We start from the raw sequence: 58,977 nt of genomic DNA, 5'->3' as shown, positions 1-58,977 counted from the left end.
CACTACTAAATGTATACATGTGCACCAGACCCTTGAAACTCATTCAGGTGCCGTCAGTTTCTTGTGTTCTTGAGACGCTGCCTTCTACACCTTCATCTGTCCAGCTGTGTTGAACCAGGACTCTTCTTAGAGCTGAACAGCTGGGGGAGAAGAGCCTTGGTCAGAGGGGTAACCCAGAACCCAAAGATCACTCTCCAGATATCCTATCCAAACCACTACTGCAGCCCACCATCAATCTGGGCTATATGAAAGAAAAGCCTCTCCTCAGTGAAAGACTGCATAGAGCAGAGGTGCCAAACATGTGGCCCGTACAGTCAATATCACTATAAAGTGCCTTTGAGACTTCCCCATTTCCAAAAAAAAAAGCTGAGATTTTCCATGTAACTTCATATTTATTGTATTAAGTAGATGTTATGCTATTAGAAATGCATGATGGTCAAGCTCCCACACTTTTTAGAAATTAACTGAAAGCAAACAAAGTATATGCAAACAGCGAAATATGTCCACCCTGTCATGGACACATTCAAAGTAGAATAAATACATTGTAATTACATAGTGATTATAAAATATACATTTTTAGAAAGCTTTTTAGTCCCTTTCTCAACACTATATTTTAGTTAATGGGAAAAGTATTTGGATATTAATGAAATGATGGCAAACTCTTTGTTTCTCTATAAAATCTGCGAGAATTGCACTTTCTTTTCTAAATAAAATCTAACAGCAATGATATCTGGTCAAACTTTCAAACAATTCTATTTGGCCCTCTTTTGTTTATAACAGAATCACACAAAAGGTTTAAATAACTGACGGGGTGGACAATGACAGGGTGGACATTGGGCATGACAGGGTGGACACTCATAAATGCAATAAATCTAAAAGAAATGATGTTTAAAAAAATGTCAGAGGTCTTTTTCCCATATAGGGGGAAACCAGTTGAACAATTGAATCTTCTTGTATTTCTCAGTTTTAGTTTTCTCTTTTGCAAGCTGTTTTTTCAGTTTCCTCTTCGAACTCCTTCGAATGCTTTCCCCTTGACACCGTTGCCTGAAACACAATTTGTAATAATATCACCAAAAAAGTCCATATTGTCCACTCTTACTATGTACAGTACAGCATGTACTGTTATAAAATATATAGTAGTGTGTAACATTATCAGCATAAGGCCAAAATTATGCACATGTCCTTCCTGTCATGAACCATGTCCACCCTGTCATGGGAGGTTTACATTACTGTACTGACAGGGTGGACAGTGACAGGGTGGACATTTTAAGATAATTTTAGTATTAAATGAGCACATGGTGGACCTTCAGTTAGCAACATGATGCAGTTAGCAAGCTGACTGTGTACTTTTTAACAAATATGTTTCAAATTTTTGAAAGGTATTTATATTAATTGATATTTCACTATGACAGAGTGGACATGTTAAGCTTGACAACATCCAACTGCACACATAATACGAGAACAAATACAAAATATATGTGTAAATACTTACTTTGCAACTAGCCACTGTGTCAGGCTCCATTGAAGAAAGACAAAATGATGGTAGTAATGTCACTGAAAACATCATAGGGTTTCTTAAAGGGGCAGTTACCCCAAAATGACAGGGTGGACAGCGATTTCAGGGACACACACAAAATGTTCAATATAATTATGAAAATAGAATATACATGATCAAACTTACTGTTTTTCTCAAATAGGCTGTTGTGGACAATAAAACCATGTAAAAAAAAGTTTTAATTTAGTATCATTTAAGCACTTATTACACACGCTGTAGTTAGCAGAGCACTGTGTGGGACATGCCAAAATCACGTACATCCAATGCAAGAAAACGGTATAAAATAAAGGGAACATATTTTAAGTGAATTATAATTATACCAATAGCCTATGTGAGTAAATGTTTGGCCATTTATAATAAGACCTCAGAGTTTCATTATTTTGCTACATTTTCATGATGACTGAGTGATTCTGATGAGGACACCAAAGGCACTCCATAGTGATATTGACGTGAAAATTACATTAAAGACAGAAGCATAATATTGTTGAAATTTCACATGTTTTTCTCAAGAAATTTCAGGTTGTTTATAATATGTTTTGTAAAAGGATAATTCATTAAATGTAAACATCTTAATAATGTACTTCTTTGCACTAAAACAAAGATAAAAGTTGAGAGGTATTGTTATTTATAGGTTTATTTATGCTTTATTATGCTCTTATTTTACCGGTCCGGCCCAAGTGAGAAGATCAATTTGCGCTGAGTGTTGCCCCTGATCTAAAATGAGTTTGACACCGAGTTGGCATAGACTAGAGTCACTCACAGCCTTCAGGTGAGGGTTTGGTCCATAGACGGTAAAAAAAAAAAAAATAGTTTGGTCAGAGTGAGACGTAGAAGGACTTTGGTTTGGTCCTCCCAGCTGCAGGGGGCAGTAGCAAAGCACACGGACATCTATGGTGTGCGCGCGCATGCATAGGGAACATACGGGTACTTCTTCAAATTGCGCTTGTACAACGCTTGCGTATCTTTCAGGCGTAGGTTCCCTTGTGCTTAGAGGAAGTAAATACGTAAACGCAGCGTAACCGTCGTCTGTGAATTCCCACCGATGTGCGCTCATCGTGTGGCCGCCGTCGTTCGTCGTGCAGCTTCACGAGAGCAGATCAACACAACTCTGCACCGGGAAACTACTTTAAACCATTGAACGAGAAATGCCGTGGTAGTCGGCTGTGTGAGAAATAAGGTCGTCGTTTACGTCAGGAATTTGCCGTGGGATCGGAGGCAGCGAGGTTTGTGGTGTTTTTCTCTTTGTTCGCCAACAGTTAGTCGTTAGCCGGTGTGCTAACTGGAGCTAACTTACCGCTGCAGTCGTGTTTGGCCTAGTCAGAAACTAGACTAAAAAACATGGGCTAATGTTTCCCAAACTTGGTGTCTGACTCATTTGAAAGTATCCGCCAATTTGACCTAACTCTTAAGAATTGACCGACTGAGTAGTACATTTAATCTGGTGTTTTTAAAGTCTAGTTCAATGGTTGGAAATGCGCCGAGCGGAAGCCATGTTGTTAACATGGTTGATCGTAAAAGTATCAATGGGTTTTTGCATTTACCTGGATCAATTAACGTTTTCTGTTGTACTCTAAGCCGAGTGCCAACTTGTGGCACGCAAACACAATTACTTTGTTCTAACAGTTTATAAGCTTAGTTTGTATATATTTTTTGTAGTTTGTACTCTAATAACAAGTACGAGGTTTATCCAGCCAGAGGTCTCGTTGTGCCAATATAATACAGAGATTGACTAGTGGGGGAAGGTACTACGTGTTTTCTTTATAGATTTACAGACAAAAAACATTAAACTTCTCAAACGTGTGTACTGTTTTGGTCCTCAGTGGTGAGACACCATGGCAGCCACCTTCCCCTACAGAGGGGTCCCGGGAGGGATGCCCCCAGGTGTACCCCCTCCTGTACCAGTCCCAGACTACATGTCGGAGGAAAAGCTTCAAGAGAAAGGTAAGTTGAAAATTAACAACAACAAAAAAACTATTGTATTGTGTTATAAATGGAAACGAGAAACGTCCCTATGTTTAATTTCTCCTACTCTGCAGCAAGGAAATGGCAGCAGTTGCAGGCCAAGCGATACTCTGAGAAGAGAAAGTTTGGCTTTGTGGATGCTCAGAAGGAGGACATGCCGCCCGAGCATGTCCGAAAGATCATCAGGGACCATGGAGACATGACCAACAGGAAATTTCGCCATGACAAGAGGGTCTACCTTGGGTAAAAAATGAATTGTACAATACTAGGTGGAAATATAAGTCACTGGACGTTTCATTGAAAAGATGTTTTACCCTTTTGCTCTTTGTTTGATATCACCACTGCTGTAGCTCATCCTGTATCTTACCTTGTGCTTGACAGTGCCCTCAAGTACATGCCCCATGCAGTGCTGAAGCTGCTGGAGAACATGCCCATGCCCTGGGAACAGATCAGAGACGTGCCAGTCCTCTACCACATCACTGGAGCCATTTCCTTTGTGAATGAAATCCCCTGGGTCATAGAGCCGGTCTACATCGCCCAGTGGGGGTAAGAGACAGTGTATTGTTGAGTGTTGTTGAAGGATATTGAGACGTTTGTAGTTGCATAGTACATTGGGCGCAATTGAATTTATAATCGATATCTCGTATCTTCTCCTCAGCACCATGTGGATCATGATGCGTCGTGAGAAGCGTGATCGGCGGCACTTCAAGCGGATGCGATTTCCACCATTCGATGACGAGGAGCCGCCGCTGGACTATGCAGACAACATCCTCGATGTCGAGCCACTGGAGGCCATTCAGATGGAGCTGGACCCCGAGGAGGATTCCTCAGTTGCCGAGTGGTTCTATGAGCATCAACCCCTCAAAGATACCGCAAAGTAAGTCATACCACGCTCACAAACCGATGTGAAGTTCAAGCATAATCTAAGCAGAATCCACCAAGCAATAATTTATTTGTACTCTCCTTAGGTTTGTGAACGGCACCACCTACCGTCGCTGGCAGTTCACGCTGCCCATGATGTCCACATTGTACCGTCTGGCAAATCAGCTGTTGACAGACTTAGTGGATTTCAACTACTTTTACCTGTTTGACCTCAAGGCCTTCTTCACATCCAAGGCCTTAAACATGGCCATCCCCGGGGGTCCAAAGTTTGAGCCGCTGGTCCGGGACATCAACCTCCAGTAAGGGCCTCCTCAATTTAAGAAATCATAGAGCCATATAAGTTCTTTTTTTCTTTTGTTATCCCAGACAAAACATTAAGAAAGAATAGAGACTGGATGATTTGTTCCTGAGCTGATTGTTTTCTTTTTCTCCCACAGGGATGAAGACTGGAATGAGTTCAATGACATCAATAAAATCATCATCCGACAGCCAATCAGGACAGAGTACAAAATTGCTTTCCCGTACCTGTACAACAACCTGCCGCACCACGTCCACCTCACTTGGTAAGGGGAAAACAAATTTGTCCGTCTTATAGAGGTAGTTCAATTAACAGTTTTCCAAATTAGACAAAAAATAGATCAGATGTTACTCATGTAAAATGTCTCTCTACTTGTTCTTGTCTTTAATAAATCTGAGATAACATTTGTCACATTGACTTTGAGAAATGTATCAATATGGCTTTACCTCTACAGGTACCACACACCGAATGTGGTGTTCATCAAGACAGAAGATCCAGATCTTCCTGCTTTCTACTTCGACCCGCTGATCAACCCCATTTCACACAGGCATTCTGTCAAGGTAACTGTGGCAGATTATCCACCTCACACCTTTGACACCTGAGAACAGAGAGATAAAAACTCCTGAACACATTCAAAGCTTTGAAAGATGTCCTCTTACAAAGGCGCACTCGCATTGGTCTGCTTGCCCGTGCGTAAGAACTGGAGGAACATTAAAATGAATGGTGGCTTCTCTATTACTGGCTGCAGCTGCAGTTGGTCGTTCACCACTCAGATATTTGATTTCTCACAGGTTATAAAGTATGGTTTGCCATACCTGTTGCTGTTTTCATCTCCACTCGTAACTAATTCTAATCCTAATCCTTTTTCCTGCTGCCCTTTTAGAGCCAGGAGCCGCTGCCTGATGACGATGAGGAGTTTGAGCTTGCTGAGTATGTGGAGCCCTTCCTCAAAGAGACCCCACTCTACACAGACAACACAGCCAACGGCATCGCCCTGCTGTGGGCACCGAGACCCTTCAACCTGCGATCAGGCCGCACAAGGCGTGCCATTGATATCCCCCTGATCAAGAACTGGTGAGTCCACTACATGATGCACCTACCTCAGCGACTGAATGAGACACGCTAAACGGGGGATGTTGAATTGTTTTACAGGTATCGTGAGCACTGCCCTGCAGGACAGCCTGTGAAGGTGCGTGTGTCATACCAGAAACTGCTGAAGTACTATGTGCTCAACGCTCTGAAACACAGACCACCCAAAGCCCAGAAGAAGAGGTAAATGACACTTTATTTTGATTTACATGCTGATCTACGTTTTGATTCAAGCCATTTTCCTAAAATCATCATCTAGTTGTTTCCTGTAAAGGTAAAGGTAAAGGTACTTTTATTTGTCACATATACAGCTAGTGCAGTGAAAGTAAAGATTTTCTCACTTTTGTCTTTCAGGTATCTGTTCCGCTCTTTCAAGGCCACCAAGTTCTTCCAGTCCACCAAGCTGGACTGGGTGGAGGTGGGCCTGCAGGTGTGCAGACAGGGCTACAACATGCTCAATCTGCTCATCCACCGTAAGAACCTCAACTATCTGCATCTGGACTACAACTTCAACCTGAAGCCTGTCAAGACGTTGACCACAAAGGTACGCGCTCCAGAGGAGATCATCTCGTGGTTTGGTTGTTTTCTGTTGCAAGATAATCAGAATTACCTTTTCAATAATCCGTTCTTGTCCGTGTCCCACAGGAGCGAAAGAAGTCAAGATTTGGCAACGCCTTCCATCTGTGCAGGGAGGTGCTGCGTCTCAGCAAGCTGGTGGTGGACAGCCACGTGCAGTACAGACTGGGAAATGTTGATGCTTTCCAGGTCAGTTCAGATTTATACACTTGCACATGACTCACATTTCCTTCAGAAAATCCAAATTTTACCATAACCGATTGGACAAATACAGTAGAACCACGGAGAACAATGTTGAGATATTAATGATTTTTCAGGAATATTTCACTTTTGTAGCCTTTGTCCTCTTAAGTGCCGTCATTTTTTAATTTTGTTTTCAGTGCTGGTCCTGTTGTAACTAGTTAGATGTGGGTTTTGAGGTTATTTTAAATGTAAATTTCTCACTTCGGTTAATCTCTTAACCATGCCTCTGTATTGTAGTTGGCCGATGGACTGCAGTACATCTTTGCTCACGTGGGTCAGCTGACGGGCATGTACCGCTACAAGTACAAGCTGATGAGACAAATCCGAATGTGCAAGGACCTGAAGCATCTCATCTACTACCGGTTCAACACCGTAAGTACTCACACTGTGTAGTCGGTCTGCAAACTGTTAAGATAAAAAATAATTACATAAGTGTCTGTAGAAAAATGTAGAGTCACACACACTCTTTGTGCCTGAAGGTTTACTTCATGCTCTGACCTCTCTATGTGTACATGCTGCTTTGGTTAGGGTCCAGTTGGCAAGGGTCCAGGCTGTGGCTTCTGGGCTCCAGGCTGGAGAGTGTGGCTGTTCTTCATGAGGGGCATCACGCCGCTGCTGGAGAGGTGGCTGGGAAATCTGCTGGCCAGGCAGTTTGAAGGTATGCATGTGCATTTTTGTTATGTTTTTATTATTTGAGAAACAAATGGTGTGACATGAGCATCCTGAGAGTGACAGATACAAACTTCACGGGACTGAGCAAACGTGTTTCACTTCAACAGGACGTCATTCCAAGGGCGTAGCCAAGACTGTGACCAAACAGCGTGTGGAGTCTCACTTTGACCTGGAGCTGCGTGCCGCGGTGATGCACGACATCCTGGACATGATGCCCGAGGGGATCAAACAGAACAAGGCCAGGACCATCCTGCAGCACCTCAGTGAGTCGTGGAGGTGCTGGAAGGCCAACATCCCCTGGAAGGTCAGTGCATCACAGATCGGCACATTGTGGAGTTTAGGATTTGTTTGATTCCTGTATCAAGGAAAAGGACTGCCTGAATTGTTCAAGTCTCATGAAGTGCTTCAAGAATAGTGTCATTTAGACTCTGCTTTAGCATTCACTACTTGAAAATGATTGTAGTGTTTGTTTTTGTATTTTTTCTTATTCCTTTTGCTTCACACTACACCTGGTGATCCAGAATTAGTTGTGGCTAGAATGAACATTTTCCTTTAACATAAAAATCCTTTCATTTTCAATACATCAGTTTCAGAATTCTTTTTTTTCTTTAAAATAATATTTATATATATATATTTCCCTCTATCATTCCAGGTGCCAGGCCTGCCCACTCCCATTGAGAACATGATCCTGCGCTACGTGAAGGCCAAGGCCGACTGGTGGACCAACACAGCCCACTACAACCGTGAGCGAATCCGTCGTGGCGCCACCGTAGACAAGACGGTGTGCAAGAAGAACCTGGGCAGACTGACCCGTCTGTACCTGAAAGCTGAGCAGGAGAGACAGCACAACTACCTGAAGGTAACACCAACAGAATCTACTTTCCCGTACATTAAAAGTTGTATTTGAGAAATCATAAATCAGTATATACAGTGCGGTAATTGCCTTTCTAAAAACTGAGTTTGAATAATTTCTGGGCTTCTCTTTTCCTTGAGTGAACTCCTCCTACAAAGGCGCACTTGCATTGGTCTGCTTGCCTGTGCGTAAGAACTGGAGGAACATTAAAATGAATGGTGTTTTTATTCATTAGTGGCTGCAGCTGCAGTTTCTCCTCTTCACCATTCAGACATAGTTTTTTAATAGTTATAGTTTATACTTTTCCTTCATTCACATCATTAGCTTCTTTTCATCAACCACATCTATATTTGCTAATAAAAATATAGAAATGCTCAAGTTGATGAACTAGTGTAACTGTTCATGCTGCTTAAGAGTTTTGAGTTTTTCTTTTTTCCATATTTTCATTGACGTGTCCATCTACCACCAACAGGACGGCCCATACATCACAGCTGAAGAGGCGGTGGCCATTTACACCACCACGGTGCACTGGCTGGAGAGTCGGCGCTTCTCCCCCATCCCCTTCCCCCCTTTGTCCTACAAACACGACACCAAGCTGCTCATCCTGGCCTTGGAGAGGCTCAAGGAAGCATACAGGTAAACATGATGAGGACTTGGACCACTTGATTAGTGGGCGTTTATTCATGCCAGGCAACACAGCTGTGTTGAGTATATGTATTTTCTGCTTTATTCAGTTTGTCTCTGTGTCTCCTAGTGTCAAGTCTCGTCTGAACCAGAGTCAGAGGGAGGAGCTGGGGCTGATCGAGCAGGCGTACGACAACCCTCACGAGGCCCTGTCCAGGATCAAACGTCACCTGCTGACACAGCGAGCCTTCAAAGAGGTAAGCACATGCAAATACATATACCTCTTTTAAATTTGAATTTGCAGAGTTTCAAGTTTCTGATTTTAAACCCGTATGGAGTTGGTAACAGAGAACATTGATTGAAAATACATTTCTTTTCTTTTATTGAGGTCAGTTTGCAAACAATTTTGAGAAACATGGAGAAACATTTGGATTGTTGGCAAGAAAAACATAACCTCAAACCGCAAATTAGTTTCAAGGCCTCATTTACAAGTGATTTTTTTAATTGTTATTATTATATTAACTTTGCTGTTATCATGTTTCTTCTTGCACATAATTTAAATCCCTCTCTCAGTCTTGAAATGTTTTCTTCTTTTGCAGGTGGGTATTGAGTTCATGGACTTGTACAGCCATCTGGTGCCGGTGTACGATGTGGAGCCCCTGGAGAAGATCACCGACGCCTACCTGGACCAGTACCTGTGGTACGAGGCAGACAAAAGACGTCTTTTCCCACCATGGATCAAACCTGCCGACACAGAACCTCCACCCCTGCTCGTCTACAAGTGGTGCCAAGGTCAGACTTCAGTTAGATAATGACTAACAGAGGGAGAGTTACTCTGTGACGTCTGATTATACCTTAAGTGGAACTGAATTGCCACATTTGTATAGTCTCCAAATCTACTAGCCACATTACCGCTTTACTTATAAGATTTTTCGTTTATTACCCTCAGGCATCAACAACTTGCAGGACGTGTGGGAGACTGCTGAAGGCGAATGCAATGTGATGCTGGAGTCCCGCTATGAGAAGATGTACGAGAAGATCGATCTGACCTTGCTCAACAGGCTGCTGCGTCTTATTGTCGACCACAACATCGCTGACTACATGACCGCCAAGAACAATGTGGTCATCAACTACAAAGTAAAGACACTCGTTCATTTAAGATCAGATGAATTCCTGTTCATACATGATTCCTTAAAATGTGCAAATAAGTCATTTTGATCTTTGTGTTCAGACCTGCTTTATTTTATTTTTAAACATTAAATTGAATTTGTAATGCATTTAAGGTGTATTTTATGGATATTTAATATAAAATGTTCTCATTGCTGTCTAGGACATGAACCACACAAACTCGTATGGCATCATCAGGGGGCTCCAGTTCGCCTCCTTCATTGTTCAGTACTACGGCCTGGTGATGGACCTCCTGGTGTTGGGTCTGCACCGTGCCAGTGAGATGGCCGGCCCGCCACAGATGCCCAATGACTTCCTCAGTTTCCAGGACACGGCCACGGAAAGTGCTCACCCAATCCGTCTGTACTGCCGCTACATCGACCGCATCCACATCTTCTTCAGGTGAGACTGACCAAAATCTAAAGCAACGCTTTCAAACTTGTCATGTTTTGTCTGTCAAAACGGTGAAGAAGAGTGAGAGGAAATTTAAAAAAACAATCTTTCTCCTCCAGGTTCTCTGCTGACGAGGCCAGGGATCTGATTCAGAGGTATTTGACTGAGCACCCGGACCCCAACAATGAGAACATCGTGGGTTACAACAACAAGAAGTGCTGGCCCCGTGATGCTCGCATGAGACTGATGAAGCACGACGTCAACCTGTGAGTTCCACCATAAGACTGTGTAAACTAGTTGTGGTTTACTGTAATAAGTATTATTCTGTGTTGAATATTATTATTTGGGGCAGAACAGTTGCAGGTTTTTAAAATGCTTTGCCTCTTTGCAGGGGGCGTGCCGTGTTCTGGGACATCAAAAACCGCCTGCCCAGGTCTGTGACCACTGTCCAATGGGAGAACAGCTTTGTGTCAGTCTACAGCAAAGACAACCCCAACCTCCTCTTCAACATGTGCGGCTTCGAGTGCCGAATCCTCCCCAAGTGCCGCACCAGCTATGAAGAGTTTACTCACAAAGACGGCGTCTGGAACCTTCAGAATGAGGTGAGGGAGAAAAACAGATTGCAGAGCTGTGTTTGTTCATAGAAACTAAAATATACCAACACACAATTGATCCTTGTATCTTTTGAAAAATCCTAACTGTTTTGTTTTTCATGTTGTGTAGGTAACCAAAGAGAGGACAGCTCAGTGTTTCCTGCGTGTGGATGATGAATCGATGCAGCGCTTCCACAACAGAGTGCGTCAGATCCTGATGGCCTCAGGATCCACCACGTTCACAAAGGTCAGCAGACAACTTCATCTCAAAAAACTAGCATCTAGAACTGGGATGGGTCGATGAACAAGTAACACAGGGGATAATTACCATGTCAGAATAATTCAACAAATCGTGCCCTTACTCCCAGATCGTGAACAAGTGGAACACGGCTCTGATCGGCCTGATGACGTACTTCCGCGAGGCCGTGGTGAACACCCAGGAGCTCCTGGACCTGCTGGTGAAATGTGAGAACAAGATCCAGACCCGTATCAAGATCGGCCTCAACTCCAAAATGCCCAGTCGTTTCCCTCCTGTCGTCTTCTACACCCCCAAAGAGCTGGGTGGCCTCGGCATGTTGTCCATGGGCCACGTGCTCATCCCACAGTCAGACCTGAGGTAAGTCGGCCTGCCTACAGTCTGTGTTTGACCCCTAACCTTCACCTTAACTGTCATCAAGCTGCGGCGCCACGTCTAATGGTCATGTTTCTGTACACAAGGTGGTCCAAGCAGACGGACGTGGGCATCACCCACTTCAGGTCTGGAATGAGCCACGAGGAGGATCAGCTGATTCCCAACTTGTATCGGTACATTCAGCCGTGGGAGAGCGAGTTCATCGACTCTCAGAGAGTCTGGGCCGAGTACGCTCTCAAGAGACAGGAGGCCATCGCCCAGAACAGGTGAGACGTCTTCAGAGAACTGGGGGGTTTATTGTACGGCCACCGTTGTCCTCTGACTTTTGAGTAATTGTTTTAAAGAAACAAGGTGAGGCAACTCAAGGTGTTCTCTGTGTCTTAGGCGTCTCACCTTGGAGGATCTGGAGGACTCGTGGGACAGAGGAATCCCACGTATCAACACACTCTTCCAGAAGGACAGACACACGCTGGCTTATGACAAAGGCTGGAGAGTCAGGACAGATTTTAAGCAGTACCAGGTATGACGGAGACACTCCGGATGTGTTTAGGGATTAAAGTATGTGTCTTGTATAATCATATAATTTCTTTAGTAATTTAACCCAATAATACAAAGGCCTTAAAGCCTTGTTTGTGAAGGTTAAGTTTGTCTAGAAGTTTGAGCCAAATGTACTTTGTCATCCCAAGATGTTTTATTTTGACTATGAACACCAACGTGTCTTGACGTTACGTGTTTTGCTTGAGCACAGGTGCTGAAGCAGAATCCGTTCTGGTGGACCCACCAGAGGCACGACGGCAAACTGTGGAACCTGAACAACTACCGCACAGACATGATCCAGGCTCTTGGCGGAGTGGAGGGCATCTTGGAGCACACTCTCTTCAAAGGCACTTATTTCCCCACCTGGGAGGGTCTCTTCTGGTGAGAGCGCTTTGACACTATGAGAAGGTTTTGGGAAATGACAGAACAGCAAAAAATCAAAATCACGACCAAAACACTTGGATGGATGTGTGCCAACTGATTTGATTTACTCATAATAAAGTGAATTTAATCATCAACTGTGTTTTTGGGTTTCAGGGAGAAGGCCAGTGGCTTTGAGGAGTCAATGAAATGGAAGAAGCTGACGAATGCCCAGAGGTCTGGTCTCAACCAAATCCCCAACCGTCGCTTCACACTTTGGTGGTCACCTACCATCAACAGAGCCAATGTTAGTACAACCAGCAGTTCAGAAATATCCCTCATAAGATTTAAAATCACTGATGTGAGGTGTAAATTTATTAAAACTTCTGCACTGGACTAATTCTGGTTTATTGTTCTCTCTAGGTGTATGTGGGTTTCCAGGTGCAGCTTGACCTGACAGGAATCTTCATGCACGGAAAGATCCCCACGCTGAAGATCTCCCTCATCCAGATCTTCAGGGCTCACTTGTGGCAGAAGATTCATGAGAGCATCGTCATGGATCTGTGTCAGGTAGGTTCTGCTCTTCTGCAGTCCAAAGGTCGTAGGTTCTGTGGATAACCAAACTTGTATTTTGAAATGTGACAAATTAAAGTCACGCAATTAAAGGCTTCCTCTTCCAACAGTGTGAACAACTATTGTTTCTTTTTATCTTAAGGTGTTTGACCAGGAGCTGGATGCTCTTGAGATTGAGACTGTGCAAAAGGAGACCATCCACCCCAGGAAGTCGTACAAGATGAACTCGTCCTGTGCAGACATCCTCCTCTTTGCATCCTACAAGTGGAACGTCTCTCGTCCGTCTCTGCTCGCTGACTCCAAGTATGATTGTTGAGCAATGTTTACAGAAAAAACACGTTTAATTTTTTGTGAACACCAAGACGATGTTCTGAGTGTTGTAATCAGTGATATTGAAAGTATTCACATATGTCTTTGCCTCATGAATAAAGTATTCTCCTCCTCACAGGGACGTGATGGACAGCACCACCACACAGAAGTACTGGATTGACATTCAGCTCCGCTGGGGAGACTACGACTCCCATGACATCGAGCGTTACGCCAGGGCCAAGTTCCTGGACTACACCACAGACAACATGAGTATCTACCCCTCTCCCACCGGCGTGCTCATTGCTATCGACCTGGCCTACAACCTCCACAGGTGAGGACTGTTTCCAGCATGTGACCAGGGACGATGGCAAATATTAGATTAGTTATTAAAACACACTTATCGTTATAGATTAGCCTTTGTCCACACGTCTGTAGCAGATAAACAAATGAATGGCTTTGTTAGGCTATTGAAGAAGGAGATTTTAGTCTGATATTTAAATTGATTATACGTGTCAGAAAATAGAGGAACGTTGTCAGACAAATGCTAGACAGCATTGGTGGGATTTTGCCATCCACTTGTTTATGTTCGTTAATGTGTGTGCAGCAGCCTAGAAAGCTTTCACACGAGCTTCCTAAGTCGTTGTAAAGGAATAACCCTGTCAACTTTCTACTCTTTGTTCTTCCTCTGCAGTGCGTATGGTAACTGGTTCCCTGGCAGCAAGCCTCTGATCCAGCAGGCCATGGCCAAGATCATGAAGGCCAACCCTGCGCTGTACGTGCTGAGGGAGCGCATCCGCAAAGGTCTGCAGCTGTACTCGTCAGAGCCCACTGAGCCCTACCTGTCCTCACAGAACTACGGCGAACTCTTCTCCAACCAGATCATCTGGTTTGTGGACGACACCAACGTCTACCGAGTCACCATCCACAAGGTGAGGGACGACGTGTTGTGGAATGGCTGCATCTTAATGTGAACGTGTCTGAATATATTGCTTTCATAGGGCTGAATTTAATTTTAATGTTTTTTTCTGTCCATCACAACAGACCTTTGAGGGTAACTTGACCACAAAGCCCATCAATGGAGCCATTTTCATCTTCAACCCCAGGACAGGCCAGCTCTTCCTCAAGATCATTCACACGTCTGTGTGGGCTGGACAGAAACGTCTGGGACAGGTACAACAATGCTCTCTTTCATCACTAGTTCTGCTTTTTGTGCTGTGGATCGTGTTTTGGAGGAAGACCTTTTACTGTCATTGCAGGATTATATTTGATCTGTGTTTTGTTCCATGTTTGTTTAGCATGTGCAGCGCCTTCAAGTTTGACTGAATCGTAATCATTGTTTTGATGTAAGAAAGTCAGGAGGAACTTCATTGAATGTCTCTGCCTTCCTAACTTCAGTATTCTCTTGTCTCTGTAGCTGGCCAAGTGGAAGACAGCTGAAGAAGTGGCTGCTCTGATTCGCTCCCTCCCTGTGGAAGAACAGCCGAAACAGATCATCGTAACCAGGAAGGGCATGCTGGACCCTCTGGAGGTCAGAATCCTATCTTGCCAAGGACTGCTATAACAACTACCAACCATGATGAGTGTAAATCATCAAATGCCAAATGCCCTTTGTTGTCTCTGTCCAGGTCCACTTGCTCGACTTCCCCAACATCGTGATCAAGGGCTCTGAGTTGCAGCTGCCTTTCCAGGCCTGTCTGAAGGTGGAGAAGTTTGGAGACCTGATCCTGAAGGCGACAGAGCCTCAGATGGTTCTTTTCAACCTCTATGATGATTGGCTCAAGACCATCTCGTCGTACACAGTGAGTTTCCCTCCGTCCCACCAGGGTTAAATAGAATATATCAATTTTATTTCACTGTATTGTTTCTCTGTGGAGGTTCTTCTGTAATATTTGTGGTTCCATGCATAAATTATAACATTATCAATTATGTTTTTATATTTACAAACAAAAGCAACAATTATAAAACAGATGTGGTTGTCAAGGGTACCTGTGCTGATTCAAGCAGGTTTCCCAACAGAACTCATTTCATCCCCCTACTCTCGGTGAACAGTTTGTGTTTGTTGCTCTGCTCCGTCTCTAGGCCTTCTCCCGACTCATCCTGATCCTCAGAGCGCTCCACGTCAACAACGACCGCGCAAAGGTGATCCTGAAGCCCGACAAGACGACCATCACCGAGCCCCATCACATCTGGCCCACACTCACCGATGAAGAGTGGATCAAGGTGGAAGTGCAGCTCAAGGATCTCATTCTGGCCGATTACGGCAAAAAGAACAAGTAAGTGTTTGGAATTCATATTCCTGAGTAAAAGCAAATATGCAGCGCAGGGAGATACTGTCAGTCTGTTGGGACGGCAGTTTTTAATTTTTCCCATAAAGTGTAATTTAAAAAGACGAGACATTTAACCTACAGTGTTTCCTCTCTTTCTCTTCAGTGTGAATGTGGCCTCCCTGACGCAGTCTGAGATCCGTGACATCATCCTGGGGATGGAGATCTCCGCTCCATCACAGCAGCGTCAGCAAATTGCCGAGATCGAGAAACAGACGAAAGAGCAGTCGCAGCTCACCGCCACGCAGACCCGCACCGTCAACAAGCACGGTGACGAGATCATCACCTCCACCACCTCCAACTACGAGACCCAGACCTTTTCATCCAAGACCGAATGGAGAGTGAGGTGTGCAGGCCGAGCTAAACCTCAGCATTTGTTTGGATGTTTGCTTTTTTTCCCCCTGTCACTTCCTTGACAGTCGAACAGTTGGTCTTAATGAACTTCGTCCTTCTCTTGTCAGGGCCATTTCTGCTGCCAACCTCCATCTCCGTACCAACCACATCTACGTGTCATCTGATGACATCAAGGAGACGGGTTACACCTACATCCTGCCCAAGAACGTCCTGAAGAAGTTCATCTGCATCTCAGATCTGAGAGCACAGGTACTATCCACAGTGTTAATCATCATTATCTCTGTTAGCAGACTCTAAATGAGTGTGAACTGTCATGTTAATGCAGAAACAAACTGTTTTTGTACATATTGGCCGTGTTCTGACTGTACGCTGGTATTTCAGATCGCAGGTTACTTGTACGGCACCAGCCCACCAGACAACCCCCAGGTGAAGGAGATCCGCTGTATCGTCATGGTGCCACAGTGGGGGACACATCAGACGGTCCACCTGCCCAACCAGCTGCCTGGACATGAATACCTTAAAGTAAGATTCATGTTTCCAGCTCATTATTCATTCATCATGGCTGATTTTATTAGTCGTACCAGCGAGTACCTTTTCTATCCCAGTCATTTTAAACGACTTTGCTCTGCTTCAACAGGAGATGGAGCCCCTCGGCTGGATCCACACCCAGCCAAACGAATCCCCACAGCTGTCTCCGCAGGATGTCACCACCCACGCCAAGATCATGGCTGACAACCCGTCTTGGGACGGAGAAAAGACCATCATCATCACCTGCAGGTTGGTTTCATTACAACACACAGCTGCTGTCCATCTGTATGTCAACTGCCACGATGTAGGAAGTTGTTTGAGATTTGCCAACAACAGTAAAACAAATGATGCGCTCACAGTTTATTTATAAAGCACATTTTAAAACAACCTTGGTCGACCAAAGTGTTGTACAGTTATAAAAAATACAGTATTATAATAATAAATAAAACGATACAAGGAATAGTGTGACAGGAAAATAGAACTGACTTTCCTGAATAATCAAAATCACATATACTGATTTCTTACTTTTCACTGCAGTATGAAATTAACTTACCGTTTACTTAAATGCATTTCACTTCTCGATTTCAGCTTCACCCCTGGCTCGTGCACGCTCACAGCCTACAAACTGACGCCCAGCGGCTACGAGTGGGGTCGTCAGAACACGGACAAGGGCAACAACCCTAAAGGTTACCTGCCCTCCCACTACGAGAGGGTGCAGATGCTGCTCTCTGATCGTTTCCTGGGCTTCTTCATGGTGCCTGGACAAGTCTCCTGGAACTACAACTTCATGGGTCAGTAGCCTTTTGTTTTCATCAGATGAAGTTTCTAAATTGTTTGGTTTACTTGTTATATCTTCAGGACTGCTTTTTGTTTTTATTGGTCAGAAATCAGCAGCATACATTGATATTTCCACTGTGTTGAAATGCACAATATCTTTTTATTAAAATGTTATTAAAAATCACTTTGTATACTTTACTTTGTCATAGAGCACATGCAGGATTGGCAGAACACGTGACTGTAAATAACCATTTTAACTTTTCTTGCGACAGGTGTGCGCCACGATCCCAACATGAAGTACGACCTGCAGCTGGCCAACCCCAAAGAGTTTTACCATGAAGTCCATCGTCCCTCGCACTTCCTAAACTTTGCCTCCCTGCAGGAGGGGGAGATCTACAACGCCGACCGAGAGGACATGTACGCTTGAGAGTCAAGACTCTGCTCTCAGCGCGTTTTTGTAGATAGCTCTACCAGAATCATGTGGAGCCGGTCCAGAACAGCCCTTGTAATATTTCGATTGAACACGTGCAACTGTGATGTTTTGAGATTTTTCTGTAAAGGCTTTAGGACATTTTAGAAATGTGTTGATTTTTTTTTTTTTTTTATTATTATATTTTCTACTAACATGTTTTGTTTTTCTTTGTCCCTACTCCGTCTCCTCCCTTGTTTCACACTCAGGCTGCTTTAAGCGAGCCTTTGACTTCTAGTACATTCAAGCATATGTGCATTTGTGTGTAGTTTCAGTACACAATACTTCAGTGTAATATTTGATAATTGACATTGTTTCAAAGAAAAAAAAAAGGGTAAAAATTTCCTTCCCCTTAGCTTTTTGAGAAATGAAATATGTATTTTGATGCCTGTTAATGCCATGTTACTATGTTGTACTGTACATCCTGTGGCATTGTAGCTTGGGTTTAAATAAAGATCACATTTTTTATAAATATTGCTCAAGTTACATCGTGATCGGCTTTTTTAATTTCTTTTTTTCCCCCAGCGTGCACATGTAGTATAAGCGCTCATGGTGTGTGAGGAAGTACAGGGGAACTTTTTTTTTTGGTGTGCTTCAGTATTCAGTCAGGCCAGAGGTCAATACAGCCTCCAGTGACACTGCATAGTTTGGCTTCTCTTTAGATACCAGAGACTTGCAAACGGAGCCTCCTTCTATTATAGGACTCTATACTTCCTATAAACCTGGTTAACATAAAGTCACGTTGCGTTGTAGTTTCCTGTCTAACAACTGCTTTTGTTTTCGGTTTGCGGTCGATATTTATTGGACAACTATAGGTCAGCAACGCCATAGAGGAAATTCAGTGTTCACGCTCTGGTGCATCTTTATGCTCGGCTTGGCAGACGAGTTTCTGCGTGTGTGTGTGTGCTCACATTACATTGGTCAGAGAGGGAGGAGGGTCCTGCAGCGCCTTGGCTGTCTGCAGGAGGAGTGCTGGACTGGACTGTCCAGCTTTGCAAAAAAACAAAAAAAAACAATGCACCGCAGCAGCAGAGTACTCGATGTCCTTTTATTTTGCATGTAGGCTGCTGTGTTATCAATGTGAACACGCCGGTGAGATGCGTGACGTGTTGTTGTCGGAAGAAAAGCAGGTCAAGTTCAGACTTGTACGTCGTTAGCTCAGCAGCGCGTGGCGCGGTGAAGCTACACACACACACACACACCAAGTTTTTGTCAAAGTGCTATTTCTCGTTCACGGTCGTCTCGTTTGACTTGACATGTCGCGCTGACTGACTGACGAGCCAGTCTCGGTTTCGATAGCAGGCGATAAAGAGCATGTGAAGTGGAGCTCCGTCCTCGGGCTCAGACATGGAGGGACCTGACGCACAGCCCGACAGCAGCAACACCACAAACACGGAGAGCTGCTTCGGCAAGTCGTGCTCCGCGCTCACCGTGGACGATGTGTACGAAATAGCCAAACTGATCGGCGCCGAGGTGGAGAAGCTGATCGACGGCTACGGGAAAGAGAGCGTGGTGGGTTTGGTGCCGAGGATAGTGAAAGTGTTGGAGCTGCTGGAGAGCTTCGCGTCGAGGAGCCATGTTCACAAGCTGAAGGAAGAGGAGCTGCTGAAAACCTTCGAGACCTTACAGCTGCAGCAGCAGAAGAAACAACGGAGCTGCGGGCGAGACGGCGAGGAGGGCACCGATAAAAATGAAATACGGGTGAGCTGTTAATCCTCTCCGACCTTTTGTAAACTTAACTACAATTTACCAACGGTGCCCACTTCCTTTTGCGCACTGTCTCTGTGTGTGATACTGTCATTACAACGGTGTAACAACAGGGCCTTGTCTAACACGAGTTGATTGACAGGCCATGGACGAACCTAACGTTACTAAAACGGAATATATTGAAGGCATTTGAAACAAGAGAAGAAGTAGGAATTCGTGCACTGTTTTTTTGTGTTTGTGTGTTTAATATTGATTATCTGAAACCTGTTTTTCTGGTATTAATTGTTAATCAGCCCCCCAAAAATAATCCGTGCTTATCTGCGTCGTCAAGGTAACCACAGCGTGGCCGTTGGGCTGTTGTGGTTTGTTGTTGTTGATAAATCTGCCATTATAAAATTATCCACTTAATTGTGTCTTTAAGATTTACCTCAATGTTATTCAAGGTTACCCATATGTAAAATAAATAAATAAAAATGTGTGTGATACCATCTTCTAAAATAGATTTATAGTTTTTAGGCACAGCTCAACAAATATGAGCTAATGTTTTGGTATAGGAAGCTAACTGGCTAGTTAATTAGCAGAGAGCTGCCCCAGAGAAATCACACAACATAAGCAGAAATACATTCATTTGGTGCAAAGATAAGGACATTAATGGAAGAAGAGTAACCAGGAGATGTGTCCACTGTTTACATGGTGGTAGGCCTCCTTCACCTCTTCATGCATCAGTTTTCACAAATGCACAAATAACTGAACAACAACTAAACACATGGAGGGGATAACTGGATTACAGAGGCTCAAATTGGGCAGTGGTTCCCTGGGTCTGATCCTCAGTCTGAAGTGACTGTTCGTGTTTCTTGTTTCTTTTTCTTTTTGTTGGAATTCAACAATAACAAAAAAGAGACACAAAAATAAGTCAGGAGACATGGAGTCTGCAAAAAGATACAAAACCAATGCAGAGATAGAAAATGACTCTATAAGACACAGACTGACTGCAAGAAGATGCAAAAACAGAGATACAAAAGCACTCTTTATTTCAGGTTGATGGGGTCAACAGTAATTCATGACATTTTTATTCCATGGAAATACTACCACCATTAGGAGCTGCTTTCAGTATTAACACAGAGAAGAATTTACCGTAATCCCTGTAGGACAACCAATTTTTTAAAATTGTTTTGTAAAGACAGTTGTTTGTTTTTGAGTTACTTTGACCACAATATTAAGACTATTTTTTCAAGTTGTTTGTTCAGAGCTATTTAACCTGCATTGTTGCCTAGTTTTCTGACTTTACAAAATCTCTTTTGGTACTACTTATCAGTGGACATGTTTAGCCTATTACAGTTTTGCCATTGCAGAAAAGACAGCTGTTATAATCATGGCTGAGAAAGAAGAGGTGTGGTTCACAGAAATCAGAGTTTGCTGTTGAGTCTTGGAACCATTTCAGCAAAGTGTCTGTAATGACTCAGTGACTCATCCACTTGAACACAACCCTATTTTTCTGAGGCCAAATTACAAGATGCTTATGAGATTTTTACAACACACTTAAATTCAGTTTTACTGAAAGTGTATTGTCCTGTCCTATCTCTGATGATTTGGTTTTACACTCACTTCAATCCTCCCGAGCAGGAGCTGCAGCAGAAGGAGCAGCAGTGGAGGAGGAGGTGTGAGGAGCTGCAGAGCCAGGTGCAACAGCTGCAGGAGGACAGGGAGGAGCTGCATAGCCAACTGAAGGGCAGCCATGCTCAGGAAGGTATATCACTGCAGTAAAAATGAGTAAAGAGTGAAAATTTGTATTTGCAAATTTGTATCTACAAAATTACTACACAAAGGAGTTCCAAAACACTCTACTACATCTTGTTTATAATCCTCACATGTCTTTTAAACTCCGCTCCAAAGGTGCAGATTTTACGACACAAACTTTTCTTAAAGCGTGAGGATTGTTTTCCATCTGTGAGAGCTAAGTGGACTGAATAAAAACTGGAAATGATTTGCAGTCTTCTTCAGGATGCCTCTCAATTGTAGTAAGATGTTAATGATTTATGAGTATTGTAGTGGAATTATACACTGGAAAGAGCAGGGAAACACAATGTAATTTTTCCAAACAGAACCAGATCTGATCCGACTGACCTGCCCAGTCCCAGGATGTTCTCTAAGTACACAAATTACCCTCAGGGCCATTTGGTTATGTAGTTTTCTTTCTTCAGTCCAGGAATGCAAATTTATGTAAAAGCGTCTGCCGTGAAAAATCATTTCAACCAATTACAGTACAAATTCAAAGCAGCGGGTTAACAGTCACTGACGCACTGGCGCTGAAAGCAGTCATACCGGTCCACACAGTGTTTGTAGTACAGTTATTTTGCGCAGTGACACAGGTTTTAGACTCACAGGAGGCCTGTGCTTATCCTGCAAATATCAGGAACACGCCCAACACAGAGGTCTAATAAATTTCAGCATTTTGTAATGTGAGCCAGAAGCTGGAGTCGCTTTGCTTGACTCTTGTTTTCTTGTCCTGACAGGCAAAAACATTCTCTCTTAATACTTTATGATTTGTTTGACAAGAGGTCATTTGGCAGATGAATGTGATCGTTTATATGTGATGAATGTGACCGTGCTTCACTCGCATGAGGCAAAGTTCAGACAAGTTGATTACTTCAGTTTATGTTGAGGAATTTAGTCTTAAGTAACTACAGAAAATAATTTAGAAGACACACCCAATTTTTCCCAGTAGGCTCAGTTTATCCAGACCATAACAAAACATGTCGCCATGAATAGTATCTAGTTGTGCGATAGCTTTAGTTTTATTTGCCCAGGTTTTAAGATATCTACGTCAGAGACCTCTACTTCAACTTCAGTACAATGAAGCTGAATGGAAGTCATCTCTGGTATGTTTGCGTAAAAATGTAAATCACTACAGTAGAATATGTTTCACAAGTGTAAAAATAGTCACCTGAACTGGTTGAAGAAGTTGTTGAATTTTCCAGATGCTTTCATGGATGTTAGCTCTGCAAACACAATTCTGTCTTTTGTTTACTCTACTATCTCAAAATCTGCATACAAAAACTTCAAGTGAAACAACAGCAAATGTTCCTTGCAAAAACTGTTAGAAATCTATTTTGTAGTTTTAACCTTTAATGAACCTGAGGTCTTGATTTAATTTGAGGTTCATGTCCAGGTTCATAAATTAACTACAATTGTAGTTAAATCCACTCAGAAGCAAAATAATGTGCACGTTTTTCAGCGTAGAAATGGTAGAAAGATGGGAGCGATAACATCCTCCTTTCTTTTCTAAAATCCCTCATCAAGCCATCGCTCAACTCTCTGTGTTTTCCCATAGTTGGTTTATCACATGATAGGTTATACAGCACCACAGATCAGTGAAGTGACTCTGTAAGCCATAAATTCACTATGATATAACAATATAACAGAAGCTACTCGATACCTGAATTGAGGATCTACATTCTATATTTATAACAATAACCAGTGTGATAATCATTGCAAAAATAAAATGGTTTCTGTGTGTGTGTGTGTGTGTGTGTGTGTGTGTGTGTGTGTGTGTGTGTGTGTGTGTGTGTGTGTGTGGCAGATCGTGTCCAGCGTCAGGAGCGAGAGGTAATGCTGAAGCTGAAGCAGGTGGTCGACAAGCAGAGGGATGAACTGAGGGCTAAAGTCCAGGAGATAACCACCATCTCCAAAGAGGTGGAGGCGGTAAGGAGACAGAGACACACATCTATGACGATCCTTTAGTCCGTGCACACAGACACTGTAAAGACTCATTAAAGACCTAACATTGATAGACAAGTTGCAACTCATCTTCCTCAGAGAAACATTTGTCACTGAACTGATGAGACACTGCAGCTGGTGGACACTTCATTTACAGACTGGAGAGAGAAGCAGAGATATAGAGAGCTGTCATCTCTGCTGGTGTGCATGACACCTATAGCACGTGGACACACAAACACTATTATGAGGCTAATTACTGTGGGTACAAAGGTCTCCCTCCTCTAAGGCATGTTGACCCCTCCCGCAGAAACAATAGTGTGTTTTGTATTACTTTATTATAGGTTTTGTAATACATGCACGACGTGTAATCCCTCTGAGTGTCCATTTAAATTCACACAGTCATGCATGACAAGTGTCATCAAAGGAGAGGTTACATCATATATAAACCACACTAGTGAACTCACTGGAAGACGGGAAGAGTGTCAGCTATCAGGGAACGAGTGCAGCGATTATCCACATAGTTGCAAAGTGAGGATTAAGCTGCACTTCAGATAAGTCTGGCCAGAGTCACACAGCTACCAAACTATTCTTGTATGTGGGTTTGCACGTGTCTGTATGTATGTCAAGGCACACATAACGCATGATTTTAATAGCAGCCATAACTGTGTTTGTATTTGCTCAGAAAACAACTCATGGTTTCTCTCTTTACTCTAATGGATGCCTAGAATAGTTTCATCCTTAAAAATGAATGCTGCACTTGTCCTGATATTTCGTGGCCACATTCCTGTTCCTCTTCCTCCCACTTAACTTTTGGTCCAAATCTGATGCACTGACACATTTTCACCCCACTGTTCTGTGGCTGTTACTACTGGTTCTTGCTTGTTTGTTTTACTTTGTACTTGTTTAGTAGGTTAATGTTTGGACTTCATATATATATAGTATGTGTGTGTATTCGTTCAGCTCCAGGAGCAGCTGGACCGCTTCATGAAGATGAACGCGGAGCTGCGACACAAGCAGAATGTGCTGCAGGCTCAACTCAAGAGCACTGTGGAGAGGAAGGCCGACATGGAGGCCGATCTGAAGGAGAAGAGCAAAGAGATAGAAAACCTGCAGGCACAGCTGGACAGCACCAACAGCAACAGCCCTGTACGCTTGTTAAGTTTCTCTCATTTTTATGTGCAGTGAAACACCTCATAGTGTAGTCTGATTGTCACATGCACAGTATGTAACTGCACTGTAAAACAGTAAATAAAGAACTTTTTGTATTAACTGCCTCTATAGGATGCGGTCAGCTCAAAAGTTGACCATTATGTGTCATACTTACGTGTATATGTCTTGTGATTTGGATGAGTCTGACGACCCTCTGTTCTCCCATCAGTCCAGTCCAAGTCAAAAACCCATTGAGTCGATAAAGAAGTCGACAGGTGACCAGAAGGATCCCGATCAGCCGTGCTTCACCAAGAAGGAGGTGCGTGACATCATCTTCGAGAGGAATGAGCTCAAAACCAACCTGTTCCTGGTGCAGGAGGAGCTCAACTACTATCAGAGGTGGGTTGGCAGTGTGTGTGTGTTGTTTTGCTACCAGTTTGGCTGAACAGGTTCTTAAAGGGATAGTAGCATTTTTCTAAAGTGGGGTTGTATGATCTACAAATAGCCCCTAAGTACTTTAATTGCAGTAGAAGACTCTCTACACTCCTCCCGTTAGCAACGCCAGCCCATAGCCCTGCCCAGAGATTTACAACATACATTGTTGTGAATGGACCCAAAGAAACGGCCTATTTTCGTGGCCTAAAAGAGGTTTTACCTGGAAAAAAAATACACAGTTCCATTGTTCGCTATAATATTATTTTTTCCAGCCCTTCAAAGTGCAGGAAAAACGCAGTTTTTATTTGGAGCTAACCAACTGCTGATCGGCGGGCGCTAACCCTGGGCGGAGGGATACGTGATACATTTTAGTGAAAACAGCTCAGATGCAGACACACCAATTGTTGTCTGTGGGCAGTTTCTTTTCATTGATAAATAAAGTTCTCACAGGTTTTTAAGCTCCAAGTCTTGTGATGAAACTGTCGATGTCTGCAGGGAGATCCTGAACGAGGAGCGCTGTCCAGGCTTCCTCTTAGAAGCTGTCCGCTCAGCCATCAAGAAAAGGAGAAAGCTCATTAAGGCCAAGATGCTTGGAATTTCTGTGAACGACTGCAGCAGCAGGTCTGTCTTTCACACACACAAAACACATGTTCATCCCATCCAGAAGTAACGGGACCGTTTATTCACAGTTTCTGCTGTTGTGTTGTTGTTGTTTTTTCTCCAGTGACGAGGAGGACAGGAGTTCTCTGTTTGACCAGACAGAAGTAGACGGCGCACAAGTAGATGGCACTGACAAAGCAGCTGAGTCACGCATTCGAAACCTGTGAGCACAACCTGTAGCCTCACTACACAACAGGCCACTGATGACGCTGTTTGCGCTGTACATTTTATATACAATTTAAATACTGCCACAGCTGATTGGTCACAAGGAATTTGAAATTCTGGCTCATACTGCAACCACTGATGATCCACTCATGTGAAAAACCCAGAGAGAACAAAGCCCTTCATAGTTGTACTGGCCATTGGGAACGTCAGTGTGTGTGTCATTTGACATAAGGTTATCTCCAATGTATGAGTCAACAAGCAACAGAACACACAAATGCTATGCACAGAATTTTACACACACGTTACAGTGTGTTTTCCTTCAGAGCTAATTGTGTAGAAAAGTAAATAAATGCATTCACGTCTCAACATCAACTAAATAGAATTAAAGAGGACGCTCATGTTCATGTGTTTACCCTTATTAAACGAAGAGATAGTCTTCCTAGAAATGTGCTTATCTTCAGAATGAGGACGTTAACCACTTTCAGGAAAGAAAGATGAGGAGCTGGAGTTACTGGAAGACCTACTCCAGTCTACCCAGTATCTTTTGTAAAGAAGGGAAGTCTGTTGACGGAGAATTTGATTAAATGAGGAATGTGTGTCGTTGCAAAGGGGAAGATGCATCATGAGCCTCTTGGCTTTACAATCTAATATACCTGGCATTCAGGTAGAGGAATTAATTACAGCACTGTCACTTATGCTACAGAATATTTTTTTAGCCCCAAATTTCAGGGACACAAGTAGAGATGAGAGATGAGTTATACCACAGGATGATGAAACACTAAATGCTGCTGTCTGTGTCATCATCTGTGAATCAAAGCATTGGCTTCATCTCTGTCTGCTGACGCTGTCCCCATCCTGGGATCGTCTGCAATCCTGCTCTATATTTAGCTGTAATCCCAGAGTGCAGATCTGACCTCATGCCTGTTTTTTCTACTCTAACAGCTTTGGCTTCCTGACGCGGTCAGGCAGCGGCCGGAGCCCCACCCACATGAGCAGCTCCGCCTCCAGCTGGGAGATCATCGGAGACTCAGAGGCCACGGATGAGGCACAGCAGCGGCCGGCTTCTTGAGACCGGTACTGACCTATAATCCTCAGAGTTTGTCTTCATTGTTTGTTCTGAAGCAAACATCTTTTTTTTTTCCTGTCACAACTTCTCCCTGACCTTGTGGCAGAAAATCTGGTTCTCAGTTACAAGGTTAGGAGGTCATTTGAATTTTAAAAGAAAGCACCACATGGAAGTGAGGAGAGAGAATGTGTGAATATTTCTGAACTATTTTATTTCGACCACAATTACTTTCATTTCCCCATGTTAAATCCCCCCATTTTCCATAGAACTTATATATAAGAGGAACACTGTCTAACTCCAGTGTAAACAGCACAGTGTACCACAGTATTAAGAGACACCTCTTAACTCACCTCAACAGAGATGCTTCCTTTTGTATGAATACAAATGTTATATTTTTCTTCAGTGTAGTGAAGGTTTTATTGTCTGTATGTTATGAAAATGAGGATTATTATGCATAGATATTTATATAAACAATCAAAAATATTTTTTAACATAGACCAAAGACTTAACAAAGGTACATATTTTGAAATCAAACTACCGGTATACAGTCAAATAACATGGAGTATGGTATATAAAGTTCACCTCTGCTCCACAAGAGGGCATTGGTTCCAATTAACATTTTACCACCAAAATGATGATTTTTTACCTCAGTTTGGACATAGCCATGTCTCTTCTTGTGTATTTTGTGATTTTAAGCACTTTCATGCTCAAGGATAAAGAAAAGTTGCAGTCACAGTATCAGACTCTTCCAGCATTTTAATGAGCCTTAACTAGTTAAAAATATATTCTCTTCATTTTTTAAGTCATCAGCTGTTGCACAGTGCCAAAGCATTTGGCAGGTGTGTATCTGATGTTGGTGCCATAAGTGTGTATATACTGACACGTGTTGCGGCTGCTGTAGTAGCCTCCGCAGATTGGTTACTTTACTTTTAAAGGAAGCTGTTTGCTTCCTTGTGGAAACGAGAAGCGGTGTGTGTGGGCATTTGTTTTCTCTGTTCAGTGTTAGCTGACAAGTGAATATAAAGTATCTGACCATGTTCCCTCTAAAAGTCTGACCGCAGCACTGCTCTGACAGAACAGTGTTGTATTCATTGTTAGACAATCATTAATGAACCTCAAATCAAACCATGTTTTCCTGAATTCCTGTCTTCGCTATCTATTTTTCTAAGAATGTTTTTATTGGAAAATTTTATGCTGACAAAAAGACATTGAAGACATCAGATGCCATGTGAGTGAACTTTTGTGAAAATGTGTTAAAACAATTCAAAATGTGGATTTTCTGTGATACTGAAATACCAAAAGTCAATAAAATCCATTGAACACAGACACAGAAAACTAGTCTCAGTGCATTTTTTCGCAATGAGTTGGGAAAAAAGTAGGACAATGCTAGTAGATTCAGAAATGATATTGTCCACCACATATTGTTGGTGAATTTCTTTTTTCTTACAGGAGTTCTTGAGCGATAACGTGATCTTCTTGTACCAACGTTTATGACTTATAAGGTGGAGCGACAACTTTCTGGAAGACTCAACAATAGATTCTGGGAAAATGGTGAACATCAGGGGTGTGTGTATGTGTGCGCCCTTGTCAGTGTGTGCGGCGAGTTTTTTGTGTTAGTGTTCGACCATCTTTAAAAAGCCCTGCGTCTGGCTGAATAGAAGGAAGTGGCTCTGACTTCCCCAGGAAATGCGAAGAGGAAAGCCGGGGGCTTCGACCTCTCTGGCTGCGCTGGAGCCACAAGACGACTCACAGGAGAGAGAGAGGGGGAGAGGGGGTGGGGGGCAGTAGGGAAGGGTGGAGAGTAGAAGGAGAGATACTGCCTCTCATTGTGCTGCTTTCTGACTGGAAGGAGAACAGGTTGAGGGGGAAAGAAATCGGGATTGGACTGGACGTAAAGACAGAAAGATATTTGACCCCAGGTTTTGGTCTTGGACCGGTGTGGAGATGAAGTTTCTCTTCAGAGCTCTGAGTGCTCTGCTGTGCTGCTTGTTGTCCTCCTCACACACACTGGATCTTGCCGGGAAGAACGTGTGCCGCAGCCTCAGGTACACTTCAACCTCACCTTTACTCACACCTGTTGAAAACAGACAGGATATTAATACTATTCCTGTGACTCCTTTGAATAGAAGCTCATCTTCTCCGCCTTACTGTCCTTTTCATTGTTTTCCCTGGCCATTGTAAGTGTTTGTACAGTAGATGTTTTTCTTAATTAGACACCACAGTTGTTAAGATTCATATTTGTCAAACTGATTGAATTGTTTTCTGTATATCCAGAGACCCGTACACGCTTGTCTGTTGCATAGGATGGCGTCAGGAGGGAAAAGAGTGCACCATACGTAAGTTCAACTATTTTAGGGGTACAACTGTTGCATTCACTGCCCCTATTCTGGCTTCGCTTTCACTGTCACATCCACTTGTTTGCCCTGTGTGTGTGTAGCTGTGTGTGAGGGCGAGCAGGCCTGCCCGAAGGATGAGATCTGTGTGTATCCTGGAGTGTGTCGCTGTCAACCTGGCTACTATGGAGCTCACTGCACAACACGTGAGTAACAATAGACAACAGGCTGCCCTAAATCCACCAGTTGTGTTGTGTTATGTAAATGAGGCAATTAAGGATCTAGTAAGTTGAAGCCAATGTTACATTTTTACCCTGAGCCTGTTAGTTACATGCTGCATTATGTGACTCACTGATTATTCATTCGTCTGTACCAGTCGCATGGGAAGCTGGAGCTTATCTCAGCTCACTTAGGGGCTACACCCGGTCAGTCACAGGGCTAACATATACAAACACACAACCATTCACACCTACGGGCAAGTTAGAGTTGCCAATACTTAACCTGCATGTCTTTGGTCTGTGGGAGGAAGCCAAGAGCACTCAGAGACACTCACTGATTACTTTTCTATAAATATGCAAACCACAATGACATGAGTCACTGCTGCGAAATTACTATATGGGTCATTTCCCCTATGAAGCCAGTGGAGCAAAGAAGTATTCAGACCTTAAATTGACACAAAATAACCAAAACTACAATATAAATACTTGTGTCCTGCGTAAATGAATTAATTGTTCGTATTATCAACTTACTTTACTCAAAGGAGGAAATGGTTTTTAACGCTATGTGTACCATCAGGAATTTAAGTCCAGTGGTTTCCAGTCAAGGGGTCGTGCTCTTTCAAGATAAATTTGAGTGTTTGTGATGTGATTAATGGGAGAGGAAAGAAGAAAAAACAACTCTGCTGCGAGTTATCAGTTCTGTTTTTTAAATAGCTTCATTATACATCTTTTGTCACACAGCTTTGAAAGACAACCCAATTGTTAACTTTGGATTTGAAATTCTTCATTAACAATTCAACTATCTGAAATGAAAATAATATGCAACCTCAGTGGTTTTTGTAAGGAGCCAACAACAAGTGTTATTAATCTTAAGCAATACTCAAGTAAAAGTACCTTGAAAATCGACCTGAAGTACAGAACTTGTGTAAATGTAGTTAGTTTGATTCTGTGTGTATGCTCTGTGTTTGATTCAAGTATTCTATATCTATCTTTATTCTATCCAAGCCAATCCAAAATTGTATATAGTATAAGCATATTTTTTGCACTACAATCTTTATATTTATTTTTCGCTAATTTTTACTGTTTTTGTAATGTTTTTGTCTGCACCTGTCACAACGTCAAGTTACTTGTGCTGTAAAGTGACCTTTACTGCTCTTGGCAATAAAAACATTTCTGATTCTTATATGTCCAAGCACAACAACACACCTCATTTTTAAATTTTAAAATTATGACTGTCTTGGAGAGGACAAATTTCCACTACGTTGGACAATAAAGTCTATCTATCTATCTATCTATCTATCTATCTATCTATCTATCTATCTATCTATCTATCTATCTATCTATCTATCTATCTATCTATCTATCTATCTATCTATCTATCTATCTATCTATCTATCTGATTCTGTGTGTGATTGGTTTCAGGCTGTCCTCCTGACTTCTGGGGCTCAGACTGTCGTAAAGTGTGTCGGTGCCACCCACACGGCCAGTGTGACGCCGTCACTGGCGAGTGCACCTGCAACCAGAACCGCTGGGGTCCGCTGTGCCAGTACACCTGCAAGTGCGGGCACCACGGCCAGTGCCACCCCGTCCACGGGAACTGCACCTGCAACGTCGGCTGGTGGACGCCAACCTGTTCCAAACCGTGCCAGTGCGGCAGTGGGGGCTCTCTGGGCCCCGACTGTGACCAGCTAACGGGCCGGTGCCAGTGTCGAACAGGGCACTGGGCCCCCAAATGTAACGCCCGTTGCAGCTGCTACATGTCAACGTGTAATCAGCTGACTGGTGTGTGTGAGTGCACGGAGGGTTGGTGGGGGTCCGGCTGCGACCGCCGATGTAACTGTGACCAACAACACAGCACCTGTAACCAAACCAACGGGCAGTGCCTGTGCCAGCCGGGGTACCAGGGTGCGTTCTGTAACCAACCCTGTGAACCTGGGAGGTACGGCAGTGGGTGCACAATGAGGTAAGTGTGTGTGGAGTCGGGGCAGGGTAAAAAAAATAGTTTTACATCTGTGTGTTTCCATGTTTTACATATTTTTTTCTCCTGTCTGTAGTTGTGGTTACTGCAAAGACAACCAGGTTTGCTCTGCCACCGATGGCGCCTGTGCTGCCTGTGAACCCGGCTGGACCGGTACGCAGTGCGACCGCCCGTGTCCGGCTGGTTATTATGGTGACGGTTGCCAGGAGACGTGTCCACATTGCAGGGGCAAGGAACCCTGTGACCCAAAAACTGGGAGATGTGGGAGGTGTGGCCCTGGATGGACTGGACCCAGGTGTGTATACATGTTGGATGCACATGTAGGAGGATGTTTGACCACACTGTACAGAGGTTACACGGACCTACAGGATACATGGCAGATTTTTCATTTCATCATTTCAGACCAATTTTCTAGCTTTGTATTTTCCAGATAATGTCCCAGAAACTATCAACATAATTTCCCTAAAATATGTAGATACAGTTTGGTAAGAATAATATGGGAATTGGAGAAGGTGTTATTTACTACAGTTAGTAACTGCTCATTATTCTAGTTGGTAAGAAAATAAGGAAACATTTTTAAACGTGATCACAAGTTTAGATCAGAGATTCTCAACTCAGTAATTATAGCTTTTACACAGTACGCCAAAGGCAAGGGGGAACTACCAATCTAATAATTGCTTTATTACATAAAATATATTAAAATAATACAACTGCCCTTCATTTCTCGCAAATCTCCAGTGATTTGTCTGAATATGAAGTGAGTCCTTAATGAGCCCAATTACAAGTTTGATTCTTAATACCAGCAATGATATTCACCTCTCAGTTATCTGTTGAGTCCCATTCATTTTAACACATGGATGGACTATTGATTATTTTGTTATTTTTCTACGTACTGGCTGCTGCAGTGCATTTTACTGCAATTTAATCAGAAGTGAGAGGATATGATGTAGATGTAAGAAATTTCTTGAATTTAAAAGTTTACTGTCTACTAAAAATTACTTAACAGTAGTAAAATACGTCCTCATTATTTCTGTCTTTGCTCAACTGCTCCCTGTCACCCAGGTGTGAGGAGGTCTGCACAGACAGGACGTTCGGAGATGCTTGCAGCTTCCTCTGTAGCCCTTGTTTCCATGGTAACTGCCATCATGTGACAGGAATATGTGTCTGTGAGCCAGGCTTTCAGGGAGAGAGGTGAGTTTGGGTGGTACAGTTACCACACACACACACACGCAGACAGAGAGATCCAGTGAAATACAGTTACACAGAATCAGGCTTTAACAGCAAACAGATTAATCTAGACTGAACAACTCACAGAGACAAAATATGTATCCTCATGAAATAAGATTATACCATAGAAAGGTGTCATTTTTGAAAACAAAACAATCTGTAAAACTTGATGAAGAAAAACATACATTGAAACCAGCTAACCTCATGTGGAGCTACTTCACAAACTTTTTGGACCTTTGACCTGTAAATTCCTCAGTAGAATCATTTTCATTGGGAAAGAAATACAACAATTTTTTTTTTTTGCTCAAGTCAATAGATAGAGAAGCCAAGCATCTAAAAGCAAATAGCTTATTAATTAAGCTAATTATTTGAGTTTATATCACTAAGTATAAGGTGGTTGTTGTTGTGTTGGTGTTGGTGTTGTTGTTGTTGTTGTTGTTGTTGTTGTTGTTGTTGTTGTTGTTGTTGTTGTTGTTGTTGTTGTTGTTGTTGTTGTTGTTGTTGTTGTTGTTGTTGTTGTTGTTGTTGTTGTTACAAACCCATTATTCACTACCATTTAATTTACATGGCTACTTTATTTTAGGTTGCCTAACTGTCTCATTGTAATGCAGTTGCAATGATGGATTGGTTCAAGAAGGTCAAACTCAGGGGACAGAGAGTTTGCAAACAGGACATGTTAAATGTGATGTAATGTTTGGTTTGGTTTCTTAAACCCTGGACAAACCAAGAGTACTAATCATTTAAGTAAATAAAACACAGCATCATTGTTGTTGAAATTTAAGGTTAGCAGGATAAAACAGGCAGAGCCTCCTTCTGGTCCCTTTAATTTCCTCTCCATGACACCGCAGTGTTTATAAGTCATTACAGTCTGCTGTATTTTCACTGAGCTCTAAAAAGAGTTGATGACTCATAGTTCATACACCGAGACTTTTTTTTCTTTTGCTGTGGTGGTTTAATTACGTGATTCTTTATTTTCTCTTCCAGCTGTAACAGCAGCTGCCCCGCCCTGCAGTTCGGCCCCAACTGTTCCTCTGTCTGTGACTGTGGCGATGAGGTCAGCTGCCATCCAGTCACCGGAGTCTGCCCCAACAGTACGTCCATCCGTCCATCCATCCATCCATCCGTCCGTCCGTCCGTCCATCCGTCCATCCATCCATCCGTCCGTCCGTCCGTCCGTCCATCCATCCATCCATCCATCCATCCATCCATCCGTCCATCCATCCGTCCATCCATCTGTCCATCCATCTGTCCATCCATCCATCCATCCATCCATCCATCCATCCATCCATCCATCCATCCGTCCATCCATCCATCCATCCATCCATCCATCCATCCATCATGTCTCTGTGTGTTTCTATCAGGTGGCAGGAGTGCTCTTCTAGCTGGTGTGCTGGTCCCTCTACTCCTGCTTCTCTTAGCTGTGCTCTGCTGCTGTTTGTGTTGTGGAGGAGCGCCTGCTGATGGCAAAGACCGGTCTGTACCTCACTTACCCACACAACCACAACACACTGCTTATTTTACCAGCAGCCAAATCCCTACTAGTGTCATGTAATGTGATGTGATGTGATGTGATGTATGCCCAACCCCCCCAATGACACCACAACTGTTATCGGAGCTCACTGGGACATGTTTGGTCAATAACGACAACCCAGTCGTTAGACACACACACAGGATCAATTATACAGAGCTGTGGTTTACGATTAGATGACACACATTCAGTAGCTGAGAGGATTAATACCATTATAAAGCACTTTATCATGTTATTGTGAATGGCTTCTGTATGATGCTATTTTTAAGAATGAATCCTACCTGGGCTCACCAGTGGCTCACTCTGTAGAGCACAGCAGGCAATGTCCTAATCACAGTGTTGTCCCTGGTTTGAATCCGACTCACTCATGGCCCTTAATCATCCCCGTCTCTCACCCTGTCCTGTCCTATAAGACGAAAAAAGGGAGAATCCCTGATCATTATAATCATTAGACCATGTTGAACTGTGTGAAATACATTTTGCTCTGAGTATCGCTCCGAAGCAGTATGGGGGACACACCCTATATCGATGTTATTCATCTGTAAGGCTCTCTATCAGTTAAAGTGTTACATATTTGTATTTTTGTATTATTGTATGTAAGTGTCACACATTTGCTCATACTGAAATCTCAAACAGTGAATTCAGACCACAGAACATCCAGCCAGTCCTGGTGCACAAAACAAAACCAGTTTCTAATCGTTTTGCAGTAATTAATTTGGTTCAACTTAGCAATCAACACAAACTCTACTGTGGCTCTGTACGGCGGTGTGAAACTTTTACCATATAAATGTAAACCTCCTTTCTCCTAGGGCGGCTGTGGCTGAAGGAGGTTTGGCCGTTCGGATGAAATATCACGTCTACAGCGTCCTGGCAAACATCAGCGCTGCTCTCCCCTGCATCTCCAACTGGTCCTCTGGTCTACCTCGTGTCACCGGTGAGGGCAGCACCACACACGACAAACTATGTTGTCAATCACTTTGAAATAGCTTTCATCACAAGAAGTGTGTCCATGCAGTTAGGTGAACACTGCGATTTTCCTTCACTTTCTGTCAAGGAATGAGTGCACGGATCATGAACTGATACTGTAATAATAACATAATTTAATACAGCCTTGCCCTTAACTCTAATCTATTAGATCTTTTATTATGAAATGTCCCCTTGTTAATTCCAAAATCATCCCCACCTGGCTGCTTTTGATTATTAAAATATCTAAAGGAGGAATTGTTTCATTATTCATACAGCAGAAAACACAAATTTCTTTATCTCATTACAAGGACAGACTTTTCTGTCTAAGCTGCAGGGAAATTGAATGTCAGAGATAGTTGTAGAAATCTCTTTTTTGGATTTGATCCACTCTATCTTTTATACTAATTCATCTGTTTTTTTTATTCCAACCACACAGTATCTCACCATGACCCGGAGCTGACCTTCAACCACAGCTTCATCGAGCCTCCGTCTTCTGGCTGGGTGACTGAGGGCTCGTCCTTCGACAGTGACGAGGAGGAGGGAGAGGCTCTCTATTGTGTCCCTCCAAGAGAAGGTAGGAGCAGAGATACTTGTTGCCAAACTTTGCATCGCCCTCTTCTGGCTGTAAGCAGAACCGCTGCTGCAAAGCTGGCCTTTTGCTTCTTGCTTTAAAGGGATAGTTCAACATTTTGGCAAATTGGCCCATTACCATAATCCCTATAGTTTTAGCAGTAGATTTGTTACCTTTAGTTGTCGGAGCAAGCTATTTTTAGAATGGCGGAGCAGAGCCGCGAGCTGCTCAGAGCTACGCTACGGAGGCTAATGGGATTTCTTGGTTTCCCTCATCAAACTCATCAAATAAACAATCCAACAACTCCAAAACGCTCTTGTGAACAAGTTGTGACCTGCACATTCACCACGCTATGAGATAATGGCGGAACGTTACGTTGACAGAGTTGTTTTCAATGCAAAACCGCTGATGCCCCTTTCGGTTGGGGCAGTTTTTCAGATGAGTTTACAATCCCATTTCCCTCAAGAAATCCCATTAGCCTCCGTGGCGTAGCTCTGAGCAGCTCGCGGCTCGGCTCCGCGGTTCTAAAAACAGCTTGCACCAACAATTAAAGGTAACGAACCTCTTCCTAAAACTATAGGGATTATGGCAATAGGCCAATTTGCCAAAATATTGAACCATCCCTTTAACTTTAATATTTATGGCTTTTGCCCCCTGGCGTCTATTTGACAGACATCCCAGCTGTGGCGGGCGGTGAGTTCCAGGAGATGAGCTCAAAGTGTAACATGTTCTTGGACCCATCGGGCTTCAGCAGCGAGGACATCACCTCACCCTTCAACATCCCTCGCACCTCCAGCATCGCCAAGTCCAAGCGGCCGTCCGTGTCTTTCGCAGAGGGAACTCGCTTCAGCCCCAAGGAGCGGCGCGGCTCTGCCCAAGACCCCGGTGCTCTCCCTCGCAACAAACCCAAATCCAGCTGGGGGGGCTTGATGCTCTCTTCCCTCCAAAGCCAGGGAGGTGCAGCAAGAGATGAGGACGCTGCTGAGGGCGAGGAGAGGGACGAGGGAGTGGATGCGCAGGAGACGGACAACCAGGAGTCAAGCTGCGAGGCGGGGGGCCAGGGGACAGACAGAACCTCATCCCGAGCCACGCTGCAAGTCCCTGGGGCAGCAGCAGCAGGAAGAAGACGGACTATGTCCAACACAGCTGCTCATAAAGTTACCCAGCTGCCAACATCTGGGTCTGAATCTCAGGCGGGGGGCTTGAATAAAGTGACCACGGTGTACGTGACGGTGGGCAAGGCGGGTCGACCGGTATCAGAGACCAGCTCCGAAGGCCCCGTTCAGGCCATGCTGCGACGGCTCGGCAGCCTGCAGAGGCGAGAGCAGGATCCGGCCAAGTCTAAACCCAAAGGAGGTGAAGGAATCTCCAAACCCCCCAGGAGGAAGCTCGGCGCTCGGGCGACCGTGTGGGAGCAGGGGGGGCCGGCCGGAGGGGAGGTCGGCGTCTGCAAGCCCATCAGGAGGAAACACGCTTCCCACGCCGCCTCTGACGCAGCGGGGTCCAATGACACTCCGCCGTCAGAGGGCGGCGGCACCCCGCAACGGCCGCTGTCGTCTATCCTGCAGAGCGTGCCAGAGGTGGCTTCGGCTGACTCGGGGTCAGATCGAAGGGCTCAGGGCGACTCGGGGCCTGAATCCAGTCAAGGACAAACTGAGTGCAACTACCTGACTGTGGGACCAGCGGGAGACGCCGTGAGTCTCACGGAAGTCATTGCCAATGAAGGAGCGATGGTCGGCGTGAGAGATGAACCCTGCTACGAAAATGTCATGATTATGCACTCGTAACCTCCGAGTCACCGTGTCGTCAGCAGGTCTGATCTCAGTACAGACCCATATTTATTTCTACGAGCTCATCACTGTTACAGACACAAAAATAGTGACATTTGAGTTAACAGACTCTTGAATTACTGCTTGAATAACAGCTATGTAAAAGTGCAGCTTACATTATTGATATTCATGCATGCATCACAAAACGACATGGTGCTTTAGCCTGAAGCCTCTCTAAGCCGTATAAATGAAAGGAAAATTACAGAATATCGTTTATGGTATATGACAAATTTGTCTGATGAAATGATGATTGTCTTTTTGTCATAAGTGTATGTTCAATACAAGTACTGTAATAACATTGTCTTCCTCTTGACTCAGAAGGAACAAACAGAGTAAGTGAGTAGAGAAACTTCTGGATGCAAAGTCAAGCTCTGTATGTGTTGTGCGTTACTGTGTGAGCCTCTGGGTTGTTTCAGGAGGACAAGAACAATCGTTACAGTTGTGAAGAACACATCTGGTCACAGTATGATGAATGTTGTTAATTCCACTGAGCACAGGTTTGTTTTGAGCACAAGAATAAGATTTGCTGCTGTGATAGTGTTTCATTAGTCGTGGATGAAAAGACATGTAAGAAGAACAGACAGTGGTACACAGTGAAACTATGACTCACTCTGAGCCAGTACACAGTGCCTCCTGCGATTCATAGTTCATCTCATCATAGTGTTAAATGTTTTATATTTCCACATCACTGTACATACGTGCACATTTAATAATGAGAATTAACATTCTGGTTTCTGTAGATATGTGATTTTATTCCTGCTTTTGAATGGATACAATGTAATAAACTTCTTAATTATTATGACAGTGGAAACAGAAATGACATGCTGTGAATCCATAAAACATAAAACCTTATAACTGCTGTAAATAAACATTTTTAAAAACCAAAACATGGCCTACTGTTGTGTTTAATGAAGTAGGCCAACTGATGTTAGGAACAGATTAGATACTGCAGAGTTCAGAAGACTAACCGGCTGAACTTTGACCGCTGTGAGCCGCGTGTTGACTTTCACTGATCTCCGATGTTTGCTGTCATCGATGAGCAGCTAGTTATGTGTTACACTGAACATTTCTGACACACTTTTCAAAGCCAACATGGCCTGTTAGAGTGAAAGTGAATCATGTTATACACAAATTTAGTCATATCACTTGATATTAGAATACCTAAAATATTCAAGGCTATTTCTTCTCGGCTCCGGTGGGGTCTGAACAGCCGAGCCAGTACCTGGCGATGGACCTGGGGTACGGGGGTACGGCAGGGTCTACTCTCTTGGTGCTGAGGTCCACTCTGTAGTATTTATCTAGAGGACACATAAAAAAACAGTGTTAGAATATTAATTTTGTTGTTGATGTGATGTATTGTTTTGTTGTTTATTAATCCTTTTGGGATAAAGTAATAGGTATATATTTTGTACTGCTGATCATGTCTTCATTGTGAAAATCTTGTCTCATTGAAATAGCTTTTCCTTTATTTTGCTAGACCATATTGATATTGATATTGTTTGTGTATATATTCTTCTTTTCCTTTTCTCTTTCAACATATGGTGATGCAACTAACAAACTGTGCAAGTAACAGTATCTTAAGTAGCAGTGACAAGTAGAAATACTCAAAAAGAGAATGTGAGAAGAAGTCGTGGTTATTGAAAGCATCTGTTTCTTTGTCATGTGGACTAATACGCAGCATGTGCAACTGGTTATAATAAACCATGTGTGGCGAGACAGAGCAGGGGAAAGTTTGATAAGATTACTGAGCTCCTTCCACCTCTGCCAGCTGCTGTCTACATCAAGAGCTCAATTCAAAGGTTTTCTTTCATTAGCCCGTCTGAGAAAACTGAAACGCATTCTTGTGGTTAAACGGGTCCGTTCTACCGGTCCGACCGCCTGGCAGACGTAGCAGGGATCGCTGTGAGGCCATTCAACCTCTATAGTGTGTACATGTATTTGTTTTATTTACAGCACTGCTCCATTTCATAGATTATCTCTGCACCTCTGACTAAATGAATATTTTCCAATGGCTAATAAAGTGTAATTGGGTTTGATTTGATTACAGGTCCCATGAGGCTTTGATAGGCCAGCTGCAATTGCTCATGGGATATGTTGTTGCCAGCTTATCACGTCCTGTTCCTATTCTATGATTCATCAAATAAAAGATGTTACCTCCTTTAAAGAAGTAGACGGTCTGAATGGGCAGACCGGTCCGCCTCTCCAAGAGCGGCCTGTCACCTCTGGAGTCGTAGTTGCCTCTGTTGTTGCCCCTGTTGTTGCCCCTATTGTTGCCTCTGTTGTTGCCGTTGTAGCGATCTCTCCTTCTGTCCTGGTCCCAGTCTTGATCCCACCCCCTGTCCCAGTCTCGTCCAAGCCTCTCCTCCATCTCCATCCTCCTCTCTGCCAGCTTCAGACCCATCTCCATCCCCCTCTCTGCAAAGCCCTGACCCATGTTCATGCCTTGCTCGGCCATGGAGCCCCAGAAGGGTGAGCGGCTTTGCCTCCTCCGACCCCACTGCTGTCCATACTGCTGGTACCACGGTTGACCCCACGGCTGATCGGGCCCGTAGTCAGTGCGACGTGGAGGCGACCTCGGGGGAGTGACGTAGATTCTGCCTGCCATGGCAGCATCCAGCGGAGATCTGAGGCCCTTCCAGTCTTTGTTAATGAAGTGGTGTTTGTCATGATGCTGAGGCACTGAACAAGGTGGGATAAAAAACATTAAGCTATACACATGAAACCTGCTCCCACATCTAACAATAAAGACTCAACTGATGACAACACAACTCACAGTCAGGGAGGAGGTCTCTGAAAAACCTTTCGTAGTTGTTGTAGTAAACGTCTGTGTAGTGCCTGAACATTGTGGGTGGAGACGTCTCGGACATGGTGATACACTCCTCATGAGACGGCTGGTGCAAAAACTCATACATGTAGTACTGATCCCCTGGAGAAACACAAGATGCAACATTAAGAATCATTCAATACAATGTGTATTATTTTATAGTAACTGAATTTATTGGGTCTGGCCACACCTTTGAAAAAATAGACTCTCTCTTTTCCATGGTGACCAGGGGAAGGAAGAGCAAACGCTGCGTCCACATGATCAGGGATCTTGTCAAAGCCCACGCTGATGTCACGAGGATAGTCCTCGTCCATTTCGCCGTTATCAAACCTCCAGTACCTGTTCCCCTGTTAAAAAGGTTAGATTTTTTCCCATCAAAACCCAGTTGACAGATAATACTAATACAAAATTGTTTTCTGCGTTTCCCACCTTGAACATGTAGGTCTTCCCCTGACAGTTGACACGGGTGAACGCAGCATCAATTGGCCCACTGATCCCCCACACGTCCTTAATGAGCTTTGGATACCCAGGAAGTACCGACTTCTGGCCCAGTTCAAAGAAGTAGTCCCCTGGAAATAACAAACTCATGACCATGTTCTCCAAAACTGAAAGGTTAGAGGGGCTGCGTTGCCAGTCACTCACCTCTGAAGGCATATATAGAGCCATTCTTCAGCTGCATGAAAGAGTCGAACGGCCTCCCACTGCAGACCTCAGCGTCAGGGTCGGGAGCTTCAGTGGTGGGAGCTTCAGTGGTGGCTGCTGTTGTGGCAGCAGCAGTGGTCGTCTCAGCCGCTGTATCCATCTCAGGCGGTCCAGCCGTGGTGGGGTCGCTCTGTGTAGGGGGAGCCGTGGGTGGCTCCTGTCTGAAAGGGACTCTCTGAAATATGGTGTCAGACAGCCGTGGGGGTTTGGCCATCTCCAGAGTGGAGTCTGGACGTTGCGGTGGTCTCTGACCGAAGTCTGGGACGGGCTCCGGTGTGGCCCTCTGCTGCCGATCCACAGGGGTGAGAGACTGTGCTGAACGGCGGGGGGACTGAGTGGCACCTTCAAACACCTCATCATAATCCTCATCCTCTGCGAACTCAAACGTGTCTCCACGAGCTGGGAGGGGGAGAAATGTGATAGTATAGTGACCTCACCATCCCTCGATGCACCATTTTGACTGATGATGAGTGTAATTTTCAATAGGTGAGCGCAGGGGGTTTCTTACTGATCATGCCACAGGTCACCTCAAAGTCAGAGCAGCAGCTCTTGTAATACTTGCACATGGAGTCACACTGGCAGCTCCTCTGAGAGTCAAAGCCATTCTGACAGCGATCCATACAGGACTCTTAAGATGACAGAGTTAAGAGAGTGGATTTTCTCTATCTGACCAAATGATCTTCCTCATTTGGAGAGTAAAATTAACGTTGGATTTAACTAATTAGAGCTGACAGTATCAGTTACTAAGCTAAACACTCTTTCTTTGTGTAGACTATTTAATTCCTGATTATCTTATCCTGTTTGTGTTAATTATCTATAATGGGTTCTAAAGCAAAAAGCTAATCAATCAACAGATAACAAATTAATAATAATCACATTTTCTTAATTGACTGTTTAGATTAAACCAGACATTTGATGATTTTATGTTCTGGTCTTGTGTGTTGGGCATTTTTCACTATTTTCAGACATTTTATATGCTAAAGAATTAACTGGTTAGAATTGACTATTGGATTTACTCAAAATGAATGTGTATGCATTTGTGTAATAAAGGAAACAAAGTTAGTACCACAGAGAGTTTGGCTCACACTGACATCTTAAGGTTGAACAAATGAATAACAGGATTAAAATATATACGTTGTTAATGAAGTACTTTAACTAACAGTAATGCATCTGTAGTTGATAGAAAAAAAGCTCCAGAACACACACTGTTTCCCTGCGTCAAATCAGGACACAGTACACAGAGACATAGACATAGACACACCTTATCAAGTCTAGCATTATAATACTAGATAGATAAACAGTCAGCCACATACTGTGTAGTTTAAAATGTATTTTTAAATGTTTTACTTACCCTCTGCGGCAAAAGCCCCAGCGAGCAGAGCGAGCAGCAGGACAGCCCGCAGCCTCATGTTGCCTCTGCTCTGTGACGGGACAGAATGAAAATGTAATGATGGACTGTGTGCTCTCAATCATTGGAAACATGAGTCAGTCACCCCACTCACTTGTTTACTTTAACCTTATTTGCAAATCTCTTTCTACTCAAGCGCATAAACAGAGACACACAGCAGGAAAGAGATCGATAGGAAACAAAAGTTTAAACCATGTGATCGCCTGTTGGCCTCTGACCACTTGACCTTTGAACTTTTATTGAAAAGTGCAGACCTACAACCTTCTTACTAAATTTACATCAGTTTTTAAAAGAAAGGAGGACATTATTCCCCCATCCTCAAAAGAAGCTATAGCCCAGAACACAATACCTTCACTATGAGGTCACAGTGATACTTTAATGCTTTTTTGGTAGTTTCAGCAAAAATAACCATTGCATTATTGGTAGAGACTTACTTTATCAATAATACCCTTACTGGGTTCATAAACTACATTCATTTTGTTGTTGATATTTTTTTTAAAGTGTTGTGAATACAGAAAATCCTGAGTATTTGCATTTACAGGCTAAATGTGCATACAAACTCTTATTGGCAATATCGACCCATCTAAATATAACAGTTCTGATTACTGTTGCAGTTAAATCAGTGAGTACACATGATGCACAGTGCATCAGAACTGGTTGTTTTGAATACATCATTGTTGCCATATATTTGTTCTTTCCATTTGTCTTTTTGTTTTGTAGGGCCTACTTATCAATGTATATTTAATTTTCGATCCATCCATACTATTGCCCCGTATATATTGATGCAACCTTTGCTGTTTTCCTAATGCTGTGAATTTCCCCTGTGTGCCTGTGAATGAATAGGTTTCTAGCAGCCATATTCTTGACACGTATTTAAACAACTTAAACAACAAATAAATAAATATATAAAAAATACTGATCTATAGTTCTTTACATGTACAGTGGCAAAAATAAGTATTTGATCCCCTGCTGATTTTATGAGTTTGCTCCCCCACAAAGAAATTGACAGTTTGTAGTTTTTATGGTCAATTTATTTTAACAGAGAGACAGAATATCAACAAAACATCCAGAAATAATATCATCACATAGATGTTATGAATTAATTTAGATTTGATCAAGTGAAATAAGGACAGAAATCAGGGGACCAAATTGTTTTTCCCTGCTGTACACACAGCACATTTCGAGAAACAAAGGAGGTGCGATCAGTGTTTTATCTCCAGTTCCTCCAGCAGGGGGCGGTGGTGTTGACGCACATCATAGACGCACATCCATCCTCTCATCCGGCGGTGATGCAGGGAGGAGAGGAGAGAAGAGAGGAGAGGAGAGGAGGGGGTGCTTCATTTCTTCTACATCACCGGCAGTTTTCGTAGCCGGTGGGCGGTGCAGACCTCAAACCCCCTGAACATCCAGTCTGCGGACACTGACCCACAGATGCGGTAGATGAAGAGCTGAGCAGGGGAGCGGCGGTGTCACATTTATTATCTTTGCCGAGAAAAAGAGTAGACGCGGTGGAAGGAAAATAGAAACTGCTTGGGATGAACAGGCCTTCTTTGTCTGCGAAACCTTTATGAACGCAAGAGGAGAAGCAGACAAAAGTTGTCATTCTTCTCCGGTGGACGAGTGGGATTTGCTGTGAGCGCGCTGAGATCTCGCCCCTTTAAGTAGGCTACACTCCTTCACAGTGATGCTATAATAGGTACCGGTCGTTGGGATGAAGGAGGCAACACAGCAGCTGTGAGGGGAGGAGGACTGTGCGTAAACACCATCTAACCTGCTCAGGATCTGCTTATGAGTCTTCGTGGGCCCCGAGCCAAGGATGACATCCAGTGGGAGATGATGCAATGTGGTGAAAACTGTCACTTTTGATTTCCAGCTCAGGCCTTTTGACTGGACGCATCTGTGGGAGTCGCCTGTGTTTACAAGACCGGATGTTAAGTGACAGGATCGCTGTCACTGTCAGGCCTTTGTAAACAAACACACTGCAGCACTGAAGGCCAGCGGACATCCACACTTGTCTGTGCCGGTAGATGATCTTTTCTCTGACGCTCTTCCTGTGGAGGCTTTCTCGACATTTCACCATCATCATGTTCAGCTCTGAGAGGCTAACCGTCCCGGATTATGCCAGCTGGCGGCAGAGAGGGAGGAGCGGGTCCGGATCTGGATCTGGATCTGGATCCGGATCAGACCCCAGAGCAGTCTCTCCGGGAATCAATGCCGACGTTAAGGCGGTGTTGGACACCTCGCTCCCCCCGCTGCGCTCCGCCATTAGGAGGCTGAAGACAGCCAAAGAAACCAGTGAGTCAGAGGAGACCCGCAAGGCCATCGCGGAGATCTTCCAGCTGGTGGAGGAGGCCTGGGTTTTGCCCACTGTGGGTCGTCAAGTGGCCGAGGAGATCTGCAACAGGATCCGACTGGATGGAGGCCTGGAGCTGCTGCTTCAGCTCCAGGAGACACCTGCTGTGGAGATCACATACGAGTCTGCTAAACTGCTGGAGCAGATCCTGATCTCAGACAACAGGTAGGCTACAGACTAGTGCACAAGGGTGGACAAAATGACATGGAAACTTAAACACTCTACAACAGAATACAACAACACTGCAATGAAAATCAATGAGGCCTACTGGATATTTTAATGATCAATTGATATGATGTTAGACAGTTATTTTGTTGTACACATGAATACATAAATTCAAATTATTTTGAATTGTCTAATTGTTTCTGCATGCTGACTTTTTGTAATGTTTGTGTCTGCATCTGACACAACGTCAAGTGCCTTGTGCTGTAAAGTGACCTTTTTGCTCTTGGCAATAAAAACATTTCTGATTCTTATATGTCCAAGCACAACAACACACCTCATTTTTAAATTTTAAATTGTGTTTTGGCCTTTTTGCATTAGTATTATATAATTTTTAAATTATGTATTGCACTCAAATTATGTAGCACAGTATTTATCATATACTTCCTATTTGTATCCTATTATCTTCCTTGCACTTTTCCTTTTGGAGCATCCTGGCAGAAGAATTTCCTAAGGGATTAATAAAGTTATGTCTGTCTGTCTATCTATCTATCTATCTATCTATCTATCTATCTATCTATCTATCTATCTATCTATCTATCTATCTATCTATCTATCTATCTGTTTCCCCCTTATTTATTGATAATCTTTAGCATAGAATAGAACTTTATCAATCCTTTGAAGGAAATTATTGTGTCACAGCAGCTCCATTAGAATAGAATAATAAAAAAACCCAGATACGATAATTTGGAGGATAAAATCACTTAGGCTAGCAATAATATTTAGGATACACTAACAAAATCTGTTTCCAATTTTGAGGAGATGGAGAAAATGTCTATCACTCTACCTACAAGATTATAGAAGTACATTTTTGTCTTCATCATGTCTACATTTCCATTGACAGAGATTATGTAGCACGTATGGGTCTAGGGGTCGTCCTCAACCTGAGCCGACAGCAGGAAGACGCCCAGCTGGCTCGCAGTGTCTCTGGGATCCTGGAGCACATGTTCAAACACACCGAGGAGACGTCCGTCCACCTCATCACTAACGGCGCCCTGGACGCCCTCCTCTTCTGGTGCCGGGGCACAGATCCCACTGTGCTGCGACACTGCGCTGTGGCCCTGGCCAACTGTGCCATGTATGGAGGCCATCACTGCCAGAGGTGGATGATTGAGAAACAGGCAGCCGAGTGGCTTTTCCCCCTGGCTTTTTCCAAAGAGGACGAACTCATTCGGTTCCACGCCTGCCTGGCCGTGACTGTGTTGGCTGCGAACAGAGAAATTGAGAAGGAGGTGGTGAAATCTGGGACCTTGGAGCTGGTGGAGCCGTTCATTGCGTCTTTGGACCCAGATGACTTTGCCCGCAGTTTATTGGACAGTGCAGACAGCATGCAGGGAAGGACAGCATCTGATCTGCAGCACCTCTTGCCATTACTGGATGGCACAAGAGTGGAGGGAAAGTGCATCGCGGCCTTTTACCTTTGCGTCGAGGCCAGCATCAAGTCTCGCCAGCGCAACACCAAGGTACAATCACTGTCCAACTTGTATAGAGCTCAGAAGTATAAGCAGTGCTGTATGGTAGCTTTATTTTCACTGAGTTCTCCTTTGTCCTCTATCTCAAGATATTTCAAGAGATTGGAGCGGTGCAGAGCCTTAAAAAAATCGCCATGTACTCCAGTAATGGCACGGCCTGTAGCCTTGCAAAGCGGGCGCTGAGTATGATGGGAGAGGAAGTGCCAAAACGTATCCTGTCATGCGTTCCTAACTGGAAAACCTTTGAGGTGCAGAGGTGGCTGCAGCAGGTTGGTTTCAGCAGCTACTGCGACCGTTTCCAGGTGGGTAAAATACCCGAGTCATGATGAATCATGAGCAGCCATTCCTCTAAAACTCCACTTTAATAGATTGTCTGATATTTTTATTTTCCTTATTATATAGGAGCTGCAGGTGGATGGAGACCTCCTGCTGAACATCACAGACCAGGATCTGATCAGTGATCTGGGCATGACTACAACTCTCACCCGAAAAAGGCAAGTGGGTAAAAAAAACAACCCTTCAACGCAAGGGTTTCAGGAAAAGCAAAAAAAAAAAAAGCTCTCATGCATCATTTTAATTGAACTCTCCAGGTTTCTGAGAGACCTGCGTGTATTGAAAACATACGCCAACTACTCCACGTGTGACCCGAACAACATGGCTGACTGGCTGGCTGAGGTGGACCCTCGTTTCCGTCAGTACACCTATGGTTTGGTCCAGTCAGGAGTGGATCGCAACTGTGTGCAGAACCTCACCGATGTGCAGCTCCTGCAGGACTGCAGCGTAGACAACGGAGTCCACAGGGCTAAGATCCTGTCCGCCAGCCGCAGGCCTCTGAGACCCTGCCACACAGACGCCCAGCCTTCAGGACCCGACGTCTTCATAAGCTACCGTCGAACCACTGGCTCTCAACTGGCAAGGTAAGAACTGGAACACAATTACTGTGAGAGGAGATGAAGCAGAAGTTCCAGGCATGAAGGTAAAAATAAAGTTTGTGTCTTTATTCTTTTGTTTTTTTGTTTTCTCTTTTCTTCTTGAAGCCTTCTGAAGGTGCACCTGCAGGTTCGAGGATACAGCGTCTTCATCGATGTGGAGAAACTGGAGGCCGGTAAATTTGAGGACAAACTGATTCAGAGCGTACAGCGGGCGCGTAACTTCATCCTGGTTCTGTCCGCAAACGCGCTGGACAAGTGCATGGGTGACACTGCCATGAAAGACTGGGTGCATAAGGTGAGAGGTTTTCCATTCTCTAAAAGGAGGGAGGGACATCATGCTGAAATGTCAGGTCTCGCTTTGGCTAAGATTTAAAACGGTCATGATCTTGATTCAAGAATTTGGGCAAATCGTATACCTCTTTCTCTATTAATTAAATTCTCTATTATCTACTCTACTGTTAGCTTTACATAATGGGTGTTTCTTTCCCTAGCAACAAGGACTGCAAATATGACTGCTATTGTTTGAAGAATACCTGAAAAATTAAAAGCACATGAGCTCACATTAATATTCCCAAGAACAACTGTTAGATGAATTTATAGTGAATAATCAAAATGAAAATCAAGTAATCAGATGCTGTTTGTTTTCTTTTTACTTAATTTTTCAAATAAATGATTATGTTTATTTGTTCATTTACACATTTTTGCAGCTCACAGGCTCAAATAAATGATTGTTTATCTTCCAGGAGATAGTCACGGCCCTGGCCTGTAAGAAGAACATAGTTCCTGTCACAGATTATTTTTCGTGGCCGGACCCCATGTCTCTGCCAGAGGACATGAGAGCAATACTCAACTTCAATGGCATCAAGTGAGTAACAGTGTTCACCACATGGCTCCGAGGGGGGAAATCTCTATCGCTCCAGGGTGGTTGTGTGTCTTCGCGCAAACATTATTAATTTTTCAGAGCCTAACATTTTTTTCCATTAATATTTTATCAATACATGGGGTAACCATTTATTGTCTGACTGTGACAAGTAACAAGATTTGTAAAATGTCCTTCTTCTTACACAGATGGTCCCATGAATATCAGGAGGCCACCATCGAGAAGATCCTTCGCTTTCTAAAAGGGCACCAAGACCTACTTGATGGTCCAAATGCCTCCAAAGGGGAGAAAAAGAAATGTGACGCAAGCAAAGTTTAAACTCAGCTATATTAACTTTTAATGATGCCAAATTCCACATGGCCTAAGGTGAACTGGCCGGCAGCTTCCCCTGCTCCGCCCCAATGCACGTGAATTTGATTATGTTTGGATGACATGCTCACATTAAAAAAATAGTATAAACTAGACGTAATGCTATATATTGGAAATGGGATTTTAAAAAAGGGAGTTGAATTGTATGTATTGAACTCTAAGCCTTTAATGTTAGTATCCGCACACTGCTGTGTTTATGTGTAATCAGGTCCGATATACGCCTCTTTACTCTCAGGAAAAGAACTGTGTAGATCAGCCGCCACTGGCATCCAGCAAAAACATCAATAGCAAAGGCCTCTACTAACACTTCAGTCATCATGGATTACATATGCATTCATCTTTTATTTATATACAAAACAATCACAGAACCAAAGCAGGCCTCTCTCTATTTTAATTATTTGTGCTGTTTTTTTGTTTCGGTTGTGATAGACTAGAAACCTTTCCCAGTACTGAATTGGTTTCCGGATTCCTGGAGACATACTGTACAAAAAAATATGAACTACATACTGTATAACTGAGCACCTAATTTAACCAAGTATAGATTAAATGATTGTGCAGACAATGGAAAACATGCATATAGTATTAAAGATTTCCTTCCTTCTGCAAAGTGGGCAAAAATAATTATCTTTGAACGTACATTAACTTACAACGCTCAAAAATTCACTGGTACCTCCTGTAAAATGTTAACTATTAAATGCGTGTCTTGTTGGCTGCTGTTGCAACATAGTGCAAACATTAAACTATGATTTAATAATGTTGACTCGAGGTTTTATTTACAAGTGTTAAGTCTGTTTAGTAATTATTTATCCGTCTTGTAACTGATATGTCAGTAGAAACATCTGAATAGGACAAGTAGAGAGAAAAAACAACTTTCAGCAATGTGATACACTGAGGCTTGTGAAAATAAGACAGTTGCAAATAATGTCTTCCAGCTATGTACGTAAAGCTGCAAGAAAAAAGACATCCTGCTTTGATGATACCGACATAAATCTCAGAGTCAAATATTTCAAATTAACCAAAGCACTCATCTGGATTTTAATTGCATTACTATAGCCTAAATGCAAAAACTGTTGTGTAGGGATTTTATCTGAGTTTACCTTACTATTGTTTTCCTTCAATATTCACTTCACAGAATTTATTCAATCTATGTTTATTGACTTTGTTAAACTGTCAGTCCAGGACTTCATTTTTTTTATTTTTATCATTGTGTGTTTCTAATCTCCTTGTGAAACAAACATGATTTTGTTTACAAAATACAAAATAAAATGCTTTGCCAAAATTTAACACTGAAATTCTTTATTTGAAGTTGACTTAATTACATGTAGCATGCAATCAGACACAAATTCATGATCTTAAAAAAAATATGATGCAAAATAATCCATCTTTATTCCAATAAATAAAATTATTGTAATTTATAATATTGCAGTGGTTTTGACAACACCACAGGTCAGTTTGATCGCATAGGACAGCCTTTGATCACATGATCTGTGAACTGCTGTCCAGTGTCAAAAATAATCTTCATGCAGATCAATTCACAGCAGTTTGGTTAATGCTTCACTTAACCTTGTAACTTCCCTTTGTGAGTTTTAAAGCTGATTTGGCAGCTCTTGTTTCCTCAATATGCAACAAGGACATGACCCCTGCGTGCATGTTGGCTGTGGGCCTGTGCTCAGGGACTATCCAGTGTTGTTTGTGGTAGTAGTGGGGAGGGGGACTCTTCAGGGAGTTTGGACTGTGCTATCTGTTTTATAGGAAAAAGAGGGAGGGAGGGAGGAAGGTGCAACTAAGTAATCCCTGCTTGCTGTGGCAGTTATGCCCTCTCTGCTGTGGAGCACTGTTACTGGGTTTAAACATGAACTCTCTGCCTACTCATGGATCTTTTGGTAATGACTTTGTTTGAGAGGTTGATGGTTTTATGGACCATTTCTAACACGTCAGGCGTGGCTAGCGCTCAGCTCAAGTTAGCAAAAAAAGACGATCTGCAAGTAAAGTTACTAATGCCACAGAATAAAAATATTAATCAAAATTTGACACAAGTAAAAGTACAAAAATTTTAGCATCAAAAATACAGTACCAAACAGAACTGCTCATTCTGCAGAACAAACTGTTTCAGAATAATGTTATTGTTATTATTATTATTCAAATGTAATAACTGGAGTGCAGTTAAATTACTTGATATACTAAGTAACTTGTGAATTTCTCCCCCAGGGCTCGATAAAATCTTATCTTAACCTATAATAAAAATACATCATAATTTATTTCTAGATTACATTTGCCTTGGCCAATGAGGTCATGTTTTCATATATCTGCTTGTTTATCAGCAGAATCGTGCAAAAAGTACTGGACCCATTTGGGCCAACATTATTAGACTAGGTTTACACGAAGACGGTGTGAACAGAAGACGCAAAAGTGGCGTCGCGTCTTCACTTTTTATTTCGCGTCTACACGAGCGTTCTCGGGAGGAAATCTGTGTGCATACGGAGACGCAAAAGTGTGTACAAATCCATTGCTAATGCACGCCAGACCACTAGGTGGTGCTGTCACAAACGCCGCGATGCGTACGCGCATGCGTAGAACCTTCCTTCTTTTCGTCACTGTGCCGAGAAATCAGAAAAGGAAAACATGGCTACAGCTAACAACAGCACGACCTCCAGTGTGATATTGCTTTTATACAACAGTGCTACGTGCGCATTTTAGAACAGTAATAAACTACAAGAGATTATGATTTGTTTGTTTATTTAATCATTTATTTGGCTCCGCCAACAGAAATAGTTCCGCAACTGGAAGGGAGACAAGGCTGTTGCCAGGCAACACATAAACATTTCATACTAGCTTGCTACTAGCTGCTAGGTTTTCCACCGAGCTGCTTCAGTGCTGGTTCTGGTTCTGAGCCCGTGTCTGATCAGCACCGGAGCAACAGGACCAGCGTGAAGACAGACAGAGACGTTATCGATACCGTATTACATTTGTTTATCTGCTATGTAATCATTATAAACACAGTTGAAGCTAAGTAGCTGAGCTACGTGGCTAACAACAGCTAAAGCTAATATCAAAACACATCGCCGTCAAAACGTAGTTGCCCCGCGGCGATTTTTTTCCAGCCGGGTTTAGTAGAGATTTATCTCCAATTAGACGGACCAGGTCAGGTCCAGGTTTTAATGTTCAGGTCCGTTTCTAACTGTAGTAGCAGCAGAGAGATGGGGCAGCTCCTGTATGGGGAGCCTGGCTCTGACTTAGCTCCATTATAGCTTAGCTTCTGTCCACTGCTGAACAGCGGAGTGATAACGACCGTAAAAGGTTGCAGTGCTGTTATACTGTATATCAGCACTCATGGAACGTCTCTTGTCCAATCAAATTGCTCGGTTGGGACCTGTCGGAACTAACTGTTGTATAATTGTAGTTATTGCGGCCAAAGTAGCCTGCAGGTCTGAAGGGTGGATGTAATCCGACATGTTTGTTTGTATCGTGACGTCAACACGCCGACTTGACGTGAGCAGAACAGCAGATCTGAAAAAAAAAAAAAAAAAAAAAAAAAACAGCAGATCTGAGCCAGTTTTGCGTCTTGGCCTGTTTAGGCGGAGACGCTGCGCTGGAGCGTATTCAACTTTTCCACTTTCAGGGGTGGTTTGAGATTTTTGCGTCTTCAAGCCCCAAAAACGCCGTCACCATATAAACGAAAGGCACTTCCGATAAAATATTTTATCGTCTTTACTCGCAAGCGTCTTCGTGTAAACGGCCCCTAAGTATTGTGTTAACAAGCCAACAGAATGTGTTAGTATACCGCACTTCACACCATTTCAAGCAGACTTGGAGTACACTGGAAAAGTACCAAGTATAATCAAAGCAGTGACTTGTAAACAAAATACACCTGATTTCTGAATCTAAATAAATTGTGCACAATGCTGAAACGGTGGAAAAAAAAAAAAGTGGAAAATGAAATAGGTATTAGATGTCAGGAAAAACATGATCCATCTTCAGATATCCACCCTCACATCTATTTCAATGTGTATCATTTCCTGTATAAGACAATAACGCATTTTGATATTTTTCATGACAGTGTACATTGAAGATTAGTAAGTGAACACTGTATAAAATTTGTGTAAGTGATAATCAAACCGTAAAAACTGGAAAGCTAAAAACGATCACGTGTTAACATGTTAATAGTCACCAGTTAAATGTTCCTTCAATATTTCGGCATGATGTATTATGGTCAGATAAAAGAAATTAAACTCCATGGTAATATGAAAAAGCAGAATGATGGAATCATGGTCTAAATATATCATAAACATTCAGCTACAAGACACGCATGGCAGGAGGATACTTCACCTACGGATCCCTACTGTCATTAAACGCCACACCCATGTCAGGCGTTCTGAAACGTTACATCAACCTCCGATGACACATTTGGCTGCAGGCATGCACTGTACTGCACTGAAAGAGTTAAATCCACTGAGAATAGTCTGTGCATACTAACTTCCACACCAAGTGCTCAAGCTGTAAAGACGGACAGTTGCACCTTGAGGTGGACGAACAGTCCACGCCTTTACTTGAAAAGTTTACCACCTTCTCTGCGTAAACAGTGTCACAGCTCTTGTCAATCAGATTTATTTGTCTTTTTAATATTTAGTGCATAACTGAGGATGTCCTCTTTTAGTTAACATCTAAAAAAAAGCAGTGAGATATTCAACAGTTGAAAGTAAAGAAATTAAAAATGAAATGTAAGGAACATTCTTCGGTGCTGAAAATGTAAATCACATAATGAAAGTACGTCTAGAATCTTGTTCATAACATCATTGGCATAAATGTCACCATGAAATAAGTGAACACTATGGTGAGCTGACAAAACCCCAGTGTCCAGCATTTACTGATGAAGATGAAAGAGGTTGTTTTTTCCACTAATGTCAGTCAGGAGGCTGATTCTTCATTCTTTGGTCTTAATCACTTTGGTGTGACCTGTTAGATGAACGTCATGATTGTTCCCGCTAACGGACACACATCATGTTTGTCTCTGCATCAGAGCTGCTCACCTCACACACTGACACCAAGATGAACTTCAACTCCGTGAAATGTTTCTGCCCTTTGGATTTCTTCAGGTCAGGATGCTGTGGCTTCTCTGTGGTCTCTCCTCTGGTCTATACATTGCAGAGTCCTAGAACAACAAACATTAAAAAAAGTAAATATTTTACTCAGGGATTTTTTTTTTGAAAAGAATGGATTTTAGGTTTAGGTTTTCTGCTTTTTTCCCCACAGAATGCACCATTAAAAACCAAGAGAATAAAAAGTCAATGAGACAAGAGCAGATTTACCCAATTATTCCAGCGGGGATGAAGAGGATAATGGCAGCAAAAAGGAAGGGAAAGCCCTTCATGAAGTGCAGCGTGGCTGGGTAGAGCGAGTTAAAGACACCGCTTCCTGCCAGAAAACACAAGCTCTCCACGCAGGCGACAGAAGCGAACAGGGCACCTGGAGGAAAACACACATGCACAATTATGTATTCAACCTGCAGGACACAAAGCTGTCTCTTCTCACAAAAAGACATGTGTTTCAATTAAATTAAAACAACATTGCTGCATTTTAACATCTTCAAATCATCACTTCTAATAATGTTTCATGTTTTGAACACGTAGAGTTTTTGCACATGATCTGTCACTGACCTTGCTCTGATGGGTCGACCAACTTTGAAAGCTTTGACCTGAGCACAGGCGTCGTAGCCATGAAGAGAAAACACAGACCATAACCTGGTGACAGACAAAGTAACACACCTTTACTGACAACAACAGGTCAGTTCAGTTGTTAAAAATGTTTCTGTCAAAGAATCAAGAGCAACACTTCCAGAAGCAACACAACACGTCTTTATGTTTGTATTTGTTTTGTACTGAAGTGGTTTGTGTATTACTATAAAACCCAAACCCTCAATTCATTGCAAGTGTAAACTTTGTGCACAATGTTAATTAGTCCCAAGGACAAAGAGCAGAGACATGTCTTCACAGACCCTATAGCTCAGAGGACAGGTGGAGTGGCAACTGAACTGAACTGACGCCTTGTTCAGTCTGTCACTTGCTCTGCTGTTCTCATTACAGCATCTGTCTGACAGCGTGAGATCATTTTCACCTAAGGCTAAACGGAGTGCATTTTTTAAAAACTATGGTGTGGCTAGAAATGCACTAATGAAGGATAATTAAACCAGAGGCATATCGATACTGCAAGGTCATAAAAAATGAAAGCTCAGTACAAATTGTAATTTTACTGCGAGGCGTGACAGAGGAAATAATTTTACACGCAACACGATGTCTCATAAAGGATGTTTGTTTTTTTTTCCCACTAGGTGTATGCAAAACATCTTGAGGATATCATCTCACTCCGAAGTTTCTCACCTGTGAACATGAGTTGGGTGGTGTTAGCGACAGAGAAGACCACCAGTCCAGTTATATTGGAGGCCAGGCCCACCAGAGCCACCCAGGAGTCCTCCAGGCAGCGCTGCATGATCTTCAACCCGAGCAGACTGCTCAGGTAGGCCAGGTGCTGAGCTGCTGATCCGTAGCCAATGAGGGCCGACCCCCAGCACAGCGGCGAGCTCAGCTCATACAACACATACAGCTCCCTGCTGCCCGAGTGCACACTTACCACCAGAAAGAAACACAGTGTGTAAAGCCACAGCTTGCATCTGTGAAGTCTTCCACCAGCCTCACTGCTGCTGCCTCCTGTTGAGTAGAGGTGCCAGACGGCCTTGTGGTGGCGAACGGTAAGCAGCTTTGCACTCGGGTCTGGCAGGACGGACTCTCGAACAAAGAGGTAGGCGTACAGAGCCGCGGCCAAGTTGGTGGCAAGGACCAGCCAGAACGGGTTGATGTATCTATTAACAGACATAAACATGGATGTTAGAAAAGTTAGAAAAGATTTCGAGTCTGAGCAAAGACGAGTTGTGCAAAAAAAGATGCTTCTCTCTTCTATCTTTACCCTTGTGCACGCCGCCACTGCCCTCCGATAATGCTGGCCAGCATCCCCGACAGACCCAGACAGGCCTCCAGCACGGCCACCCTGAAGGTGCGGGACTTTCTGTCGCTGACATCAGCCACGTAGGCGAAGCAGCCAGCAAGGATGGCATTGAAGTCACCCGAAAGGCCACTCAGCAACCTGCCCACTAGAAAGTAGACCACGGGCAGCTTCAGGTACATGACCATGAGGTAAACCACCGCTTGCAGAGCCAGGCCGAGGTTGGGGAGGATGAGGACGGGCCTGCGTCCTGCGAGGTCGCTCCAGGAGCCCAGGAAAGGCACCACCAGCAGGCTGACAGAGAAGCCTGCGAGGCTGATGTACAGGTTCCAGTGGGCTGTCAAGGTTTCCACCTCCTGACAAAAATACATACACTGCCAGTCAAAAGTCTGGACACATGCAGCTTCTCATGTTTTTTTCTTTATTTTTTATTACCTTCTACATTGTAGATTCAAACTGAAGACATCAAAACTACGATGGAACACATATGGGATTATGTGGTCAACTAAAATGTGTTACACAAAGCTAGCCTCACATCACCAGGCTCTTCAGACAAGCGAAGAGCTTGTAAATTATATTCCTTAAATTAAAGAGTTTTATCACATTTTATTAGCTTGGTGCTTTTATTTTGAAGGAAAGGTCTGTCTCTCTCGCCCTGGATCGTTTCCTACCAAAACAGCGAGTCAACGGCCCCAGACTAACACAAAGCAGATATGTTTTAGATTTTAGATTCTTTCGAAGTAGCCACCTTTTGCTTTGATGACAGCTATGCACACTTTTATTCCTGTCATCAAGCTTTATGAGGTCGTCACCTGGAGCGGTTTTCTAACAGTCTTGAATGAGTTCCCAGAGATGACTGGCACTTGTTGGATGTGTTACCTTCACTCTGCGGTCCAACTCATCCCAATCCATCTCAATCGGGTTTAGGTTAGGTGACAGATAACGCTTTTGTTTTAATGGAAACTTTTGTGTTTGCTGAATAATTCAATGTGTGCCCCTTCATAGCTTTAATGTGTAACATATGAATTTACAATGTAGATTACAAAGTTATAAAAGTTATTTAAAAAAATAAAGAAAGACCATTGAATAAGAAGGTGTGTCCAAACTTTTGACTGGTAGGCTACTGTACATCATTCGATCAGGGAGTTACAAAACAAAAAAGGCCATGACATTGATTTCCCAACCCATCACAACAGGTCTAGGCTGGATGAAAAACCACAACACCTAGTAGTATGTCAAATCTAGACTGGCTGAGGAGGGGAGTGTCAAAATAAATAAATATTTGGTATTCAAACTTTTGGAAACTAAAAAAGGGTAACAATGTGACACTGATTTTCCTCTCATTCACCCAACAGGTGTGGCCAACAGCTGCACTACTCCAGCTGCATTGTGCACGCGGTTTTGACCATGGTTTTGACTCAGCCGTTTACAGCCGTTGACCGCCGTTACCTTCTGAACGGGGTCCGGTGTGACGGAGCCGTTGCCGCACTCCGACGGCTTGGTGCCGTTGTAGCCGAGGTCCTCGCTGATACGGTCCCACAGGTACTGCGTGGACAGGGGCGCCTGCAGGGCCAGGGAAAACATGGAGAGAAACAACACCGGCTCCACGGTCACCGGTGGGAGCCGCGAGCAGCATGCAGCACGCGGCGGCCGCACGGAGCGTGTGGCTGTGACGTCGGCCTCGTCTTCCTTGTGGCCGCGCGGGTCCGACGGTTGTTCGGCCGCTGATGCGGCGGCGGCACCGAGCACATCACCGGGGAGGATGGCTGCGGTGTCCGACTCGTCCATGTCCAACTGGGTCAACTGTAAACATGCACAGCGTCAACGTTACTAACTGTGTGTGTGTAACTTACACAACCCCCCGGCCCTCTGCCGCTTTCTGTTACGTGTTTACGCCGCTGGTGTTAAAACAAGAGGAGCTTGACGCCGTTAACTTATCTGTCAGCTCAGTGAAGTAAAGGAAGCGATACTCAAAACACATGAATGCTGCGTTCGAGACAACTCGGAACTGGGAGTCTCCCAGTTGAAAACTCAGATTTCCGACTTCAAAGCGTTCGACTTTGCATTCAAAATGCTTCACACAAGGAATTGAAATATTACAATGGACACAAAACAATTAAAAAATAATAAGCATTTAAAAAAAATAATGAAACAGATCATTTAAAATCGAAGAGAAATGACTACATTAATTTTTTACTGTGTTCCACAACATCAGTAGGTAGGTCTGCCATCGTAAGTAGGCTATACATAATTGATGTTTTACCATTGACGGTGGTTCTGCGTGGGTGAAGATTGCTGTGTGACGTCAGACGACTGATTCTCGGGTAAAGCCGGGTTGTTGTTTTTCTCTCCGACTTCCACGAGTGGGAGCTTTGCCGACATGAGCACTTTTAAGTTCCGAGGTCCGAGTTGTCTCGAACGCAGCAAAGGTGTGGAGTCAGCAACGCCACGTGGACAAAGAGGTGAACTACACTTAAGTTTTGTGACTGTACATCTTAATCCTCCTTTATCCTTGATCCCCACAGTCATATCTATTTTAAATCCTGGCCAGGGAGGAGATGGTCGGCCCTTTAGCATGTAGCCTAGTGTTATCCTCTTATTAAATTACATTCACTGTTATTGATCATCCTTGTTGTTGATTGCAGTATAGCCTATATGTGTGTCTGTCTTTCCCTGTGTAGTTGCAAAATTAAATTGCCCTTTGGGACGCAAATTAAGTTGAAGTTGATCTTAAGCTATGATGCATGTTAAAACATTACTGTTATCAACCCTCAGATCTTATTGAAGGTGTTTGTTGTTTGTTATGTAACACACACATGCACAGTGTTTAAACAAAGAAGAAATAGAGGACAGTGTTCAAGTCTTGTTTATTGTACAAAATATAGAAGTTGTTGTAAATGAGTGGATTGTTATCATATTTCAACTGTTGTTTCACAGATGTCTTCAATTGTGTAGTGTAACCAGTCAGTCTTATTCATGAGGAAGTCCTTGTCACTTCTGCTAATGTAAGCACACCTTAGTAGCCTACTGCTCAGGTCGACTTGGACGGAAACAATTACCTATAGAGCAATGTTGAAAATGAAAACAAAGATCAGTCAACTCGAGAGGTTGGCAAAAGTTTTGTTTTGTCTCGAATGCTTTGAATGTTGTTGTCACATTTGCTTTCATGCCTGACTTGTCGTGGTAATAATCCTATTTAGCCCGATTAAATCATTCATGAAGTTGTGTGTGAACCTTACTGAAAGCTTTCATGATACATTTGAAACATGAATAATTTGAACACTTTTCTGCTTTTAACAGCCCCCATCCTCCTTTTAAGCATGATTGCACAACGTTTTTGTTTTTTAATGTTTGTTTTTTTAGTGTTTTTATATGAGCCAAATAAATCTTATCCTATCTATCTATCTATCTATCTATCTATCTATCTATCTATCTATCTATCTATCTATCTATCTATCTATCTATCTATCTATCTATCTATCTATCTATCTATCTATCTATCTA

General features: G+C 43.2%; 6 protein-coding genes across 7 annotated transcripts; 4 read left to right on the top strand and 2 right to left on the bottom strand.

The window, feature by feature from the left end:
* Positions 1-2,466: 2,466 nt before the first annotated feature.
* prpf8 (pre-mRNA processing factor 8) lies at positions 2,467-18,241 on the top strand. The gene is made up of 43 exons (XM_085795565.1): positions 2,467-2,778; positions 3,376-3,496; positions 3,592-3,760; positions 3,899-4,063; positions 4,176-4,394; positions 4,486-4,698; positions 4,837-4,962; positions 5,152-5,257; positions 5,581-5,771; positions 5,850-5,969; positions 6,141-6,330; positions 6,432-6,551; positions 6,843-6,977; positions 7,134-7,263; positions 7,385-7,581; positions 7,930-8,136; positions 8,603-8,766; positions 8,885-9,011; positions 9,354-9,546; positions 9,704-9,891; positions 10,085-10,323; positions 10,434-10,580; positions 10,706-10,916; positions 11,038-11,154; positions 11,276-11,523; positions 11,625-11,804; positions 11,923-12,058; positions 12,287-12,456; positions 12,613-12,742; positions 12,859-13,005; positions 13,151-13,311; positions 13,457-13,648; positions 14,009-14,246; positions 14,359-14,487; positions 14,732-14,845; positions 14,943-15,116; positions 15,397-15,590; positions 15,748-15,987; positions 16,103-16,244; positions 16,377-16,517; positions 16,633-16,772; positions 17,112-17,314; positions 17,573-18,241. The coding sequence occupies exons 2-43, from the start codon at positions 3,388-3,390 to the stop codon at positions 17,725-17,727; spliced, it is 7,017 nt and encodes a 2,338-aa protein (XP_085651691.1). The 5' UTR covers positions 2,467-2,778; positions 3,376-3,387; the 3' UTR covers positions 17,728-18,241.
* A 639-nt stretch (positions 18,242-18,880) lies between these two features.
* rilp (Rab interacting lysosomal protein) lies at positions 18,881-27,992 on the top strand. Its single transcript, XM_085795566.1, has 8 exons — positions 18,881-19,470; positions 21,100-21,223; positions 23,057-23,178; positions 24,154-24,339; positions 24,572-24,741; positions 25,273-25,398; positions 25,502-25,600; positions 26,545-27,992. Exons 1-8 carry the CDS (start codon positions 19,117-19,119, stop codon positions 26,669-26,671), a joined length of 1,308 nt encoding a protein of 435 aa, XP_085651692.1. The 5' UTR covers positions 18,881-19,116; the 3' UTR covers positions 26,672-27,992.
* Positions 27,993-28,406: 414 nt separating this feature from the next.
* Positions 28,407-37,795, top strand: scarf1 (scavenger receptor class F, member 1). The gene is made up of 11 exons (XM_085795562.1): positions 28,407-28,713; positions 28,943-29,004; positions 29,106-29,207; positions 30,642-31,182; positions 31,274-31,492; positions 32,260-32,388; positions 33,409-33,515; positions 33,786-33,897; positions 34,762-34,886; positions 35,355-35,492; positions 36,162-37,795. The coding sequence occupies exons 1-11, from the start codon at positions 28,613-28,615 to the stop codon at positions 37,274-37,276; spliced, it is 2,751 nt and encodes a 916-aa protein (XP_085651688.1). The 5' UTR covers positions 28,407-28,612; the 3' UTR covers positions 37,277-37,795.
* Positions 37,583-42,282, bottom strand: vtna (vitronectin a). Its single transcript, XM_085795563.1, has 8 exons — positions 42,196-42,282; positions 41,353-41,472; positions 40,785-41,243; positions 40,572-40,711; positions 40,333-40,489; positions 40,092-40,244; positions 39,473-39,997; positions 37,583-38,616 (listed from the first exon to the last, which is right to left on the bottom strand). Exons 1-8 carry the CDS (start codon positions 42,251-42,253, stop codon positions 38,495-38,497), a joined length of 1,734 nt encoding a protein of 577 aa, XP_085651689.1. The 5' UTR covers positions 42,254-42,282; the 3' UTR covers positions 37,583-38,494.
* Positions 42,283-43,968: 1,686 nt separating this feature from the next.
* Positions 43,969-49,092, top strand: sarm1 (sterile alpha and TIR motif containing 1). Its single transcript, XM_085795560.1, has 7 exons — positions 43,969-44,770; positions 45,672-46,290; positions 46,389-46,601; positions 46,702-47,216; positions 47,337-47,526; positions 47,975-48,096; positions 48,300-49,092. Exons 1-7 carry the CDS (start codon positions 44,280-44,282, stop codon positions 48,427-48,429), a joined length of 2,280 nt encoding a protein of 759 aa, XP_085651686.1. The 5' UTR covers positions 43,969-44,279; the 3' UTR covers positions 48,430-49,092.
* A 998-nt stretch (positions 49,093-50,090) lies between these two features.
* slc46a1 (solute carrier family 46 member 1) lies at positions 50,091-57,304 on the bottom strand. 2 transcript variants are annotated; one of them, XR_015037474.1, is made up of 7 exons: positions 56,923-57,301; positions 55,438-55,829; positions 54,855-55,333; positions 54,135-54,218; positions 53,787-53,943; positions 53,508-53,629; positions 50,091-50,221 (listed from the first exon to the last, which is right to left on the bottom strand). XR_015037474.1 is itself a non-coding variant. In XM_085795561.1 (6 exons), exons 1-6 carry the CDS (start codon positions 57,259-57,261, stop codon positions 53,575-53,577), a joined length of 1,506 nt encoding a protein of 501 aa, XP_085651687.1. In that variant the 5' UTR covers positions 57,262-57,304; the 3' UTR covers positions 53,432-53,574. The 2 variants fall into 2 exon arrangements, 1 of the variants encoding a protein (XP_085651687.1); XM_085795561.1 differs by lacking the exon at positions 50,091-50,221 and having other exon boundaries at positions 53,432-53,629; positions 56,923-57,304.
* Between the last annotated feature and the right edge of the window lie 1,673 nt (positions 57,305-58,977).

Source organism: Trachurus japonicus, chromosome 13 (genome assembly GCF_045865225.1).
Source record: "Trachurus japonicus isolate A0001 chromosome 13, Traja_1.0".
NCBI lineage: Eukaryota > Metazoa > Chordata > Actinopteri > Carangiformes > Carangidae > Trachurus > Trachurus japonicus.
The sequence above is the reverse complement of the archived record's forward strand: the minus strand, read 5'-3'. Positions and strand labels throughout refer to the sequence as shown.

Coding starts and splice junctions, on each gene's coding strand:
- prpf8 (XM_085795565.1), top strand. CDS start 3,388: ATGGCAGCCACCTTCCCCTACAGAGGGGTCCCGGGAGGGATGCCCCCA. Junction 4,395..4,485: donor CCCCTCAAAGATACCGCAAA/GTAAGTCATACC, acceptor TACTCTCCTTAG/GTTTGTGAACGGCACCACCT. Junction 10,581..10,705: donor ATGAAGCACGACGTCAACCT/GTGAGTTCCACC, acceptor GCCTCTTTGCAG/GGGGCGTGCCGTGTTCTGGG.
- rilp (XM_085795566.1), top strand. CDS start 19,117: ATGGAGGGACCTGACGCACAGCCCGACAGCAGCAACACCACAAACACG. Junction 19,471..21,099: donor CCGATAAAAATGAAATACGG/GTGAGCTGTTAA, acceptor CCTCCCGAGCAG/GAGCTGCAGCAGAAGGAGCA. Junction 25,601..26,544: donor GAGTCACGCATTCGAAACCT/GTGAGCACAACC, acceptor CTACTCTAACAG/CTTTGGCTTCCTGACGCGGT.
- scarf1 (XM_085795562.1), top strand. CDS start 28,613: ATGAAGTTTCTCTTCAGAGCTCTGAGTGCTCTGCTGTGCTGCTTGTTG. Junction 29,208..30,641: donor TGGAGCTCACTGCACAACAC/GTGAGTAACAAT, acceptor GATTGGTTTCAG/GCTGTCCTCCTGACTTCTGG. Junction 31,493..32,259: donor CCTGGATGGACTGGACCCAG/GTGTGTATACAT, acceptor CCTGTCACCCAG/GTGTGAGGAGGTCTGCACAG.
- vtna (XM_085795563.1), bottom strand. CDS start 42,253: ATGAGGCTGCGGGCTGTCCTGCTGCTCGCTCTGCTCGCTGGGGCTTTT. Junction 40,490..40,571: donor GGAAGACCTACATGTTCAAG/GTGGGAAACGCA, acceptor CCTTTTTAACAG/GGGAACAGGTACTGGAGGTT. Junction 38,617..39,472: donor CGTCTACTTCTTTAAAGGAG/GTAACATCTTTT, acceptor TGTGTCCTCTAG/ATAAATACTACAGAGTGGAC.
- sarm1 (XM_085795560.1), top strand. CDS start 44,280: ATGATCTTTTCTCTGACGCTCTTCCTGTGGAGGCTTTCTCGACATTTC. Junction 44,771..45,671: donor ATCCTGATCTCAGACAACAG/GTAGGCTACAGA, acceptor TTCCATTGACAG/AGATTATGTAGCACGTATGG. Junction 46,291..46,388: donor CTCGCCAGCGCAACACCAAG/GTACAATCACTG, acceptor CTCTATCTCAAG/ATATTTCAAGAGATTGGAGC.
- slc46a1 (XM_085795561.1), bottom strand. CDS start 57,261: ATGGACGAGTCGGACACCGCAGCCATCCTCCCCGGTGATGTGCTCGGT. Junction 55,334..55,437: donor CAGTGGCGGCGTGCACAAGG/GTAAAGATAGAA, acceptor GTCTGTTAATAG/ATACATCAACCCGTTCTGGC. Junction 53,944..54,134: donor GGTCGACCCATCAGAGCAAG/GTCAGTGACAGA, acceptor GTTTTCCTCCAG/GTGCCCTGTTCGCTTCTGTC.